At 42.5% G+C, this 71,366-nt stretch overlaps 3 protein-coding genes across 5 annotated transcripts in view; all 3 read left to right on the top strand.

The window, feature by feature from the left end:
* Positions 1 to 15,855, top strand: part of synpo2a (synaptopodin 2a) — a 21,968-nt gene extending 6,113 nt beyond the window's left edge. Inside the window, exons 2-5 of one of the 2 annotated variants that reach the window (XM_008286044.1) lie at positions 1,673 to 1,824; positions 3,889 to 4,697; positions 6,485 to 9,471; positions 13,423 to 15,855. In XM_008286044.1, the coding sequence (XP_008284266.1) occupies positions 1,673 to 1,824; positions 3,889 to 4,697; positions 6,485 to 9,471; positions 13,423 to 14,022 (4,548 nt within the window). In that variant the 3' untranslated portion in view covers positions 14,023 to 15,855. Of the gene's footprint in view, positions 1 to 1,672; positions 1,825 to 3,888; positions 4,698 to 6,484; positions 11,533 to 13,422 lie in introns of those variants that run through there. The other variant, XM_008286043.1, reaches the window with a different exon arrangement.
* Positions 15,856 to 17,251: 1,396 nt separating this feature from the next.
* Positions 17,252 to 28,635, top strand: LOC103360331 (myozenin-2-like). The gene is made up of 6 exons (XM_008286040.1): positions 17,252 to 17,387; positions 18,041 to 18,130; positions 18,970 to 19,136; positions 22,903 to 23,041; positions 26,548 to 26,731; positions 28,073 to 28,635. Exons 2-6 carry the CDS (start codon positions 18,049 to 18,051, stop codon positions 28,299 to 28,301), a joined length of 801 nt encoding a protein of 266 aa, XP_008284262.1. The 5' UTR covers positions 17,252 to 17,387; positions 18,041 to 18,048; the 3' UTR covers positions 28,302 to 28,635.
* A 9,008-nt stretch (positions 28,636 to 37,643) lies between these two features.
* Positions 37,644 to 67,809, top strand: usp53a (ubiquitin specific peptidase 53a). 2 transcript variants are annotated; one of them, XM_008286038.1, is made up of 17 exons: positions 37,644 to 38,096; positions 45,253 to 45,904; positions 46,670 to 46,762; positions 46,943 to 47,077; positions 48,370 to 48,480; positions 49,313 to 49,395; positions 49,648 to 49,732; positions 49,995 to 50,141; positions 51,465 to 51,614; positions 53,946 to 54,108; positions 55,226 to 55,372; positions 56,715 to 56,855; positions 59,016 to 59,790; positions 61,187 to 61,254; positions 65,348 to 65,414; positions 65,514 to 66,238; positions 66,326 to 67,809. In XM_008286038.1, the coding sequence occupies exons 2-17, from the start codon at positions 45,761 to 45,763 to the stop codon at positions 66,400 to 66,402; spliced, it is 3,111 nt and encodes a 1,036-aa protein (XP_008284260.1). In that variant the 5' UTR covers positions 37,644 to 38,096; positions 45,253 to 45,760; the 3' UTR covers positions 66,403 to 67,809. The 2 variants fall into 2 exon arrangements, with proteins under 2 accessions (XP_008284260.1, XP_008284261.1); XM_008286039.1 differs by lacking the exon at positions 37,644 to 38,096 and adding an exon at positions 39,170 to 39,529.
* Positions 67,810 to 71,366: the final 3,557 nt, after the last annotated feature.

Genomic DNA, 71,366 nt, shown 5'->3' with positions numbered 1-71,366 from the left:
ATGTAGTGTTTTTGGAATTATACTTCCTTTTTTTTAAGTGTTGTGGTCATTCAGAGATTCCGCCTCCTTCAGTAGTGAAATGTGTGCATGTGTCACCATCTAGTGACAAAGTTGTTTTACTGCAAGTACTTGAAGCTGCATCCAATACAACATCTCTGTTGTAGTGTGATTTATCTGGCTTTCAACACCGTGATGCTATTTAGTTCATTTATTTCCATTTGTGCACAAGACGACAGAACAGTTTGGTGCATTATTTTACCATAGCTACTTTATCTCTTCTTATACGACTGCAGCAAATGCACAAAGTCATCACAGAACATAATTTCCATTCATATTATTGCACGTTGTATTGCTAAAATAAGCAGGGAAATAGATAAGCAAGGGTGTTTTATTTCAGATTTATGTCATTTTGAATACCTTTTATTATAATAAACGTGCAGAGAGACTCAAATGCATCGATGGAACAATCACTCATGTCAAAAACTAATCTGTATTGATTCTGATCTAATTCAAACTTCCTTCAGGGTAATCGATTACGATCCATGACTCCTATATGATGAGGTTTAAGATTATTTTCCTGGCATGTTGTCTTTATTTTTAGAATTGAAGCATAGCTGGAATTAGCATTTTAAAATGACAACTCGTCTCGTGTTCCTCCTAAAGCGGGCGTATTTGTAATATTTGCAAAATCTCTTAACCTATTTCCTGAGAGCACATCCTCTAATTGCACGCCGCTAAAGTCATAATTTATCCTCCTGGCTGCATAAGTGGCCTTTTGTGCAGAATTTATGGGGTATTTCTCCTTATTAAATCCTCTTATTAATGAACCATTTTATAGGCTTCAGGAACCAATTACAAGAAAATGAAACCATCAGTCATTAGTTTAACTGTGTAAAGAGGTGCCCTTTAAATGGATCTGCACGGAGCTGGCCTACAGCTACAATACGCAGCGGCACAGTTAAGATTCAAGGTGGAATTGCCATTTTTATTATTAAACCATCTCGCGTGTGTGAATTGTGCAAACTGTTGCTCGACTTGACTTCAATAAATTTATGCTTTTTTTAAAATTTCTCTGACGTATTAATGATCCGTCCTGAATCCCTGTGCACACATTGTCTTCCTGGCCTGACGTGAACTCAGTGCACATCAAAGGAGACGTCCAATTAAAAAATCAACACAGGGAGTCCCTCAACAAATGTGCTTTGCTTCGTGCTAAACGCAAACCGCTCTTTATTCACACTAATGCTCTATTTTGCCTCGCATCATTATCATTTGCACCCTGATTGTCATTTTCTTGTATTTATGAAAATGAGAATACATAGATTTGTTTGTTTTGGAGCCTGAAATCCTGCACAAAATGCAATTGTCCTTGAGCTTTCCCAGATAAAAATGGATTTGTGCCACTGACCTGGGGGATACGTGGCTGTTTTCTGACCTTAGTCGCAACTGACAGCATTTCAAACATGATTTATTTTGGCTTCCTGTAAATAGCTGCTCTGTCATAGCTGGGCTGCGTGAAGGTTAGAGGGCAGTTCTCACACTTGGAGCATCCCCGCTGTACAGCTGTTCAAGTTATTTATCTGAGTTTGCACTTTTTTCTTTTTGAGCTGCCTGCTGTTGCTGCTCTTTTGTGTGAAGAACTGATATCTGGTTTAAATTTTGTCTTCCGCAGGTAGAAGACGGTGGGCGTGCCTTCCTGGCTGGAGTACAGGAAGCTGACGAGGTGGTCTCAGTCAACGGGGAGCCGTGTGCCGATCTCACGCTCCTGCAAGCGTTCGCTCTCATTGACACGTCGATCGACTGTCTGCAGCTGCTTCTCAAAAGGTAGAGCTGCATGTCAGTTATCAGCTGAGATGATGTGAGGGTCGTGCATCAACAGCAAAACTATGAACTTAAGAAAACAAAAGCAAAATATCAAGCTGTATTTGTATTTTCTGTGCAGTCCATCAATACCACTGAGTTAAATGCACGGTTGCAAGAAAGGAAAGTCTAATTTGCTGATTTACACTAAAAAAAAAAAGATGTTGGACCAACTTAAATGAATTGCTTCAATTGGTGGCACACAGCTAAATTAAGTTAAAGATTTATGTAAATGCCACTGGTTGAAGTTCATTTGATTCCCCTCAAATGAACACTACTGCTGCTACTTAATCCGAAGGAAAGTCAACTTGAGGTTTCAGGTTTTTCCATTTTAGGTATTTGCTTTACCCCAACGTAAAATGCGAAACTCTGCAATCCTACTCAAAGGAAAGGGCGGCTGAGTTGCACAATTTAAACATTAGATGTACAACTCTGAAAGAATAAATTAACGTTTTGCACGTTCACTGAAGTTAAAACACCAGTTTAAAGGAACGAAGGATAGACTGAATGAGATTTATTCAGAACAGTGCTTCACTTCAACTGCAGCTCAAATACACATTTTTTTGGACAGTGTCGATAAACCTTTTAAGTTTCAGACTTTGTTTTGATGTGTTGTGGTGACATAATAATGTTTGTAACTTAATATTGTGTGTAATTTTATTCTAAATTTTGTTAGATGTTTTTTTCCTGTTTTCGTGCTTTGGTCACTTTGTGACGTTGGCTTGATTTTTTTTTTTTTCTTGTTCTGGATTTCAGGTTTTCTGCTCTGTTTTTCTGTGTTTTCATGTTTTTCGGTTTCTTTTTTTGTTGTTTGTTGAGCATGTTTTTTTTAGTCGTTTTTTTTACTAAGATGATTGCTGCCTGTTGTTTTCTTTTTTTTGTTCCTCTTGTGAGGTTTTTGTGCCACTGTACACTCTGTGTATTATGACAGCTGAGCCATGCAGAAGCACAAGTCCTTGGTGTTCAGAACAGCAGCAAACTGATTATTGCACCATTCTATTAGCATTTAGATAGCATGTTGTTTTACGACCTGTGTCCTTTTGCATCGTTCAGTGAACTTCTGACTGTCTTTGTGCATCCATGTCTGTGTGTCTCTTCGTGAGATAATGTGTGTCAGCCATGCTGACCTTCCAAATGGCTTAGCCAAGGTGTTACAGATTTGTGTGTCTGATTGGCATGCAGCTGCTCAGCCATTACTCAGCTGGCACTGCCCGCCTGTTTATCAGGCTGACATGTTCTCAGATAGGGCTGCATGTTCCTTAATGGGCCTGTATTTGAGCTGCATGCATGTCATTTTGAAGACAGATTAAAGCAGAATCTAGTTCTTAGATGGAGGTATTTCAGCATTTACAGATTGCCTCATATACAGCACAGTTTATTGTTCATCCTGTTTCCTTTACTGCATATAGAATTTTGCTCGTAGACTTGGAGGGCAGAGGACCTCAGCTTGCAGTTATCAGAATATATGAAGATGCATCAATCTTTCCCATTTGGAGAAAAGGGGGTAGTCTTTAAGGTCTAATTGACTTAAATTCAATAACTGCAGTTACAGATAATGACATTCTGCCACGCTGTTCCAGGCTGACCTTGAAAGTGGAAATTAGGCAAAGTGATGTTTATGTGTGATTAGTTTCCACTTCAGTGCCCTGACCTTTTTGATTAACTCGCTGAATGAGGATTAAATCTACTTGATTGCTTTGACAACTTCAGCAGCACAAGAGAGGCTCGAATCCGGTGGTTGTATTTATCACGGCCAACGAGTTCTTATTTAAACAGTGTTGTACGATACTGATCCAAACAGATTTGCATGGACATACCTCTGCCTCTCATAGAGAAGCAAATGTTTAAAAAAAAAAAATACTTCTGCTGATATAAAATTGGTGTTAAGTTAGTGAGTTGCTAGTAATTTACTAATCAAACACTTTATCTTTAAATGCACAGGTCCAAACAAGCTGTGGCATTATCGCCTAATAAGTTAATTGATGAACTAATAAAATCTGTCCTACCACTCTCTTTCCTCTCTGAAAGATACAACTCCATCTCCTCTGAAGAGTATGAATCCGAAGGGACATACAGTGATGAGAGGGCCTCTGCTGGCGAGGCTGTAGAGAGCACCACCCTCCACATCATCTCCCCAAAGCACAGGTCCGGAATCCCAAGAGAACTCTACATATCCGAGACCCAAGACGAGGCCTACTGTGCGGAGCTGGACAGTGACACAGAGGTTCCCAAGGGACCCCAGCTGCTTTGCACTGAGCTACACACTTCCTGGTCTGATGCTCAAAGAGGCCAGGAGCCTGTTTATAAGAAAAATGATGACAAAGTGCAGCGATGCTTCTCCCCAGGGGACCTGGTGGAGCTGCAGGTGTCCATGTCTGAGCAAACCCTGGACGACGTGGGCTGCACCTCCCTTGGGAGCGCTCGCGGGTTTGAGGGGGAAGTCTCAGACCCAGAAGCTGTTCAGACCATCCACACCGCCACCATCACCACGTCACACTATGTGCCGTCTTCTGTCAGAGAGCCGCTCAGCCAGCATGGAGTGGTGGTCAGCTCGGCCTCGATGCTGGGCCAGGCGGAGGTCACTTTGCAGCAGCAGCAGGCGGCGGCAGCATCAGGAGCAGGGAGGGGCATCCTGAGTGTGGGTGGCCCCAGGGTCAGTGAAAGTGCTGGATCCCAAAGTGAAGGAGAAGAAGGAGGAGGGCACTACGAGGGTGTCGCTGGGTCTTTCAGTGTCTCGTTTGAAATTCCCCCAGAAGACGCGACAGCAGCAGAAGAGCAGGACTCGGATTCTGAGGGGGATCCGGACAAACCCAACAAGCATCGGGCGAGACACGCCAGTAAGTCCATTTGTTTCATCCTGGTGTGCATTTTGTCTCCCTGTGTGCTCCTGAGTGTGTGAGTAATAAAGATCAATTCTTTAAGTGGTAGTCTACAACACTAAATTACATTTGTCAACATGTGTGCATTCCGAAGCCCGATTTCAAAGTGTGTGTACGCCTTAAAATAGCGTCTGCCGCTGCAGTTGGAGGAGGGTGCTCATTCCTTTGGATGGAAGTAGATACATCCGGGTCTGACCTGAAGTGTGACAGAACCAGAGTGATAGTAGGGGGGGGGATACGTGACACAATATCAAGAATCAAAAGGAAAAGGGGTTTAAAAAAAAGACACTAAATTGGTCATGTGTGAGAAACTGCTGCACCTTCTTAGAAACTACCCTTTCTAAGAGGCGTGATGGTGAATATGGATACCGAGGCGTTCCTCTGAGCTGTGTGGAAGACATAAATATAACACCAGCACGCTGATGATGCCTGCAGAAGTGGCCCTTTGACAGACACCAGCATGTGCTCCCTTAGACCGATACCTGATCCTTTCAAACTGGGTGCTTTAACTGAGCTAAAAAAGTGAGTCTGCTGCTCACTCCCGCTGTCTCCTGCACCTTCAGGTTAGTCTTGCAAGAATATGAAAAACTAAGCCTGCTTGTTATTTATATTATAGCCTGACATTATTGGATGGTTTTAGAGGGGTTTTGTCGTGTAACGCCGGTTATCTGATTGGCCCAAGTGTCAGCAAATGTGATAGATTTAAAAAGAGCACAGTTGTTGTTTTGTTTTTTTTAAAGTGGGCAGCTTGTCAACTTACAGATAAGGACTGGTAAAGACGCTCCGGTCCTGGTGAATTTATTGCATGCAGGCTATCTTTAATCTTGCTCAGTCTCTATTCCTGAACAACTGATTTAATGTTCTGCATTGTCTGTGAACAAATGAGAATATTAGACACGGGTCAGAGGACTTCAGCGGTGCTTTATGGGCTGATGTTTTATGTTCAGCTGAACGACCACAGTTGGAGTAATAGAATTACAAATGTCAACAATAGGTGGATGTATACTATGTGCAGACTAAGAATATGCATCATGTGTCATTTCTTACTTGAAGTAAATAGTTAAGAGCTTAGTTTACAGTCTATTTGATGCAGGATTAGTTCAAATGTAGTGCATGTAGCATTAATAGTTTGTCTGTTTGTGCTTGTCCTGTGAGCATTTGATATAATTTAAAGACATAAGTTTCACAAAAAGTTGATATCATTGTGATGTTGCAAACTGAAATTAATTGCTTTGCTTCTCGCCTTTGTTTTGAAATGTAATTTTATCATCTGTCACCAAGTTACTTGTGCAAATTCTTCAGATGAATGCTAAATCAAGATAAAGTTTATATGGTAACAAAATGCATTTATTTTTCAGCTCATATTCAGAGTGGACATGTTACAAAAACAGCTTTTTACATTCATAATTTTGGGTAATTTAGTTAATTAAATGAGCGGTGTGCAAGGACTGCCTTGAGCTTGTCCTTAAGTAAGCGATCAAAGAGCTGAAAAGTTCAAACAAAATCTGTATTAATTGAGGCCTAGGGACCACTGTTTCAAGAAATGAACGTTTTTTTTTCCAACCTAAACATGCAGATTTAAATGTTTTGATGTTTTATCTCTATTGTAAGTTATTCATACCTTTTTAGTTTCAGAGGGAATTTATCCAAGAGACTCACTTTTTTAAAAATTCGCTATCTAGGACTCTTTTTTTTTTTCAAACCCACTCTAAACACAGAACTTTCTCTTTTCCTTCTCTGCACAGGGCTCAGGCGTAGCGAGAGTCTGTCTGAGAAACAGGTGAAGGAGGCCAAGTCCAAATGTAAACGTATTGCTCTCCTTCTTACGGCCGCTCCACCCAACCCCAACAACAAGGGGGTATTGATGTTCAAGAAGCATCGTCAGAGGGCCAAGAAATACACACTTGTGAGCTACGGCACGGGAGAAGACAAGCCAGAGTACAGCGACGAAGAGGACGAGGAAAACGAAGACCACAAACAAGAAACATCAACTGTCGAATTTACCCTTGTGGCTCCAGCTGATTCTGAAATAGACAAGCATTTTCTCACTAATGCCCACAGTAGCAAAGGAGTGCTAACTTTAAACTGGGACAAGGGTCTCCTTGAAATTGAAAGGAACATGAACAACCAAACACAGATGGAGTGTTTGCCTGAAACCAAAGGAAAGGGTGCCCTCATGTTTGCCCAACGGCGTATGAGGATGGATGAGATCTCTGCTGAACATGACGAGCTGAGGCGCCAAGGGATGCCCGTGGAAGGAGTGCAGGAGATCGAAAAGAAGGCCATGGAGCACTCCTACATGCAGTCCACAACAGAGGGCCATGCTTACATGGATGTAAATATACACCAGCAAAGCCAGCAACAGTACCAGCAATATCAAGAACAGCAGTACTATGAGCAACAACAGAACTACCAACAGCAACAACAGAACTACCAGCAGCAGCAGCAGCAATACCAGCAGCAGCAACAATACCAACAGCAATATCAGCAGCAGCAGCAGCAGCAGCAGTATGAGCAAAGCCATTATCAGCAACAGCAAATATATCAGCAACAGCAAGAATACCATCAAGAGCAACAGCAAATCCAACACTATTCTACAAACATCAATGGCACAGTGCAACATCAAACCAATGAGATGCAGAGTTCTTTCAGCAATCGCACTGCAAAGCCATTCACAGCAGAAAGCATGGTGGCTACCCCTTATGCTCATGCAATGAGTGGGACCAATCAGGAGTCTGTGGGTCAAGGAGAGCAGATAGCATCCCGTGATGAGCGCATTTCTACCCCTGCATCCAGGACGGGCATTTTGTTAGATACAAGGAGAAAGAATGCTGGCAAGCCAATGTTCACATTTAAGGAAGCCCCAAAAGTTTCTCCTAACCCAGCATTGCTGAACCTCCTCAACAGGAGCGATAAGAAGTTGGGTTTTGAGTCAGGACCTGAGGAAGACTACCTCAGCCTTGGGGCTGAGGCTTGTAATTTCCTCCAATCTCAGCGACTTAAACACAAGACTCCTCCACCAGTTGCCCCAAAGCCTGTGATCAATCCCAACTCTCCTCCTTGGTCACCGCAGATAGAAGCAACCAACCAGGACATGCCTCAGTGTGCTGAAAATAGTCTTTCCACACCTGCTGTAGCCCCCACCACAGAGGCCACTCCTGCTCCAGAACTAGAGCCAACCCCTGCACCTGCCCCTGAGCCCTCTCCCCCTCCTGCTCAACAGGAGACTCCTGCCAGCACCGCCACAGCAGAACAGCGTATTTGGACTCTTCCGGAGCCTGAATCTCAACAGCAGCCTATACAAGTGGCAGCGCAGGAGGGGAATGGTCATATGGCTCCTACCCTGCAGCCTGAGTCTTCTCCTTTGACCTCCTGGGGTGCAGCACAAACACAAGAACAACAACAACAACAGCCATCTTCAAATTCTTGGCATCCAGCTCAAGTGCAACCCCAGGCACCACCTCCAAGTCAGTCTCCACCACAGCCACCTTGGATGACACGCCAACCTCCTCAGAACCAAGCACCGCTTCAACCCCCCACAAATACCTGGAGCTCTCAAATTCAACCAACCTGGGCTCAGCCTCAAGAGCAACCGCAATCTCAGCCACAGGTTCAGGCCCCTTGGACAAACCCGAATGAGCAGGCCCACCTACAGCAAATACAGCCACCCTGGGGTCAAGCTCAAGAACCAATGCAGCCGCAGCCGCAGCCCCAGCCACAGCCCCAGCCCCAGCCCCAGAGCCCATGGACTCAGCCTTCCCAACCAGAGTCTCAACATCAACCACCATGGGTGCAACAACCCCAGAAACAATCCCAAGCACAACCTCCTTGGGCTCAACAGGTTCAACCAGAATCCCAAACACAACCGCCATGGGCTCAGCAGCCACAACATCAGGCTCCGCAACAAACATGGCCACAGGCCCAAGCACCAGGTCAGCCTCAACCGCCTTGGGCCTCAGCTCAGCCTCAACAGCCTCAGCAACCCTCAATGAATGCATGGCCACCATCACAAACTCAAGCCCAAGCTCAGCCCCCTTGGATGCAAGTAGGTCAACCACAACCTCAAGCTCAGCCTCAAGCCAATTTGAATCCATGGGCACCAGCACCTTCCCAGGCCCAGTCCCAGCCTTCATGGGCTCAACAACCTCCAGAACACGGTCAGCACCAGATGAATGCTTGGCCCCAGGAGCAACATCAGGCCCAACATCAGCCACCTTGGACTCAACCAGCTCCACCCCAGCCCTCACCACAGCCAAACTGGCAACAGCCCACTTCAAAGCCTCCACCAGAACCACCAATGAATACATGGCCTCCAGCTCAGACACAGCCTCAGACACCTGTGAACACCTGGACACCACAGTCACAGCAAGCACCTGTGAATGTTTCGATGTCAACAGTGAACACGCGACCCTCACCAAAGCCTTGGCTTCCGCCACAAAATGCCCCACAAAGCCGGACCCCTCCTTCTCCTCCACAGCGCATGCACTCTTTTAATATTGGTCAAAGAGCTTCGTCACCCATCAACCCAATGGCCACCGTCTTAAACCCATCGTCCCAAGGTTCAGCTTTTGAGATGCCGGCAGTCAGAGGGAAAGGAGCTGACATGTTCGCCAAGAGGCAGTCTCGTATGGAGAAGTTTGTTGTTGACTCTCAGACTGTGGAAGCAAACAAGGCAGTCCGGTCATCATCACCAGCTGCTTCCTTACCGAATGAGTGGAAATATACTCCCAATGTACGTGCTCCACCCCCACGGGCATACAATCCTATTCAGTCCCCATCTTATCCCCCTGCAGCAACAAAGCAGCCCCCTTCCAGTAGCCCATCAACCAAAGCAAAGAAAAAAGACAAAGAGAAACCAAAGCCTGCCCCTAAACCTCTCAATGTTATAGATGTCATGAAGCATCAACCCTATCAGCTAAATTCCTCACTCTTTATCTTCGGCCCTGGAGCAGAGGCTGCCAAGCCCGCTTCACCTAAGCCCAGCTGTTCACCTCCTAATCCACCTGTTGCTAACCAGCCAATTCAATATGAGCAAATGGGCCCGGTTCAACCAGCTGGACCTTTTGGTGCCCCATACCCCCAGCAACCCTATGGGATGCCCATGCAGCCTGTGATGCATGATGGCCACTATCAGCAACCCCAAGCTAATGTTTATCCTCCCCCTAATCCTTATCAGCAACCTCCTGGTGGTCCATACCAGCAAGCGTATAACCAACAATATCAACAACCTGCCCCACCTGCTTATCATCCCCAAGCCCCTCAGTCCCCAAACTCTCCCTACCAGCAGGCGCTGCCGGCTGCTTACCAGCCAGCCAATAGCCCTCCCTATCTGGCAGCACCCTCTGCACCTTACCAGCCACAGCCTCCCAGTAGCTATATTGCCCCTAGTTTCCCTGTGGCTGCTAGGCCTGAATCCACATCTGGTGGCAACCCTGGAGCTGCTCCCAAGCCTAAGTTTACAGCAAAAAAGAGCTCGGCTCAGGTGTGGAAGCCTACAGCAGTTGATAAAGAGTGATTCTCATAGAATCATGACATGCCGAGTGCCTGCTTGAAACAAAGCTTTGGTGCTCCTGCAGTCCACTGCCATGTGGAATGTTTTGAGCACGTAAATTGCTTTTGCAATGACTATCTTCAGCTCCACCTGCTCTTGTTATTGCCATAGAACAGAGCTTGGTGGTTTATGAGTTTTGAGAGCTAAGGCATCACGAACCAATTAAGACCATATGAATAAGAATGGGATGTAAGTATATCTTATCAGACACAAAGCAGAGAAAATTAAATTTTTATAGAAAATTATGCAAAAACCACTATAAATGAATACAATTTTATGTCAAAGATTATAAAGTGGTGGCAATATGAGAATGTAGGGGAGCATGAAGCTCAGTGTGAAAAGAAAAGAAAGGGGTGAGAGAAAGAAGAAATTAGAAGTAAATGGTCATAGACTGCGAGACAAGAAAGTCGATTTCTGAAAAGCGGAACAGGCTAAATGGTGATAAAATTATTTAATAAACAAATGAAAGAATACTAGCTCTATACAATGAAGTTGAATAAAGGAAACATTAAAAGTAAATAAAGCCAAACTAAAAATAAAGGGGTAAGTGAGACGGGTGGGGTCTGTGGGGTGTCATGATACCAAGCAGAAGGGCTAAATTTGCAATGTCAGGGATGTCAAGTACAGAGATTATGTAACAACTCTGGAGCATCAGGTCGTTTCTAGGCCGTAGAATACGTTATTTCTTGTGACAACAAGCACTGGCTTGCTTAAAAATGTTTGATTAGTAAACAGTTTTTTCTTCTTCAGTGCCTTTCCCCAGTGTTTCCATAGCTCCTTCTGAAGTGGGTTAGTTTTATTTTAGGCTTTTTACCAGCTGTTGCATCATGTTAGGTACTATATTTAAACTGCCTCATGAGAGGGAGTTGTGAGGTCCAGAGAGTAGGCTTCAATTTCAACTGAAGCCAATGAAAGCTATTTAATTTCAGACCTTCATAGTAGTTTTTTTTCCTGATAGCAGACAAATATATATATATAAGCACACACTCTCTTCGAGGTTCACTCTTCTCCTGGTGTTGTTATATATGCAGTATATAATGAACAGATAATGAATGATATTAAAAAAAAGAAGAATTGTTGAGAAGCCTGGTGATGCTCACAAATATATTTTTGGTACAGGGCTGCTTTTGTTCTTCATGTTCTTTTCTTTTTTTTTCCTCTCCTTTTTCTTTGTGTGTTTCTCTTCATAGTGCACTTTCTGTATGATTCACTGCAGTGCCATTAAACTGTCTTTTATCCTTGTTTGGTTTCCTTTCTTTTGTCCTTTCAGCATGCTTTTAGGGTTTCTTCTATTTCTAGTCTCTTTTCATCTCGCTGAATTTCACCGCTTCTCCCACCTGTACTATAAATACTAACAGTAACTGTATATTTGCCCTGCCAAAAAAAATGTCAGTTACAAATCAGTCAGAATCGCATCCCCGAGTTCAAACAAAATCGGTTTTCAGCAATAAAATGAAATGCAGCTTGTCAGTTGTCAGCCAGATACGCCTCATTATCCAAGTAACCTACTTTTCCAAGAGTTGAGATGAGGTGCTGGAGAAGCACATTCCCGCAGAATGACGACCTGATGATGCATTTTTTTTAAGGATATTATTAGATCGATGACTTCACTGTCACCTCATTGGATAAATCTGGAGGTCAACCGAGTGGGCGACAGCTGAAATGCACACCCGTGTTGTGTCATGCATTTTGTGAAAGGGCTCTTATTTGTTAAGTGGAAGTTTTAATATCAGATGATCTTAGGTTGGCAAATTTCTGCAGCTATATCCGGAGGAATCTTTTTTTTTTTTCCCCTCCACTGCTTCATTGACTGATTACACATGCATCTATATCTGAGCCATAGTTGTTTTAAAGTTCCCTCTGAAGACAGTTTTGCATTTTAATGTTTGCATTATTCAGATATAAATTAATTCAAATATGTATTTATGCAGCAAAAGAAAAATGTAGACGACAACCACAACTTTACTCCAGGTTTAGAAGCCACATACTGTTAAATGTATGCGGATGCTACTAAACTTTGGTACTGCATGCTGTATATTATCTATATTTTAATCAAAATAAGACAGATGTTCTACATATAGATACTCTCCGATGTATTTTCTTGTGCGCCTGGGCCATACATAAATCTGCATAATTAGGGCTGCCTGCATGTGTAGACTATTTTGAACATCTGTCTGAAAATGGAACTCCGTGTGTGCACACCGTTATGCTCTGCCCATTCCTGAGATACAGTATGTTAAATTCTGCAGACTTGGCAAATAGGCAGACATAAACAATGTGCAAACACACAGCCGTCCTGGCAATCTCCTTCAGCGGAATGAAAATATGACCTTAGATTTTCTACTAATCTGCTCATACATTCATGTGCCTCCCCTAATCCAGGCCAGCACCGCTGCAGGCATTTTCAAGCTACCAGATACCTGAGTCAGCAGAGAATTCATCCCCACTTGACTCGCTTAACGTTTGTCTTCTTTATGACTGCACTCTCTTATTTTACGCCATCTCTTACTGTTTGCTGATAGTACACATTTTTCACCAGGCGATGGCAGCACTGCCTTTTCTGCATGTCCCCTGTGTTCAGCAGAACCTATTGTAGGAGACAGTGAAGAGCACAGAGGTGTTTTGCTCACTTCACATGAGGGGAGACTTTAGCATGAAGCATTTAGCAGTCACCCATCTGATTGTTCCTTCGAAGAAAAGCAGTTCCAGTGAAAACAAGCTGAACGTGGTTTACTTTGGGAAGCTCCTGCGCTCCCGTAAGCTGGTTGTTCTGAGAAATAAAACGGCAGCCCACTCTGTTTGGACAAATGCTAAAGCGCTGGGTTGAAGAGGCTTACTGTGGAATGGACGAATAAGTCCTCAATAAGTTTAATAATAACAAGTTTCACAGAGCTTTAAACTGCTTTTGCAGCTAATTTATTTTTGCTAGCTCTTCCAGATCTCGGCAACTATTTATATATTTATTGACAAAGAATAAAACACAGAACAGTTTTAAACACAAGAGTGTTACAGAAGTATTTTGACAGAGAGATACTCTGTTTTCCAAGCTGATTTGACTTGGCCCCAAGGCCAGTCAGCCCAGCACAAATGAACCCTTACTAAAATAAACATGTCTGGATCCTTTTTTTACAGGCAATTGGCAGGAGCTACTCCCTTTCCCCACCAGCCAGAGTACCGTTCACCGGCCAGAAATCGGCTTCGGCTTCTTCCTCCCCGAGGCCTCCAGCCCGGGCCTCCGCCACTCCCCCAGCGAGGCAGACATCCTGGCTGGAAAAAGGCCACAAACCCCCAACGCCCTGGGAGGCCGCCTCCCGGCATCCCCTGGGCCTGGTGGACGAGGCCTTTTCTTTCCAGAACCTCCAGCAAACCCTCGCTTCAAATGTCCGCTTGGCAGCCCAGCGCAAAATGCTTCCCGAGCCGCCGGCGGAGTGGAAGGCCGCAGTTCCTTACCGAGGCCCTCAGAAAACAGGCAGCCAGACCTGGAGCCAGAGCCAAAGTCGCAGTCAGACTCGAGCGCTGCTTCCATCTTTCATGTCCCCAACAAGGAGCCCCGTGTCCACCCCGGTCAGCCATGCTGGTTACAGGTCCCTGCCCAGACAGTGGCAGCCTCAGAAGCCTGTTATGCATTCAAACCTGAGGCCCTCAGTGTCTTCGTCTGAGTGTCAGAGGCCTCTGGGAAGGCAAAATTACAAGTCTGTGTACACCAGCAACACTTGGAGTTGGAGGCGGTAGGATGCAGCTCCGCCTGTGTTGTCTTGGATGAGTAAAATCACATCACTCACTGATTCCTTTATACATTTACGAGCAGTTAGAGCATCTTCTGTTAGAATAACTAAACAAACAATAGTGTGTTAGTAAGAAAATAACTAAAATGGGAAGAGATGGCTAGTTTTCTCCTGGTTTTAATACAATACTTTCATTTTTTTAAAAGATGCATTCTACTGTTTTTGCTGTTGTAGCTTCCATACAAAAGGTGTTAGGTGAAATCATTTACTTTGCATGACGTAATCAAAAGAGATGTTTAGTTTGTAGACTCAGCGACATTGAACTGACAGCTTTCTAGTTTGGTAAATACACTGAAGTGGGCCTGTTGATGAGATGGAGATGCGTATGTAGTTTAGAATGGACACAATGAGTACAAAGTAAGAGTGGCTGTATGTTAGCAGTAGCTATATATAGACACAACTGAACTATAGAACAACAGGTAACTATGGTATCTTGAGAGAAGAGTTACGGATAACGAGAGAGAAAGAAACAGCGATCCACCCTTCACGTAGTAAGTCGCAAGATTGTTTCTGTAGTTGTTTAAGAGCTTTGCAGTTCACCCTGGTGTCATTTTTCTGCTGTGGATGTATGCATTTAGCGTGCAGGAGGAAGTGTGCACTTTTGTTTTCTTGCTGGTTTTGTTTGATTTTCAGTCCACGAAACTCGAAATCGCTTCAGTGTCAGAATGCAATTAGTGGTGCATTAGAACCGAGGCTTAAAACTTGGGGAAAGGTTACCGCTATAACTCTGCACGCTGTGGGCGGACGTGTCGTTATGTAATCTCTAATCAGTGGGATTAATTCACTTATGTACCAGGTGCATTTTAATTAGTGCATTAGCATGTGGCTACTCAACACTTTTCTTTGTGTACTTGGAAACACAAGTGAATCGTCGCGCTGTATGTGTAAAAAACAAGCTTCGGGGGTAATGGAGTTTCAGTTGGGAGTGAAAGTCGGATTGTTAAATGTGAACGAATCCTAATTATGACAACAAAAGTGATTGTTTTAGTCGATAAAAAGGTTTGGGAGAGCTGCAGGATGTAATGGGTTTATATTTGGTTTTGGGCTTTTGCTATAGGCTTGTAATCATCTCCAAAAAAAAATAAAAAAATTAAAGCTAGGCTGGTGTTTCCACAGAGTGTACATAATGTCCTAATGTGATTCTCACCAAGCAATCTCATAAACGTAAATAAGATTTATCACACGGCATTGTGTTGTGCCTCAGCCGACTCACTTAGCGTGATGATTTCACTGTACCGCTTTCCGTTCGAACAACACAAATTATGGTTCACAACGCAACACCGGTAATCCATTTCAGCTGCGGACTAATTCAGACATAGACTCACATTCGGCATTTTGCTAAATAAATCCAACCGAATAGCACCGTTTCGCTCTGCGTGTTTGTGCTCTTTCCAAGTTTGAAATACTTTGCTGTGGGCCATTTGTTGCTTGCTGTAGCATCCCATGGAGCTGTTTGCGTGATGTGTTGTCTGGAATATACAGCAGGCTGGGAGGAGGAGGAGGAGGAGGAGGCGGGTGAGGCCCGTTCCCATGGCGACCCCCCGGTTACGTAATAACAGTGGGTACCTACTGTAGCCGAACATTAGAGGATGGGAGACGAGGGCACAGAGGGAGACGATAAACAGAAATTTATTTTCCTACCAATTTAGATTTGAAAAAGACTCAAAGGGAAGCGTGAATATGAGCCGTGCGTTCAGCTTTGAAATAGTTAATTCTGTGCATAGTTTTCTCTCTACCAGGCATTATTCCATTAAACACCATGCTTCAACCTGTCATGCAATGCTGTGTGCTGAGATTCCTTTATTTCCCCCCTATTAACAGTAGAAATGGACAATATAGATAAATTAAATTCAGAAAGGTCAATTAAAACCTTGTAAAAGGTGAGTGACCCCTACTAGACTTCCATCCCTCCTATATCACATGCTGGCATTTAAAACAAATAGCATCTGATTGGTCTGCAGGCCTTAAGGGGGCCCTGTTCCCATGTTGGGTGTCACTGAATATATTTATTGTTGGCTGCGCGCGGCAAATTCTCCGGCGCTGATGAGGACGATTGCAGCTGAAACAGCTTTATTTTCGATGTTAAAGCTTGCTCAGTGGTTTCCTTGGAGGGGTTTTCGTTCTTAAGGTGCTATTGAATTCGCGTATATTAGCGGAGCTGCAGATGGGCAACATGTTATCGCCCTTTGGAGGTGAGGAAGTCAGCATTAAAGTTAGAGAAACATGTACGTTTGCACAGATGAAGTGCATTCAGTGCGTCGTTAACCCCTCATTGGTGTAAAGAATGCCCCAAATGTGTTCATATTTAATCATAAATTCAATATTATTTGCTCATTAATATAAGTGAGCTTATTAGTAAATGTTAAAAGTGTTTTGTACAAGTGAAGTTATGTTAAGTTTGTACATGTGCCAGTCACAGATGGATACTTTATTGATCCTGAGGGTAATTTTAGGATCTAGCAGCTTAAAAATATAACAAAATAATAAAAAGGACTGCAGTGCGTTATACAGTTTGGTGGTTGTGCAACATGTTACAATGATTCTGTGCAGAAAAATTACACATAAATGAAAGAAAATACACAAAAATACAGAAATTGATCTGATTATTGATGATTGATTTCTCCTTTACTTGTAGCTAAATGCTATTTCCACCTTTTATCGTGTACTTAGCTCCTTAAAATTTAAGCTATCTGATTAAACTGTGACTTTAACCAAGAAAAAATGGGTTTTTATCTTTAGTTTCAGGGATTAGCTAGCAATCTCAACACACTTTTTGCTCACTTTTTGAAATCTTAACTACACCTGACTTCATATGTAGATATATGCTATTAAATTAATTGTAAATTCAGTTCTTATTTCTTTAATGTTAGCTCAGCTTTTCACATTTTGCCCACTTATCTGCTAATAACTGCAAAAACACCCCCAAGGGTACAAATACTCCAGTTTTGAAATCAATGCCCACCATCCGGAGCTCCACCGCTGATAGATGGAGGGCAGAGCGAGCGGTATAGTGGCAGTGCTCTAAATTTAGTCGCCCCTCCGCTTGTGAACTAAATACCAATGACAACAGACAAACCGACACCCACCCACCCACCCACCCACTCATTCAGTCGGCTCAGTGCTTCTGCAGCCCCCTCTGGCCCACCCGCCCCGCCACAAAGCCCCAGTACCGGGGAGCGGGAGCACCCACGCAGGTCGCACTACCCAGTCTGACCCTCTCAGCCTCTCACCTTTCTGACTTCCTACCCCCGAGGAGACGGGCACAACTTGAGACCACTCAGACCCCCCACCCCTGAGGGTCCTTCAGGACAGGTAAGACATCACTCGGGCCTCTCCGCAGGTGTCCAGGTCTGATGTGGCATTTTGCACTTTGAATCAAGCATGAGTCTCGCTGTCACCCCCAGTGCATTGTGTTGGATGCATTGCTTGCCTTCTATTTGAGCTCCCTTGAACATTTTTTAATAAATATGTTGCTGAGAAATGTTACAGTTTGACACTCTTGTGGGGAGAATATCCTGTGTCTAACCGCAAACTTTCTGAGAAGTGTTTCGGACCGGAATGAACCGCCTGCACTGTGCCCTCCGACACCTTGGTGTAAAGTTTCCACTGTTCTATTTCACCCATGCCTGCTGTGACAGCACCGCGTTCTCCACCTGCGTCCTCTCAGGCCGCTCGGGCAATTTCAAATCTATCGATTGCCGGACCCCCTGACACAGCCGGCTGCCATGTCTGAGGAGCATGTGCTTGGCGTTTAACAGCCTAAGGTTATTTAAAGGGATGTGCTAACTTTGCCCTTTTCCCTGCCCCAATAAATTCTATGTGCCGGTTCTTTGTGCGTGGTGCGGATGCTTGATGTTGCCCAATCGATGGCCGACATGCCGCCTCGCCTTCCTGTTATGCGTTGGAACAGGTTGTACTGATGTGCGCCTCCTGTGACTTCTTCATGCCTCATCCCAACTCCCCAGGGGCAGCCATGTCACAGTTCTCCACCATGACGACCCAGGAGAGGAAAATGCAGGCGGCGGCAATCTGCAGAGAGGTGCAAGCCCAGGAAGGTAGCCGTATCGTTTCCTCTTCACTTCCTTGTTTTTCTAATCCCCCTGACCTCTCACTTTCTCTCCTTGCATCCTCCCTTGGCTTCCGTTTCCAACGCCACCTTCTCGTGTTCCGCTCCTTTCGCCCATCTTTTTTTATTGCAAATGGATGTAACGCCATAACTTAGAGGACACATTTATGCTCGGGGCATATTAACTTTATTGTAAACGCCAGCTCCACGCGCTGGACTCTGCCACCTTATAGCAAACATGAGCCCACCATTTTCAGCCTTTGCCAACCCTCCCCTCCCAGACCCCCGACTATAAATAAGCAAATGAATACTTTTATGGGCCAAAGAAACTAATCCCTTTGTCGTTGTCCTTTTGAACACGCTATTTCAGGGTGAGGACAACTGCGTGGCTCGTGGGGGGAGGAAAGGGAGGGTCTGAAGGCTACTGACAGCTGTAAGATATTCTGGCAAATTATGCGTCTCGCACTTGGATATAGGCCTGTGACATCTCCATGATCAGCATGCAGTAGCGAGCACGTGGAGCAAACCACAAAACAAGCACCGAACATGAGTTGATTACGAGGGAGGATAATTCCTCGTTCATCATATTGGCAGGAGTACCAAGTCAGCAATCCACGTGGAGGGCTTTTTTCTGCAGCAGCAGCGTTGCCTTTTCTCTCTCTCTCTCTCTCTCTCCCTCTGTGTGAATATAATTTGTATTCAACAAGGTTCGATAGGTGGGAGTATACAAATTAGGAAAATACATTTATCTTGTCACAAGTCTGATAACTGTACTGAACACACACACACACACACAGGATCTTAAGTCTTTTGTCTCCCTCCGTCCAGATGCAGAGATGGATCTGGGGAAGAAAATGAGCGTGCCTAAGGACATCATGCTGGAGGAGCTGTCTCTCGCCTCCAACCGGGGCTCCCGGCTCTTCAAAATGCGCCAGAGACGCTCCGAAAAATACACTTTTGAGAGCATCCAGAATGAAAACAACACGCAGCTCAGTGTAAGAGAAAGTGTGGTGCAGTGATCACATGTGGATGATGTCATACAGAAAGCACGCATGCACTGCACAGTCTCATCAGGATGCCTTTGTCTACATTTTTATCTTAATAATCATATTTGCTTTTTGACAAGAACTCAATGAGAAGATCGATTCCACTGTCATGTTTGTGCATGAGCAGTGACACTACAGGAAGCAGTAGTTTATATTAGTTTAGCACGAATATGTCAAAAGGTTAAAAAAAACACATACTATGTCTTCTCAAGCCAAGTAATTTATATGTTACACCTTGTTTCTTTCAATCCTAAGAAACTAAGGTGTAAAAATACTCCCATAAAATTGCACTTCTTTTTCAAAACATTATTTCTTTCTTATATTTTATTATAACCCCCATAGCATCAGTCTCAGCCTTTAATATTCTTCCTGGGGTCCTCACAAATACATACAAATATTTATTTTTTATTTTTTAAAACAGAAGGAAGGACAAAATAAATACATACATATAATTGATAAAAAATAATGAAATATAATATAATAGCTGTGGAATAATGGAGACCAGCCATCTCATGGAAATAATGCAGTTTCCCATAATAAACATACACTTTTTTTTTTTGCTTTTTAATGTTTTGTGAAGGTTTTTTAAATGTTAAAAACAAAGAAATTCCCTATAATATGTATGTATAATGAAATAGACAGATATAATAAAATACATATCATTATAAAAACAGTTTTTGGACAGATGTAGTTACAGTATTAAACTTAAATTTAACAGTTTTGTCTATTAAATAGAAAAGATGTTTTTGTAAAATTACAATGATATCAAAATGAAAAATAAAAAACAAACCAAAAAATAATTATTATGGTTATTCACAATTACTTTTAAAAAAAAATATTGTTTGACTTTCAACATTTTATTTCACATTATGTTTTGGTCATTTCATCATCAGGAAGAATCTATAAAGTCTAAAGGTGACATTTTTTATTTTTTTTTAGTGTACAAATTTATATAGACACATACATAAATCCCATAGCACATAAACACAACAAACAAGGATGCACAGCGAATAATATAAAGTTATATCTGACAGGATGATTTTTAACCAATAACAATTCTTCTAGTTCATAATACACCTGCAATTGTTCCCAAAATAAATTCTCATGAGACTAAAAGCTCCCATCATGTCTTTTAATTGTAACCTCAAATTATGTTAAGACATATTTTGTGTTTTTTTTTCTGTCTTGTGTTTGCATTACATCTAAAATAAAGGTTATAATTACACAGAACACTTCACATTCCCATACCACATAAGTAATTAGCCTCCACCAGATAATATTTATATGAAACAACTCAATTACAGTCTGTGCTCCAAAACAAAACCTTTAATATGTCCTTGTATAATCTACACAAACATTGCAAGACAAATTATTACACTTACTTTTTCATGGATTTTCAGCAAACAGCCTGTTGTTGTTACAGCGGGACACAGGAAGTCTTTATGCTAACCCTGCCCTGGCATCATAATTAGCAATCATTAGCCGTATTGATCCTTTTTTTAGGCTCCTAAAGTGCAGAACTGCTCCTTTAAACACACACAGATGTAAAGCGACTTTGATTAAGAGGTTATTGTAAGAATTTCACGCTGCCCGAGTGCGCTTTCTCCAACGCACGGCCATCCATTTCCCTCCACATCTTTCCCCTCCATCGCATGAAAAACACTCGCACAATACCTCACATCCTGACGACGTATACGCGGGAGAGATTAAGCACTTGAGGTGTTTGTTTGACTCGTGCTACAGACATGGGGCTGCGCAGAGTAGTCAAAAAGTTTTCCAGCTGGTCATAAGTAGCTTTATTAATGTCCCTTTTGTGTATGGACGGGCAGCGAGCCAAGTCAGCGTTTTCTTTTCCCAGCAGTACTTATCTACGCCTGACCTGGTCACACATAACGCAATTTATGTCCCGGAGCTCTCAGTAGAATTGAATCAAGATAAACTAACTAAGTTTCTCTTTGTTATATCTCATTAATTAGGAGCACTAGTTATATCCCCCTTTCATTTAGTTGCGCGGTGGCCTTGTGTACTTTTCAATGCCCTCTTGAAGTCCATAGATAAAATAATTATTATGCTCCAGGGAAGTTTTTTTTTTTTCCCTCTCCCTCATCTTTGAAGTGAGAAACACTCACATATCTCGGTTTGTTTATTGCTCGGGGCAATGGAAGGATTTTGTTTCAAGTTGTCAACATTTCCTGAGGAAGTCCTCGAGTAAATCACCATGAATATCGTTCAGAGGGATGAAAGCTGGCTGCGGTATATTTTATCCACGTCCAGAGAACAGTGCTTCTAATGCTGAGAGCAAACGGACAGGCTTCTCGCGAAATTCAGGAGTCGAAAAGTGGAAGATTTGGTCTCAATAAAAATTAAAAAAAATCAGCAAACGTATGCAAATAATATTTTTATTATGTTTCGCACAAATATGTCAGAAGCATTGCCATCTGTCAGAAAATAACCCAATATGCTGCGAGGAACAGAGGAGCAGCTTGCAGTCATCTTCCTCGGGAGATGAAATTTACTGAGTTGTCATGCGATGGCAGATGTTCAATCCTCCGCTTTTCTGAAGAGATTCTCTCCTTGTTGTTGAGAGCTGTCAGTGGCGTTTGCCCACATCTGTCATTTCTAACGCCGGTGAATTATCCGTAAACCTGCAAAAAGGGATTTTTGAGGCAGCAAAATTAAGAATGAGGACAAGGTTCTTGACATGTTTTCCAATTTGAGTCAATTTGGTGGACTTGGTGGCCAGTTGGTCGCATCTGTCCATCCATGTCTGTCCTCCAACGCACACCCACTTTTTTAGTTACTGTTTAGTCTGAGGGGAGGATTTGTGTCTTTCAGTGAAACCAGCTGCCCTCTGTGACTTAAAACAATATTATTAGAGCCGTGAGAGTTAACCATTAAAGCTGTAGGCTGGACAGAAAATAACCTAAAACCAAAACTCAGGCACTTCCCGCATAAAGCAGGAGGAGCTGCAGGTTCTTGTGATAACCTTTAGCAACCACTTTAGCTTCACAATTCTGTGATAAAATATTGATTTAAAGTTGCTGTGAACTATATTTTAAAGCAAGAATGGCTTCAGGATTATTACTCTTCTCTCAAAAGCTTTGCTGAACATTTTAGCATCTTTCAGATTTTGTTGCCTCACTACTTTCATTAAAGTTGTTTCCCAGAGTCCCTACTAAATTATATCTATATTATATCACATGGCAGACAGACAATTTGAGTGAATAAAGTGGAAGATTTAGCGCTAACTTGTAAAATATTGCTTTTGACTTGCTGGTGGAGACCAAAATGGAGCTAAAAGGAGAGTAAATGTCGTCTTTTGATCTTAAAGAATGAGAATGTCGCTCTGTATTTTACAGATGTGCAACAAAAATTTGCTTGATAAACTTAAAAAATGACAATATAGCTTGACTAAAGGTGGATAAAATAGTAAGAGTCCTACGTATTATTCATGGAGGTCATTAGCGTTGGTTGTTTTATTCAGCCAGCTCCATTGTTCTTGACTCAGTGCAGCCCTTTTTTTTCTTCTTCTTCTTCTTCATGTTCCCAAGTAACCAAACAAAGGATTTAAGTTTAAAACCGAACATCTCCAGAATAACTCGGAGCTGCTGGACCGTCTGACGTCAAGCATTAACTTCGCCGAGATCCCGACCGATAAGAAACTGCGTCAAGCTTTTCTTTTCCAGTCAACTGACCTCTTTGATCTCTCTCTTAGAACACAGTGGTTTTCCATACGGAGAACGGCAGCGCGGCAGACTGCCACAGCAACGACAACAACTTGGGTGACAACCAGCAACCTAATGCAACATGTGACGCAGCGAGGACGGAGCCAAATCCGGGCAGCATTGCCCCGGGTAGGTGGAACAGTGCAACACATTTCAAGCACACTGGAGCTGGAGTTCGCTTTTGTTCAAGCCCAACACACTTTGCTTTCTCGTTTAGCTTGCTTCTTTGTTGTGCAGTTAGTTTTGCACATGTGTTGAATGTATGAGAAGTGGTGTAGCTCCCGGTGGAGAGCCTGCGCTGCACAAAGCACTGGATGTGCCGTGTTTTGATAAGGATTCGACTGTTTCTCATTGTTTGTAGTCACGCAGGCTTTGATCATGTAGGAAAAAACATTCTCTTCTTGCCTGGAATCTGCCGGCCTCAGGCAGAATGTGATTACACTTGTTTTTTTTTAATTCTCTCTTTCTCCGCCTGTCCTTCTTTCTCTTTCTTTCTGTCCTCATCCCACTCCTTTGTCTTATGTCTACTCCTCCACATTCCCTCTCTCTCTCTCTCTCTCTGTGTTTCTTAACCCACCTTATTGCAATCAGCTCTTCCCATCGTTGTTGAGTTTCACCCACGGGAAGTGTTTCCTGTTTGCATCTCGTGCCACTGATACCATCGGCTCTGCGCTCGCATCCGCCCTCATGTCTTAAATTTTTTTGCCCAGTTGACACAAAACCAATACGGGTTTAAGGATGAGTGTGTCCACGCTGGGGTGGGGGTGTTATTTCTGGACCAGACACCACCCTGCAGTGTCTGAATGAAGTCACTCCAGCTGTAGCAGAAATTAGGCCAAAGTGCAAAAGGTATCAGATGGTAAGAACTCTTAAAATAGTGCACTCGTCCACCCAGGGGTGCATGTTCAGTGGTCCTGTACTGGATGGCTGTAACATATTTTCCTCTGAAATTACAGTAAAAGTCGTGTTTTATCTCATTTTACAGTGTTGAAACTGTAATTTGCAATAGATTACAGGAAACTACAGTAGAATATAAGGATTTTTGCGTCATAGTGTTACTAGACTTTCCAATGATACACTGGATTTATATAGTTTTTCTACTGGATTCAACATTAACTGTAGTTATCTGTAATTTACAACATTTTTCTTTAAAACTACACAAACAATACACTTAATTCGGGACATATAATATAAATATCAATGTGTATTCTATATTTATGACCCAGAAATGAGATCATCCAACTCAACAACAAAGGCAAAGACAAGTTTTTAAGGATTTGGAATGTATGGAATTATATTTGTGCCACAATCCTTGAGCGCAGAAAAAAAATCTCGAGCAAATAAAAACTTATCGTAAGCAAACAAAAATCTATTCTGCGCTAAAAACTATTACTGCTTTGTTTACAACTATCAACATACACGCACGATCACGCTGTCTGTCACTCGGTTTTGTCATTTGGAATTATATTTGTGCCACGATCCTGAGCGGGAAATTGTCAAAAGCACCATGTATGACAAATTGTAGTCTAATAAATATATCTTAATTAAACTTAACGTAAAAAAGAAAACAAAAATCAGATAGTCGGTGTAAATGTGTTAATAATATTCTTGTTTATAGTCTGAAGTGTGCTTCCAAAACTGGTTAATTCACACTGTCAGTTAACTTTTTTCGCTTCAAAAAAAAAAGCACCAGTTATTTTAAAAACCGTATTTTGAATAAACTATCCACTTCTGTTGGCATTTGGCTGTGTTTTTATAATTATTTATTGCAGCCTATTAACACATTTTATCATCTAGTAGAGGTTAATGTGACCCTGCAATGTGTGCTAATACGGTTACTGCTGCCAAAAACTTTACTTTCATGAATTTTGTGCTATTTTCAACGAAGCGTAGAGAAATCAAATGTGTCTAAAAGCACATTTGAATACAAGAACTATGCACAAAAAACCTGTATGCTGTGTGTTTCTTCATCCCGTCAGTGATCTTTCTTTCATCTCTGGGCGTGTAGCCGTCCTTTCCCGCGAAAACATCAACCCGGCCGAGCGTCCGACCGCAAGAACAACATTCCGTGGACTCAGAAAATCTTTTACACGATGTTTTGTAATAGATTCCCCCCCAAAAAATCTGTAAACTTCCCCACAGGTCTGTTTGGTCTCTCCTGCTTCCTCCTCGGGGCAAAACATAAACTCAGGAAGGGGGATTGTTCATTGTGAGAGGTTAGGACGTGACACGACGCCCCGCGTTATGTAATGCCTGAGCTCGCAAGCCCCCCTGAGTGAAGCGCCGGGCTTGAAGGATAGTGCTTTGGATGGGCCTCTCCCATCAACACACACGGACTACGCGGGGAGACGTACATGCAGGCATGCACATACACACCGGCCCAAACACAGGGAAGCTGTCCGCTGATTTGTTTTGCTGTGAACTTTAACAAGAAAAAAAAAAAGAGCTGAAGAAGAAGAAAAAAAAAAACAGTGGAGGGTTGCAATATCCCACACTCACTTTCTTTCTTAAAAAAAATCATATTTGGGCTCAAATGCAGAATAACACAACAGTTTGCATCAGGTTTTTTTGAGTTATGAAAACTGGTAGTGCATAAAACTAAACTTAATTGAGTTTATTTCCTCCACAATCAAAGCTATTAATTGCCACTTACTTCAAACTGGTAGTATAAACATGTTTTAAGGTTGATTATTCATATAAAAAAAAAAAGTTATTCCAACTAGTATTACCCTGTGATTTAAAAAGATTTGTAAGTGTTATATAGCTAATTAGCATACATATGAATACATGATTGTAAGTTTGCAATTTTCAGAAAGAACAGGTTGCTTTAGTGTTAAATATGAAGGTAAGAGGACATGAAATAATGACATTTTATTAATTTACTTCAACTTGAATTTAGTTTTAAATCAACTAATCCAGAAATTTGAGTTTAAACAACACACAATATTAAGTTGAGACCATTTCCAACATCATTAAGTCACCCCAACCCACTGAAATAGTATTTGCAAAGGTTTATCCAGGTTTGTAAAAGGTTTATCCAAATCAGTAAACTAGAATTCTGACTTTGCAACCATGCATTTATTTAAGTGGTGGGAATCATTAGAAATGCTGAATTACTTCACTTCTCTTTCCTTCTCTCTTTTATTCACTCTCATACAAAGTCAAATTTAATAGATTTACGATTTAGTTCAGTGTACTTAGGAAACAAAAATGATCTCCCCAACAATGTTATGCGTGCCAGATTTTTTAGATTTCATCCATCACTAAGTGCTACAAACTTAGCAAAGCAACTTTGAATTCTGACAGCTGGAAATGCCAGCGAGAGGTGAGCTTTTCTAACTTCAGCGCTCTGAAGTCATATGATGAGACAGTCAAGCTCGCTCACGACAGGCTGACAGGCCCGTGATCAAAGAGGAGGATCAGTTTTCTTTGGACTGCGTGTTTGCTTGTTGCTGTTCGAGTTGTAATTTGGGTCTTAAATTTTTACCCAATTACTCACCGTGTGTGAAAAAACATCCAGTAAAAAATGTAGAAAAATCTCACACATATATATATATTATGGAGACTGGCAGTTCTTTATTTGACAGATAAAATCCTTCTATTCATGCACCGTCTCTGTTGTATAATTTACCCAGGATATGGAGGTCCTTTGAAAGACATCCCCCCAGAGAGGTTCAACAGTACAGCTGTGCCAAAATCCTACCACTCACCCTGGGAGCAGGCCATTATCAATGACCCGGCCTTGGCTGACACTCTCATCCCCCGCATGCCTGAGCTGGAGCCCCAAGTGGACCGACCAGGGTACAAGAGTTTCAACAGGTAACAGCCGCACAGGTGGACGGCCAGCCATCAGTCAATACAACTAATGATTGAATACATGTATGCTGAATTATGAACCACGCTTTTTTTGCTCCTGTCATATTTGCTCATCTTTCATTGCTATGTAAAGTCTTGCATCTCTATGGAAGCAGCACAACCACGACTAAAGGTAGAGATCATTTAAAAAGGTCTCCTGTGCAATGTGATGCACTTACATAGTCATAGATCATAAAAAATACAAAAATAAAAGTTTAATTCCTTTGATTTATCGCTTGCAAAATTAGAATTAAACAAGAAATAAAACTGCAATCAACATGAACGACATTTTCCCCAAGCACCCACAATTATAAATTATTCTGGAAAGAACAATAAGGACTCTTCATGTTAAATATTTTATACTGCTTGGATTTTTCATTTGTTTCCGTACCAGTCTCTTATCTGTTCTGTGTAAGCACTGCCTGCAGTTCAGCCTAGTTCAGCTGAAAGTCTCTGAATTTTTGCCACAAGACTGTTGCTCACAGCTGAGTCACTAATAGCTTTAATATTGCGCCAAAGAACACAGAATTTTTTGATTTCTACAGAATTGTGTTAATTCAAATGGTTTATTTTTGGCTTCTTTTTATATATATATATATATGTTTTGAAACGTGTTGAATGAAGGGATTTTTGCAGAAATATCACAATTTTAATCTTAGATTTGATACAGTGGACTGCCTTTCACATGTGATTAGCTCAAAAAGCCAGTGGAAAATGTCAAATCTGACACTTCTTTCTTTCTTTTACATTGTTTGGTTGATAATTGGTTGTTTTTTTAAAAGATAAAAAACCTTTCGAACCTGCCAGATGGATGGTTCAGATGGCTAAAGTGAGACTGTACGGTCGCCATGATCCCAAATGGAAACTGAGGGTTAATCGTAAATGCCAGGACATCATATATTAGTAGCACAAGTCAAGGAGACAGACAGTCAGAAATCTAGCATGAGCACAAGTTGTAATACGAGTAGTGTTAGTGCTGCTGATTATATGCAGAAAATATGCAGGTTCTAAGGCTTAAAAAGCAAAAACTGAATGTACTTTACTGCTTAGAAATTTAACATTACAGTCATTCAAAAACTGTCTTTCAGGATTTACACAGTCCTGCTTTAATTCATCATATGTGCCAGTTCTGAGTGAGCAACACAAGCATTGTCCTTCACCTCCCTCCATAACACAGCGCTTCTCCCTCTGAGCAACTACATCTTAGAATAGAAGAGCCTTTGCTTGCTTTTAATTAGTTGCATCACTTCAAACGTCACCGCTGTTTCTCTCATGTGACAGCTGACGTCGCTCTGTCACTTCCAGGGTAGCGACCCCTTTCGGTGGCTTCAGCAAGGCGCCCAGACCTGCTCCCGTCAAGCCCATCCAGGTGGAAACCCTGCCGGAGCTGCCGGAGCTCCTCCAGGGGGAGGCCGCGCCGAATCGACCCTCCTTCAACAGATCTGCTCTGGGGTGGGTGTCGGCGGGTGGTCCTCTCTCCCTGCCTACTGTCTCACTGGAGCCCATGCTCATCCCTGAGTCAGAAGACCTTTGAACCCGTTATGAAGTCACACAGAGATGCTGTCTACTTAGCTGCTTCTCCCGAGGTTGTTGTGGGCGGGCTGAAGTTCCTGTCAGAGCAGAGTGGGGGGTGAAAGAACGCATCCTGTTGGTGGTTAGCTTGTACGCTTCATCCACTAGTTCTCTAGTGATGTGAAATATTGCACTGCAGAGAAAAATATATAAATCACTTTGTTCGGTGGGCCGACACACTCCTGGAATAAATGAACATTGTTGTATATTAATGTGCATAAGAGTATTTTATCTTGCAGACACAAGTTTTTGCTCAATAAACTGGTGTAGCATGCAAAACAAAACAAACAAAAAAATCTTCTGTGATTTATTTTATTTTTTTAAAACTTTAGGTCAGTGTTGTGCATCTGAAATCGCTGATAAAATAAATACACGCTTCTGTTTTTGGGCACGGATGCAAATTTGAAACATATTCCACAACATGCCCCCCGGCAGTAATTTCACAGTGAGTTGGTATGAGCCGCACTGAAGGCTCACTTGAGTGAGTGATGCTGCGCCTGTGCGCTGGAGTCCAATGCAAACCCATCACTTATCATATCGTGTGAGAGGCCAAAGATACATGTGAGCCACTGTAACACGCCTCAAGGTTACACTGCTTGACAAATCAAATCTGCTTCTCTGACATGAGCGACTTGACTGATGTGTCTCTCACCTTTCGGCGATGCCCAGTCGAAGGAGTGGGATTGATGGGAGAGCAGCGTGATGAGCTGTGCCTGCTCCTTATCTGTCTGTATCTTCTGTTTATCACTACAGTGTTTATTAAGTTCTCTCAATATGTAGCAGATTTATGCAAACAGATCCAGTTAAGCTTGCAGGCTGTGCAAGAGCTGCATAGATTATGGTGTTTTTCTGAGAAAAGTTCATTATTTAACCTGGTCTTGGAAGCTTGTTATGCTGTTATATTTATCCATGACTGAGGTGGGAGAGCAGGTTGTCCACTAATTGCAAGGTTGGCTCCTTGGCCTCCTCCAGGCGCTGAAGTGTCCTTGGGCAAGACATTGAATCCCAAGTTGCTCCTGATGGCAGCTCTGCAACCATTAGTTTGTATGAGGGAGGAGTGTGTCTGAATGACAAACACATGTGAAGCACCTTGTAGCGAAGGTTTAAAGGTGCTATATGAGTGTGGACCATTTATACTGTAGTTTGAAATGAAGAAATAGAAAATAATCTGGTGAGACACAAAGTAAAAACAGCTTTTTGTGCCGGATAAAGTTATCGAGCTAACATGCTAACTTTTAATTTAGTGAAACTTGCTTTTCATAATGTCCTTTTTATGTGCATATTTATTCCATTTAATATGGAGAATATATGTTTGTTATCTGTTTGTTCTTCCATCTTTTCCTTCACCCCGACCAGTGGAGGCAGATGATTGCCTTGTCGCTAATACAAATAGGAAAAACAAAGATTAAATAAAAGAGGAAAAGGAGGGAGGAAGAAAAAAAAGATTGCTATGAGGGAATCCTTGGATTAGTTGTGTTCTCGTGTATATTTATGTCAGGCGTAGGGTCTTGGTGAAGTTGTGTTTTATGTTGTCTGTGTTGGGTTTTATTCCTGAATGAACACACTGGACCTCAACATTCTAACTTGTTGGGTTAATTTGTAACGTCAATCTTTTCGTACTGGAAAGCATTTTGGCTCAACAGCTGCTGTTTAAAATGTGCTATATCAATAGCAGTGGCTTGACTTAGAATAATAAGTGAGGAAAATAGAACAGAAATATATAAAACTAGTTTGTCTATTCGCTGTTTTTAACACATTTACACTCTTAGCCTGGTGTTTCATAATTAACGATGCTTGAAATAAGCCTGTTGCTAAGCGGAGAAATAATTATTCCAGAGGTTCATCCCCATTGACCTATTGCTCTGAATGGCTGAAAACCTCTCGCCACAAGGTTAAAAGAAGATTCCCACACGTTTGACCTTTGACATCAGGAGTAGTTTGTGCCAGTAACTGCAGCTTTGGTGCTCAGTCCTCGTGATGTGTCCACATGTTCCAAGCTCAAGTCCGATTTACCAAAATGCGATGAGCAAGAAAGACTAATTATTACGACGACGTACAGTCAGGAGGATTAGGAGTTACACCGGGCAGGTCTCGGTTATCTAGGTAGTCAGAGCTTGCAAATCACGATGACAAGGTGCAGTGTATTATATAATGTTGTATTTGCAACATATGACCGAGCTCTGACGTCAGCTGAGTAATTTATGGGTGCGGTTTGCAAATCAGCTGATTAGTTTGTTGTGTTTGGTGTCAGAGGCAGTTTTTGGTGGAACATTTTAGCAGTTTTGTACAAATACTTTTCTTTTTTGTGATTTTTTTGTCTTTTCCTTTTGCCTTCATTATTAGTTTTACACCAGCTGGTATGTTTGTTCCATTTCACGCTTAATTAAAGTAATCAGAAGTTCGGATGAGTTCAAAGTTCGTTTATAGCAACAGACACACTGACAACAAGCACCAAATACGCAACCTGAGCCTACAGATGTTTGAAAATTTCCCTCCTTTTTTTCTCGAAATCTCTTTATCTTTCTGGGTTTGATGAAGTTTGTGACTTCCGATGCTAAAAAAATTAAGTTGGGAAATGCCTTTCAGATGTCTCACAGTCCGGCATCGGCATTCCTGCCTGTGTCGGAGAGCCGTTGGAATGTGCAGCTCCCGGTGCCACTCCCTTTCTGTCCCACTGAATTCCTGCTGCCAGCCTCTTCAGGAGAACTGTGTGTACAGCACTCGGTCACCGCCAGCTCTGCCAAGCACCACAGTAAATATCGAGCAGTGTTTATCACGAGCCGGCATGAACTCTCTTTGAACTGGGAATGTAGCCATTATCAAAATGCAGCAACGGAAATATTATTGGCAGGGACTGCAGCGTAGGCCGAGGGTCGGGGGAGCCAGACGATTCGATTATTAGTGCCGAACTGCAACCGGTTTCCCCTCGAGCGTGTTTGCTTTGGCATGAGATGGCACAGCAGGCGTTGGATTATAGGCTAGGTCGAGAGTTTGCCTGGGACAATAGGGTGGCCCAGTGTTGATAGAGATTGCCCTGGCTTGAAAGAATCAGAAATCAACAGTGCCTCAGCGAGCTCAAACGGCATTTGAAGAGGGAGAAAGAGCGCACTGATAAACATCTGAGTGACCGCTGGTTACGTAACAGGAACCCTGATAAGACGGGAACATGCAGTTGTTTTCGACAGGTACCAGCAGCGAGACAGATGTCAAATTGCACTAAACTTCATAACTCATGTTGTGATTTTTTTCTTTTTTTTTCTTCCCCCCTGTGCGACCCAGCTCGGCCCGAGCAGCTGGCTCTCTGTATCTTTATCAGCAGTTAACAATGGATCCTGCTGCTGATGCATTCACTGTCATGTTTTTTAAGCCGAACTCCCCCGGGTTTCCATCTGCACACACAGCAGCGAACACTGAGTGTGCTGCTGACACAGACTACTGCTAAAAGGTTGAGCCACTTGACCAGCCAATATCCCAGAAGGATTTCTTTAAACATGCTTGGGTCGGGCGAGAAAACAAATGTGCTGTGAAATAGCCGCAAGGGCACTGAGCTGAACCTTTTGAGAAAGACGTACGGCTCTCTGAAAGGTTTCTAGCATATGGACGCACTTTTGAGGAGTCACGTTTTGGTCGGGATTTACGCTGGCGTTTTCCAGCCGACACGTTGGAAATCTGGGATTAACCTTGTAATATTGTTTCAGAGCGACCTCCTGACACAAAAATCCACAAAATTACAGACGAGCGCGGCTAATCTCGCGTGTCATCGTTTATAGTTTATGTCTCTCTCGTTTGATGACACGGTGGACTTGCCGAGGCTGATGAATGGGCGAGGCAGGTGGTCGTTCTCACAGGAAAGTGCAAAGCCCGATGGGATATCTAAAAATATGAGCGAACATAAAGCATCCAGGGGGGGGTCAGCGCGGCGGTGTTGGGTTGCCGATGAGGTGAGGTGAAGGGTGACGGGGGGCACGCATTCCGCTCCTGAAATGATGTGAAAATGACGCAGTGGGTGGAACTATGTTTCGCTCGGACGAAAACTGCAATCCGTCAAGCTTCGTCTGCACATTATCAGGAGTGTGCCCAAAATGAGCCTCCTGCCCTGATGCTTCACTGAAGGACAGAAAAAGACTGTTGAGAGGTTAAGTACACAAATATCCACCTCTGTAGAAAACCACATCATGGAAGGATGCACAGAGCTAGTAATTAGCCTGTATGGACAAATGCACATTCAAAATTGTGCTCCTGTTTACTTGCAAAAGCCCCTGAGACCAATTAGAGCTCTCCGAGTAATCCAGCCACTGTCTTCCGCCTCAGGGGGCTCGTCTATATACCTGACTGGTCAATATATGTTAACCTCCTCTCTCCTGTTATTAGCCAGTCGAGAACTATTAACCTCCACAACAAGTCGCTGAGCAATCTGTGGCATCTTCAAGCAAATGCTCTTTCATCTTCTAATACAGCCGAGAAAGAGCAGAAAATAGCGTTAATTTGGAGGAAATCGCTCATTCTGATGGCATTGTCGGTGAAGGAATAATTAATGCGGCTTATCTGAGCAAATGAAAGCTATTACTTTCCTAACATGCAGCACCGAGGCGCTGGCATGCCTCTCCTGTGTGCTGCAGCTACCGTGGATACGGCAAACACAGCAGAGAAATACATCACAGTCACCCCGGCTGGCCGCGCTCCAGAGTTAATGTAACGTGGTCAATTGCCAAAAAATGATGCTCATGTCATCCACTTCTCTGCAGTAGAACAAAGAGCAAAGTCCTGCTTGGGAGGAAAATGCAAGTTTGTACAAATGCTGGGAAGTGAAATAAACGCGCAGAGAAGACGAGCAAAATCTCTCACCTGCTCTCACGGCGTATTCTGAAATGCACCCACGCTGGGACCTCATGCTGCGCTGTTGGTAATGCTAAGTCATCATGACAGGACACAAATACCATTTCAGTTGTCTGAGCTTTCTGCGAGGCTTTATTTTTTATTTTTTATTTTTTTAAATTTGACTGAAACCAAAGGGAATTTCCACACAAGCGAGAAGTGTACTGAAAAGTGGCGGAACAAAAAGTCCTCTCCAAGAACTGTTGACTTCATTATTCTTGAGAAACCTGATTCCATTCCAAAAACTCATCATTAAGAGATTTTAATCCCTGGTTTAAATATAGCACAAGTTGCTTCGGAGGCGTCGCCCTCCCGTGGTCCCCATTGTGGCGTTCGAGCATGTCTAATCTCTTACGTAACAACGGGGCATTCACTTCTGTGTGGTTCCTCATTAGTAGTAACTCAATAGCAACGCAGCAAATGGTGTTCACAGAAAACATTACAAGCTTTGCTTTGTTCAGTCATTCAACTCTGCAATTTTTTTTTCAAACAGAAAGTGACATCCCCTCATTCAAGGGGCGAAAGCTCGAACAGCTTCAACTCACACTCTTATAAAATAGCCCCATATTTGTTTGTTTATTTGCTCGTCGGTCGGGACAACTTGTGTCCTCACAATCCTTTTCATTAGTACGAGCTGTTCCATTTGAATTATTTGCATTTCCCATGATACCACACACATACGAACTTGCGGGCGCGTGTGTGTGCACACACAAACATGCACACAAACTAGGGCATTTATTATTACCCAGGCCGAGGCAGGAGCAGATTAAGTTCACATTTTAATTAGACGCTAAAATTTTTTTTTGCAGTTTGCTATTACTGCAGCAGATAAGACCAGCGGGAGAATCAGAGGCTGGAGCTTTATTTATTCAAATTTACTTAAACTATATTCCCGCTGTCCTGTGAGATTATGCTTAAGGACCCCCTCCAGTGAAAATCAAGTGGTTTTTTCCAACTTTGTAATGTGTCCATATGATGTTTTTTATATGTTAGGCGATCGATCATGAGTGAAATAAGACTGTGAATGTGCACAACAAGTCCGTTTGTGGGCAGGTTGTTATTCATCTGCTTCCTGTTCATCTTTGAAGCAGTTTTAGGCAAAAATTGATTATTTTCAAGGGGGGAAAAATGCATAAATATGTTATTTTGATACACAGAGATGGGTTTTTAACGGTTAAATCAACATCTAGAGTGGGACCTTGAGGAGCTGATTCTTGCTTTGTGGTTTATGAGTTTAATTGAAGCTTTTGATGTTAACTTTACATCCATCTTGGTGTAAAATCAGAGCTTTTACCGTGTTGAAATAACATGTGGGATGGTTTGCTGCAGCTACATGACGTGCACTGAAACACCAAATGCCAAAAATACGTTCCTGTTTTTCATGAAACCAGGCGGCACTTGAAGCACAAACTATTCAAAAAGTTGCATGTTCTCGTGACACAACTTTCCTTCTGGTGCGCACTGAATATGGATTTAAAAGCCGGGCGACAGAGCTAAAAATACCCCACTTCAAATGGCACAATTGGAATTTAACTGCCCAGCGAGCCGATCAATCACATCATCAATGAATCTATACAAAACATGAGCTAACTTGTTGACTGAATTACATCTGATGCTCTATTTAAAGATACCACAAAGCTGACATGTTGGGTGAAATCGCAAAAAAAAGTGGCAACCCAAGCAAAGAGAGGACATAGTTTTTGTCATCTGAGCTGTGTTTATCCACCGCGTTCAGCAAATCTCTCGCTGCTCATCGGGGCTTTCTCAAGGTGAGAAGTCAGGGCAGCGGCACCGGCTCTCTGCGGGATGTTTGCTGTGTGCACTGTCTCCTTGCAGAGCTGGCACGGTGATGATAATTAATCTTAAATTAAAATGCCCTTCACAACAGAATCAAACCTGTGTGAGATTAGCGGTTTGCTGGGCTGTTAGATTAAAGATCAACATCCAATTGATGTCACAGCAATTTTTACCCAGAGTTGACTGATAAGAGCAAGTAAAAAAAATCCCAAAACCACAATTCTGCAGAAGTCATTCAAAGTGCACACAAGTCAGCCAGGCAGTGATGTGTCAGTGCAATGATACAGTCATTTTTAGACTTTTGGCACAAAGTTGCGGCAACAACGCTGACGGCGCACAAATTGTCAGATTCAGCAGCTGGATTGCAAGCTGTCCACCAAGGTCAGCAAAGAAAAGTTTACGTTTGTGGAGCTTGTTAAAGACCTGATCTCTCTGAGCTGTCTGATCCATAATTTATAAGGAGTACAAGATATTCAGTGGCAGCACTTCAAAGCGAGGAGGCTCACAGCCAGGGTGGGAATGTCCAACATTATTATGGGAAGCCTCTCTATTCAAGCACCGAGCAGCACAGTGATAACAAAACCCCATTGTCAGTCCTGTTTAAAAAGCATATATATTCTATTTCCCATAGAATAAGCATATTAGGATGTACTCCGGCGCAGTACGGGACTACGAGGTAAGTTAAAGCTCACATCACTCAATAGGATTATTGCCACACTCTTGAACTTTTTATATATTTCGAGAGGAAGCATTATATGTCCCTGGAGGAAATGTGTGCAGAGGGAAATGGCATTGTCTCCTCTATGGGCTCTTTCAAGTACTTCCTGGGGAAAGGCTGGACTGCGCTGATACATGGAGAAACCTCAGCTCGCTCTCCATCACTGTTTCCTCAGCTTTAATGAGTGACTGATGTTTTTTGAAAGCACAGTTTTGTTTTGTTTTTGTTTTTTTTGTCTTTTGCACAAAGCTTGCTGGACATATGGCCCGGCTGAAATGTTTGGCACACTTATTTACACACTGTAAAAAGTGGACTGTATTTTTCATTTTTTCTTGCAGTTACCTTTGTTTTTTTTGAACAATCTACTGTTGTTTTTCAGTAAGTAATATCCAGTAAAATCACTTTAAAAAAAAATTAATATTAAAAAAATCCCTCAAAAATGTACAATGATGTTTTTTTTTTCTGTGGTTGAATAAGCTACAAAATATTATTTTACAGATATTTTATGTTATTTAAAAGGGACATTTGTGCATTTTAATATTTGAAAAATGGTTAAAAAAATTCACTGTTATTTTAAAAGTTCATTCAGTTTGGTGAAATCATACACAATATCTCCTAAACTCAGAAAAACAAAGATGTATCAGTTGATTGCAATAAGAACAGTATGTAACATCAATATTTTTAAAAATCTGTATTTTTACTAATAGTGATTTGTTAGTTTACAACATGTGTCTGCAAAATTATGCATATTTTTTATTATATTTAAATTCAGCAAAAATATTAACATGTTTTTTAAAAAATATTTTCTGTTACTTAGAAGAAGAAAAAAAATGTGTATTCATGATAGAAAAATGATTAAAAAGAAAATGGTGTTTTAAAAGAGTCCCTGTTTGGTAAAACTACAAACAATATTGCGTAAAATTACAAGAAAAAAAGTATAAAGTGACTGTAAACTGTACTTAACATTTACATAAAAAGTCTGTATTTTTATTTTACAATGTGATATCTTAAAATGACACCATTTTACAGTACTTAAATCCACTATATCATTATTTTATTTGGGGTTTATATACTTGCTGTTATTATTGTTTATTTTATTTTATTTTTTAAAATATTTTTTTCACATTACAGTATTTTTTCTGGCACTCTTGCAGTCAGATTTTTTATTTTTATTTTATTTTTGCAGTGTACTTCTGATAATAGTAATCCCTCATGTTGGCTAAATTGTGTTTAACCTAAAACTGGACTCCCACAATACACAGCGGAATATTCTCATTTATGATCAGGGTAACTCAGAGGCTTTAAAAGTTATAACACGGGATATTTTTTTATATATCACATATAATAAACGCCCTTTCGGTGCTCTGTAGGGAGTCCACACTACTTATTTTAATTAATATAATAATTCTAAATAAAACTGGTGGTCAGCTGTGAGATGTAAAAACATTGCAGGACTATTCTACTCTTGCTTCAAAAAAAAAAAAAGTGGGAGAACAGCTTTAATTGTACATTCCTTTCATTTGCTTTCTTTACATAACAGGATCAGGCAGATGGTGTTTGAGTAACACCAGGATTGCATGGCTTTTCCCTCCACTCCCAGTTGCACATAATCACCAGGCACATTGTTGGGGTGTAACCATGCAGGTAAACACCCCCTGAAAAAAAAGCTTTACGCAAATGCATGCATGCAGGAGTTTTACGCTGCATCCAAATGCATTTTAAGTGCTGGTAAACAAATGTTCCACTGTGCATGTGATGCTGATTTTATTTTATTTTGCAGCAGCAGCAGCAGAGTTGTAAAGTCCACTCTGCATTGTAGTGGGCTGCACCATAAAGCAGCATTAACGAGGCTGCCAGCGGAGTTGGCGCTCTGCAAATATTGGAGTGTGTGTGTGTGTGTGTGTGTGTGTCCAAGCCTGCGCGCTGTGGCCGTGGCACAGCGGTGTTACAGTAGTATGGCAGACTGCTGCAGTAAATACAGTGTTGAAGAGGCGGGGTTTGACATCTCGCCGCTGAAAACATCTCTAATCCAGTATTTCAGGTGCCGAAGTCGAGCGAGCGACCATTGCTCACCACCGCCGCGCATCAGCGAGCCGCAGCGGGGACGCACGCCTCCGAAGCCGGAGTAAAGCAAAGAGGAAAAGTGGCCGCTGGTGGACTCCGAAGTGGACAAAAGGAAAGAAAGAAAGCCTACAAAGGGAAAAACCAAGAGGGAGTGAAGTTTCACCGGGAGCACTTCTCTGTGTGTTTTTTTTTTCTTCCTTGACATAACCAGCGACTCCTTCGGCTCTTCTTCCCCCGAAACTCAACCGCTCTTCACCGGAGGATATTACTTTTTATTTTAGGGGGCGCTTTATCCTCTCATATGTGAGTGTCTTTCTTTATTTAAGTTTAAGTGTTGAAACTTTCCGAGCTTGAGGCTGTTTTTGTGTGTGTGTGCGTGTGCGGGGCGGACTTGTACCTGGAGCTCAGGTAAGTCGGAAACCAGGTAGGCCTAGCGTTAGCTTCGGTTAGCTCACTTGTCAAGTTAGGAAACGAGTTTTAAAACAACCCCAGAGCTGCTTTATCGCTTTTAAAGTGTTATTTAATCCAACTTGAGGTCGTTTCGTGTGTATTAAAGTGGTGGCGGTGTTGCTGACAGCCTGCTAGGAGTGTCGCTATGTGTCGGTTGGTCATTAAATATTAAAATATGTAGCTAGCATAACAAAATGGAGCCTGCCATAAAGTGGTCATCTGCCAAAGAAAACAAAACAAAGGTGATAGCAGTCTGTTTGAGCAGGTATCACTGGTTTCATCTCACCTGCTCTGTGACCTATATTACAACCATTTAGCTTTACCTGTTGAAATGGTTTAAAGGGACCTGCTCAGGTCATATAATGCTAATTTACGCTTGCCAAATAGTGAGACCAGCCCCTACATAGCGACTAGATGATTGCAAAAGAGCTAATTTCCTTATGTTATATATAAAACATGGCTGTAAATCATTGTAATTAGACACAGCCTGAACAGGGGAGATAATGCTGTAGTGTTGCCTGTAATCATCTTGAATATCAGGCCTGATAAAGTTTCACTTAATGACTGTTTGAGCCACATAAAAGCAGCTGCACAGCTTTAACATGAAGCACAGTCACTCCTCTCACATTCAGCGTTTAATTTAACACCTTATTTAGTATGTACCGGCACATGAAGTACAAAAATCTCTTTCCGGTGTGGCCTCGTATTTTTTTATATTTCATCACAGCCCCTCAGAAGTTTCCAGGAGCTCATTCAGCCTCCTTCTCTGCACCCAATGAACTGCCTTTTTTCCTCCCCTTTCCTCTCTTACTTTAATTCATTCCAGTGTGAGGACCCCTCAGCTTGGTGATGATGAAGCAGTGAGATCACCAGCCCCTATAGACATCGTGTACACTCACCCCTCACCGCTCATGCTTTTGGAACATTTCCTTCAGGAGCAAGATGGTGAAATAAACATGGAGGCATGCTGAAGAACCAGTTCTGACACCAGGCCTTCTGTCTGCTCTTTGTTTTCGAGCGTGTTGAGCAAGAAGTGCACTTTTATTAGGTCGTGTTTGCTTAATGTGCCTGCTGCGTTATATATTTTTTTTAAGACCAAAAAAAGAGCTGAAAAATGTGGTGCAGGGTCGCCGGTCGTCATCGCTCTTGATGTTTCTTGGCAAGCCGTTGTCATTAAGGAAGCAATCGTAAGAGCAGAGAAGAGGATGTTGTATTTCAGTCTGATTGTGTTCAGTGTGGAATCCTGGATCCGTGCTTTTGTTCTGCCTCTTCCTCTGCTGGACGCGGTAAGAAATAATGGGTGACTCAGCTCGGTGTGGGTGACCTGTTCAGTTTCACAGGGCTTGAACACGGTGACCGTGCGTTGGAAAGCGGCGAGCCTTTGAGCAGGAAGCCCACACAGGATATGACCGCTGCATTGTTGCCTGAAGGCTCAAACCGTGTCTGCAGTCTGGAGGGAATTTTACAGTCAAGTTTCACTGTCGGTTCAGGGTTTTAGCATGCGGGGTCATGCTTTATTGCTCCTTATTGTGCATGCAGTGGGGGGCTGCTTGTGCAAATGCTTTTGTAGATCTTCCAACTTTTGTTTGTTTGCCCAACTCTTAATTAAAACACACAGGCTGACTGAAGGATTTTAAATCCAAGAATATTCTGTCAGCAGTAAAAGCAGAAATGAGTGGTTAAACGTGTGATATTTTAGCGTTTTACAAGCCTGCATTTGAAATTTAGAGCCTTTTCTTACCTGAAGCTGAGCTGAGACATGGGAAATGTCACTAATTGTCCTCGTTAGGTGATTTTTACATTCAGCAGCGGATAACTCCACACCAGAGTAAATTTCAGACTGGTACACCTGGCAGCAGAAATAGTGCAGCCTTTGAAACTGCAATTTATAACCACAATCTGTAACCTTGCTCAGCAGTTTTTCCTCCACTCATTAGCATACTTTTTTTTTTTGCTTTTTTTCCCAAAAGCACAAGATATTTTTCAGATGCAGTTAATAGATCTCAAACCATCTGTTAAAGGAAGAGTTTCGCAAAGTTTCCAGTAGAGGTTAGTTTTTTTCGTTACTCTAGCAACAGTCTACTTTATTTTTTTATGTACATGGCATCTAATTATGTTGTCAGCCTGCAGTTCAAGGCCATGAATGGTTAAAGTGTCTGTGTAGGTGTGAAATAGCCTTTTTTTCCCCCCTATTTGACACCTGTAATAAGATTGCAAAGTAGGCTCTGAAAGTTATTATGTGCAAGTTGCTTCTTCAATAACAAACAGAATTTAATCTTCAGTAGGAGTAGAAATGAGTCACGGTTTAGGAGTAACAAGAGGGAACATTCAGCTGTCATGTAGTTGTATAATGCACCAGCTTGATGGAAAGAAGTATTGATCGGCACAGAGAAAAAGGAGGCTCAGAAGTTGCAGAGGGGCTGAGAGCTGTCCCGTGCTTCGTGGCGAGTCATGTTGTCGCACAGTGAATATGGATTGAGGATTGTTTTAAAAGCTGTTTTGCTTCTCAACCAAATGCTTTGGATAAAAAAGTACAATATAGAGATTTATCAGTATGAGGATGTGAATCTGAAGGGAAGTTTTTCCAACAAAGCCCTCTTATTTATTTATAAATCATCTTAAAGACACTTCATTAGCGTGACTCAATTTGCCACCGATCGACTCATCAGCAGCTTTTGGCATTACAAAGATCAATTGAATCATTCATAATGAGGCAATCCCTCAACGCATCACTAATAGATGAATTATCGCGTCAGCCTTCACTGCACATTTGTCCACATTTCACAGATTCCCCCGGCCGCCGACGCTCCACACGCTCCTCGACCGGCTGCTTCTAGGTGCTAGCTTTAGCGTTTCCCTGTGACAAGGGAAGAAATGAGTCGATCTTGCACAACTCTGAGCAAAGCCTTTGTTTACAAAGGAAGACTGGACTTCCTGCAGCGGTGCTCTTGAGAGAAAAAGTGAAATTACTTCTTTTGTTTAGCTTCGGCCCGGATCTATGCTACATTTTTGGCAGGGTTTTAGTAACGCAGCGAGAGTGACTGCTGCTGTAGTTCTGTGAGTAATTACATGAACAGGCGACAACATTTCTGTCAGTTCGTCCAGGACACTGGCGTCAACAATTACCTTAAAAGCTTCAAGTGCCATTAAGGGTTGCAAGGTCCTAATTAAGTTGTCATTATTACATTAGCTGGTAATTAAACTAAAAGGTAGTTTTTCTTTAGTATTTTTCAAGCTATCTTCTGGGCATTGCAGTTTTTATTTATGGATTTAGTTGTGCCAGTTTGATGTTCTTTATAGCTTGAGATGTTATTATTGGAAATGAATCCAGTCATTTTGGTCTGGTGGACACTTTTTGGCGATTAAATATAAAACATTTAAATTGTCATACATGAGAGAAAAGTGCTGGCATCACTCACACTCTATGGTTGAAAAATACAGTATTTAATGTTAAAATAACAATCACATAAAAGCACCCAGTGGCATTTTTGCAAATTAGTTCAGTTACCTTCCCACTCAATGTTTTTTTTGCTTGTAAAAAGGCAGAGACAAATTAAAGCACATTTTCACATTTCATATCGCATTTTAAATGACTTCTACATTTTCAGTGAACCTTTTTAGTTTGAGTGGCTCCTTTTGTACGTTTTACCTCACTGACTGTTATATTTGGCTGCAGTTGTGACCTAATTTCCTCTTATCTCATATCAAACATTTACTGCCCCTCATTCTGCTGTATGTCTGCGTGAGCTTGTAGCCGAGCTGAAAAAAGCCAGGGTCATTTGAGCCCTTTGTTTTCCACGCTTCAATGTTAGAGTCATTAGGAACCAGATAACCAATCTCAGAGAGAGTTTGAGTAACTTTCTTTACAAGACAGACCTGCAGGAACTTGTGTGCAAAGTCATTATGGTTACTTATGAACAGAAATAAGAGGATTTTATTAAGAAAAATAACTAAAATATGGTAGGGATCAACCCATTGAAAGGAAATCCCTCTGAGGGAAGTGGTGTCACTCACGGCTGAAACTTAAGATGGATGACAGGAGCTTGTCTTACATTCGTGAATGATGTAAACCTGGCTTCTGGACAATATTGTCACCAGCCAGCAGAGTGATTTTCTCCACCTAGTTTTGTAAACAACATCTTTCATAGGCTTGCATTCACTTTAAATTGATTATGAGGGATCTGTTTTGAATTTTTGGGGCTTTTATTTTATAGTCGTGCAATGGCAGCATATGAAAATCAGCAGAGCCACCTGTGCAGAAACTATCTTATCCATGCTTATAGATTAGGTGCACTATGTACCATCTTAACCTTTCTGGATTGTAGCTCAGACAGTCTACAAATGTGCACGTGTCGTGCAGTGCAGACGCTACGTGGTCTCTTTCACATGACGTCGGCAGATGAAACGTGTCAAGCCTAATCTGATAGAATGTTTCTGTTTACTTGAGAGAAAAGAACGTGCAGAAACGGTCAGAGTTCGCCTCAAGTTGTCCTCAAGATACACAAAAGAAAATGAAAAGGTCATGAAAGTAATGCTCATTGTTGTTAACCTAAACCTTCGTTTTTTTTGTTTTTTTTTGCCTGGTGTTAAAAAAAACGACGCTCTTTGCCCTCAAGCATCAGAGCATAATGTTTTTAAAATCACAACATCACCGGATTGTGCTCAGCAAGTGCCAGTTTCCCTCATAGGACAGGAGGCTTTAACATAACTGAGGCTGGCAGTTTTTCAAAGGGACGAGTGTAATGCAATAAAATTTCAACGAGCAGAAAGGCAGAGCCGTATTTACTCTTGCTGTTGTCAGCAAAGTCACAATACAAAACATGCGTTGGCTTCATTCTCCGTGCCATCACTTTGACATTGAATAATGTGGACACGAGGATGCGTGGCATTGTTTTCACTCGCTGGTAACGAGATGATGTTGGCTTTTACATATACAATTCCTTAATTGGAAGAATCGCTGAATGTATAATGAATCAGTGAAGTGATGAGGCTGCTGGAGTGATTGTTGACACCCTACAATTACAGGAATCAAAGATAATAGTCATGTAGATATTACAATATGGATTACAGAAGTGTATTCAGGCTGAGATGCAGCATGTGAGTCATGTTTCCATTTCATCATCGTTTCCCCGGAGACGGCTTACGATGCGACGTACAGATACCAACCAGCGTGTCGGGACACGCGATGCCGTCCGTAAAGGTGGGCTGCATAGGTGCATCGTACAGTTTTCCCGTTCCTGCTCCCCAGCCCTGAAACTAATCCGAAAACGGCAGCTCTTAAGCAACTCTGAGCTTAAGTGATTGCTCTTTGGAATGCTGTTGCTATGGAGCCCACTCGCAAAGTGCAGAGGCGAAAGACGCCAGCATGTTTGGTTGAATCATGTGAAGACGACTGTAAACACCGCAATGTAAATACTCGGCTCCAGGTTGCACGGTTAACCTGCTGTAAACTCGCCTTGTCGCAACATCATCGTACGCCGAGGATTCCTCAAATACCGGGCCGCCAACGCTGTCCAACAGGTTTAGACTGAAACTTAGTGTGGCAGCGGAGACTGTCACAAGAGGGATGTTTCATTGTTTGTGCTAAGTAGGGCAGTATTTTTTTTGTCCTCACTCTGAATAACAAAATGTTTGAGGTTTGTTCTTTGAGGCTATTTTTTTAGGTGTTGGGGACTAAAAAGAGGATGAATCACTCTTGCGCATTGTTGCTTCTTTGTACTTTCTGTGCTGCCGGAGCTGTATCTGCTTTGCCATGATTTCGGTTTTCCATAAAGTCACAAGACGTGCTTTGTTACCGTTCAGACAAGGGACAAAGGAAAAGCCTTCGAAAATCCCAATAAACATATCAAAACGTATAAGTTGCGACTGCACGGACCTCTCAAGGCATTCACTAATGTAATAACCGAGACACGGCTAACACTGCCTCGCTCAGCACAAACATATTCATCCATCAAACCTCTCAGAGTGTTGGGCCCCGCTTTCTCGCGTGGCACAATGCACACTCGCTGCAGATTGTGTTGGTGCTGCTCGCAGTGTTGTCAAAGCTGCACGGACTGCAAGTTTCATAAATTGAACTGCATCTTCAGTGGTTTGTTACACTGTCCTCTACTCCAAAAAAAAAAGAAGAAGAAGAAGAAAAAATAGGTCAGGCTGGGCTCTTTTTTTTTTTTCTGGCTGAGTTTATAAAAGAATGACAGTGCCAGACAAAGTCACAAAATGGGACACAAAAGAAATCTGAAGTATTTTACAGGAGATTTTGTAAAATCTCAGACAACAAATAGCAGACTAAACAACTTCCGCTGCACACTTGGTCTGTTGACAGACGGAGGCAGTTTTGTTGTACTTGAGATACATAACTGCATAGTAAATCTATAACTGAGCTGATCAGCAGAAAGAGTCCCTCAACTTCAGCTCATGTCCAGGCAAAATAAGTTGTATGTGTATTGATCACATTCAGTAATAAAGATAATCAGGTGAAATTATATGTGCTGCATCAATATTGAGAGATTATCAGGAGTAACAGCAGACCTTTACTAATGTTGGAGGAATCAGTTTTATGTGTTTTGCTGGTTGACTAGCATTGCTCGGTGTACTATTTTCTACAGTTTAACAGATATTTTTTCCATTTTAACTGTCTGTTGGTTGTTATTGTCAGTGTTGTTTTGGAAAAAAAGTGTGCTAATGTGTTAATGTGCAACCTATGTTAGGGCCAACAGTAGTACGACACGCCTCCGGTGCAAAGGGTGTTTATGAAAGTTAATGTATAAGCTTTGTTGACATGCTTAAAAAGTTCTGTTTGACATTAATCTGGAAGCTTGGAAGTAAAGACTAAGGTTTCAAATTGTTTTCTGTGATATTATAGGATTATTTTATGGGATAATAGGGTTAAAAGTCCTGGAAAACAGCAACAACTGTGGCTTACGTGCTAGGAAAAAAAACATTATCTGATAATGAGCCTCATAATGGCCTCTTACATGTCAGTTAATCTCATTCTCTCTGTTTCAAACAGCCCAGCTGCGTTTGCTGTCTCGACTGGATACAACTCTACTATGGGTGAACCTTTGAGGGGGACAATCATCTGCTGCTGAACGTCCTCCAGGGCATCAGGACCATGTGGCTAGCTTTGCTCACGGGGGTGCACAATCCCTTCTGAAGCTACAGGATGGTTAAAACACGTTCCCCTGTGGTTGAGATGCATCTTATCAGACAGCTGATTAACAAAGGTTTGCCAAAACGAAGACTTGGATTGTAATTTTTTGGGATTTTTCTGTTTTCCTTTTTTTTTTTAAATCTTAAAGACTTCTCAGTAAACAAAGAAAGCAAAAAGACCTTCTCCGTGAGCTGCAGACATGGACTAGAAGCCCATGTGTAGCGGGGCAGCTGCTGCAGCTTGTGGAATAACTTAGCCTCGGACTTTTGGGGAGCCACTCCTTCAGGGGCCCAGGGATCTGATCCCACCAACACCCTGCCCTGTCACCTGACGCTCCCACCTATCTAAAGGCAGACTCCACTATCCAATGGCATGGGTCAAGTTCTTCAGGAAGCCGGGGGGCAATCTGGGGAAATCGTACCAGCCGGGGAGCATGCTGTCTCTGGCCCCCACCAAAGGACTGCTGAACGAGCCGGGCCAGAACAGCTGCTTCCTCAACAGCGCCGTGCAGGTAGGGTCTGCTTCACGTTTTTGAGCTGAATTAAAATGTCCAGGACCAACTGGCTTCCTTTCCCCACATATGCTAATCACTGTCACATAAAACAGTGAATGAAATCTTAAACAAAAATCTATTTCCTCCACTGACATGAAATATTTAAAGCTCTGCAAAAGTAGCATTTGTTGCATAAAACAGGTTCCCCAGAACTTCTTTTACTGTTTGTACGACTTAATTTATTCACTTGTTGCTGTCATCCTCCGGGAACAGAACAACGTGTTCCACCCTCTTACAATCTGACCATTATTTATTTAGAAATTTCAGAGCTTAGTCACTGTCTAAATTTGTCAGAGCTTCCCAGCAGTTTATTAATGTACTTGAAGAAGGTTGCTTTGGACTGGCGAGGAAGCGGCTGGTGACTTGCTTCATTCTTGCAGTCAGCCCCCACAGTGAGGTCAGTCTCGGAGACGGTGACTCAGAGTGTGAGACGGCCGATGAGCTGGTTGAAGACGATCGTTACCTTCGGCTTCGTTTCTGGGAGGGAGTTGTCCCTTTCACCCACTCCTCATTCTCATGACCTTGTAGACTTTGTGTTGCAAGAATGGAAGTTTTCTTACGTAATTAGAGGCTCAATTATTTTGTAAATGAGTCAGGGATTATTCTTACTTCTTTTGCTGTTCTATTTATTCTGTGCTTACTGGGTTTATTCTGCATTTGCTTGGATTAAAGCTAAATATTCTAGTGTAAGGGCAGCTTGATGACAGTTATCTCCTATTGTAGGTACTATGGCAACTGGACATCTTCAGGCGCAGCTTGAGGCAGCTACCTGGACACTTCTGTCTGGGGGAGTCGTGCATTTTTTGTGCATTAAAGGTAAGGCGCATTTAGCATTTAGTAAAACTGAGAAGTCACCGTGCTGTTCCCGTTTGGCATTATGGATGTGTGACTTGTCAGGTCACATATCCAGCAGTGACTGTGACACGAGTGCTTTTTCTGTAAACACAAATATCGCATTGTCCGTGTGCAAATAAGTTCTCGCTCTCTTTCTTTCAGGGCATTTTCTCCCAGTTCCAGCACAGTCGGGAGCGTGCCTTGCCCTCTGACAACCTGCGTCACGCCTTGGCAGAGACCTTTAAGGACGAGCAGCGCTTCCAGCTGGGCTTCATGGATGATGCCGCAGAGTGCTTTGTAAGTTCCTGTGGCAACCCGGCAGTCCTAAGGGAGGCAGGCTAGCGTACGGAGAGAGGGATGTTGTGTACGCTTGTGTGCTATCCAGACACACAGTTTGGGTAATACACTGCAACAAACTGTTTGGCGAGGTCACTGAAAGAGCTTCTGTCCCTCCCTTCCCCTCCCATCAACCCCTGCCACATTGGCGCTAAATATCATCATGACAGGTTATATAAGCGCCAGAGTTGTGTTTGAATCTCCGTGTTTTGTGCTGACATATTGTGTTGCATAATTTCTCTGCTTTTAAAAAGTGAATTTCACGCATCTTTTATTAGTTTTGCATATCGGTTCCAGTTTTTTATTCGTCTTTTTGGCACGAAAAAAAGCATTGTTTTGGCACCAGCTTGTTTTTCCCCTCACAGCAGTGTAATTGCGTGTTTTTGTTGCAGTTTTATCTTGACACCAGCCATCAAATAGGAAACAGATCCTGCAGCATTTTTTTTTTTTTTTTTTTAACTCCTCGACTTGTAAACTATTTTTTCTTTTGTCCGTCAGGTTTAATTAGTTTATTTTTCTTCTCACGATGTTGATCGCTTCTGCTTAATAACTGTAAACCCAAACAGCACAGATGTATCCTAATTTCTATCCTGTTTATCCACTCAGGAAGTCCAATTACTCAGTAATGGATAAACAAAAGAGGGAATGTATCTGGAACTTAAAAGGAGATGATTTTACTGGATGTGAAAACTCGGTTACACAAGTGTGAATATTTTGTTCCTTTGCATATCAAATAAATTAAAGTCGAGGAAGCCACTTTGTTTAAATGTGCAAAAACAAAACAGCAACCGAAGCTTACGTGCAAAAGTTTCTATCTTTTATGGACAGCCTTAATTCTTAATCCCACACAGATCTTTGCCCTTGAGCATTCACCATGTAATGCATTGGCAGCAGTGGGCTGGTGGGGAATTTATGTGAGGAGTTAGCCAGTGTCAGATTAATAGGCTGTGAAGTTGAGCCTGTAACCTTTTTAGGTCTACCTTGCAGCCTTAATATTTTATAAACTCACAAGCACTCCATAGAAAACGGCAAGGAGCTAAAATGGAGCATGGCTTGTTCTTTAAATGTGTTTCTCTTGCTGTTAGGTTTACAACACGACTCCTAAAATTGATCCCCGGGCGTATAGAGGTGTATCCCCTTACACTGAGGCTGTGCTGTTGGAAATATCTGTGTCGGGAGTAAACAAACGTGCGTGTGACTTTTACAACAATAGCGCTTGAAAATGTTTTGTCCCGTTCTGTTTGTGTTCACAGGAGAACATACTGGAGAGGATTCACCTGCACATTGTGCCTGAGGAGACGGATGCCTGCACTTCCAAGTCTTGCATTACACATCAGAAGTTTGCGATGTCGCTTTATGAGCAGGTAAGTGGGCGACTAGAAAAATAATATTGTGCTTTTTAGGAAGTTATGTGAAGTTTATGTTTGGAGTTTTTTTTTTTTTTTTAGTTCATGTAATATTTGCACAGCTTACACAGTGACATGTGGATAGCTGTACACACACACTGGCCAGTGTTAGGATTAAGCGGCACACACTCCCTCAGACAGGTACATGAATCACTGTCGGAGACAATAGAAATCCAATCCGTCATGTTTTGATACCGCGTCGCCCCCAGTGGAATACGGAGGGTGTTTCTGGTCGGGTTCCACCGAGCTGCAGCAGGAGCTGTACCAGATAAATCACAGATGGTGTAGACATAAATTCCAGCACGGCACAACATTGCACACCGCCCTTCCCTGTGGCTCTGATGGCCATCGCTGACTCTTGTCTGTGTCCCAAACCAGCTCTGTCTTTGAATCGAGCAGATAACGTGCCTTTGGACTGAATCTCTTGGGGGGGGACATAGTCAGTGGATTTTGATCCACCTCAAGCTTGGGGCACTGAATCCTGTAACTATCATCAAAGTTAAATGAGAATAGGCTGGGTTGGAGACAGATTGAGAACTTTAGATATTAATTTGACTCCTGGTAGGTTCATCACTGGACTTTAAAGAATGCTACAGAAGGAAAGCAGCAAGATCATGTCTTAATTTCTTGCCATATTTTATACGAATTAAAGATTTTTATTGCCTGTGATTGTTTTTCTGATGTGATAATTAGTCCTTGGTAGGGGTTAAACAAGCTGGTCTATGTGTTTCTGTAACTTTTTTCTTTGTTCGTCGCCCTCTTGGTCACTAACTCTCCCCCTCCTCTGCAGTCTGTGTGCCGTAGCTGTGGGGCATCCTCCGACCCGCTGCCGTTTACAGAGCTGGTGCATTATGTCTCCACCACCGCACTCTGGTAAGTCAAAACTTTCATTGCCTCGCTTTTGTCTTCCGTCTCCCTCCGCTCTGTTTTCATGCCTCCTTTGGCGGTATCGCAAAGTCATAGCTCGACTTTGTCTGCCAACATTTCACACGCAGAGGGTTATATCCTCCCAGCATACCTTAATCTTTATTTGTCTCTGTCTGTTTCCTGTTGTCTTCTTCGCTTGTTGTTTTCTGCGCTCTCTGCTGACAATGTGTCTTTCACACTGTGACTCTTCTTACTCAGTCAACAGATGCTTCAGCGCAGAGACGAGTCTTTTGGGGAACTGTTACAAGCAGCGAGTACGATAGGGGATCTTCGTAACTGTCCGGTATGCGCTCTTTTCTAAGTGTCTTTTAATACTGAAGCCACCTCGCCTACTAGAGTCGAGCTGCATCGGTTTTCTGTGTAAAATGGTTCTTACGTTTAATAGATTTTAGGGCAGTGTTTGCTGATTTTCTCCTGGACTCCAGTGAATTTTTATCGACTAGCCAGTTAGAGAATCCACTTTGTAGTTAGCCGAAGTTTCCTTTTGGTTAAATTTGTAGTCTTTCATTGTGTTTTTGTCCCCCCTTTTTTTTTCCCTCCCTCAGAGCAACTGTGGCCAAAGGATCAAGATCAGACGAGTCCTCATGAACTCCCCGGAAATAGTTACCATTGGTTTTGTCTGGGACTCTGATCAGTCAGACCTGACCGAGGATGTTATCCGCTCACTGGGGCCTCATCTCAGTCTCTCTGCGGTAGGCACAGTCGTTTATCTAGATGTTTCTAGTTTCTGACTAAACAAAATGGGTATCAAAAGAGCTGACTGAATTTGTCAGAGTACGAGTGGATCTTTTTTTTTTTTCATTTACACAACTTGCTGTCACACAACTGCTGTCTCTTCTGCTGTGTTGGGGTCAGTTTATTTTGGTGCAATCGAACATATGTGGGAAATAAAGTGGGGATTTATTTCTCTCTAAGTCGGGCCTGTTGCGTAAGCAGTCAACGCCCAATGCCCAGTTGGCCCACGCCGCTGATCAAAAAGCCCCTGCTGGCCTTGGTCAGCTTGTCAAAAAGCCCCTCCCCTCATCTTTGTGAGCCTGAGCATGTGTGTGCTTGTCTAAGAGAACATGTGGGCTGAACAGGCATCACTGAGACTGGGAGGAAAATGTGTTTAAGGTCTGCTTTTGTTGCACTATTTATATTTACACGCTCTTGATAACAAGTATGCAGGGATGTGTTTTTGCCTTATTCTCATAAAATGTTGTTTTGCTGCCCATGAATAAGGATAAACTCTGAGCCGTTTTCACATTCAATACCGAGTACAATGGTGCTTGATTTATCAAATATTCCTCAGTAGCCTGTTCTCATCGGTCCGCTGGGTGGATGTGCTTCACAAGCAAAAATCAATCAGTTTAGCCCAGAACAGGACATGCTCATACACTCCACACATTACATAACTTTTTCTTTTTTTTTTTTTTTTTATTGAAGTATTCAAACCATTTATTTGACAGCTCCCTCTTGCGCATTTCCAAAGCATGCAATCAGAAGAATTTGTCGGACCCACCCACCCGCCCACCCTGTGCCACAAAGGCCTTTATTCATTACAGAGCATTTCATGTGACTTTATTGGGTGTTAAAGGGAGCCCTCCACCCCCATCGTTTGCTTTGAAATCTATTGTTTGAGAGAGTTGGAGGCAGACAGAGAACAGGCTGTGCAGGGGAAAACATGGGAGGGAGAAGCGAGCGATTGTTCTCCAACACTTTCCCTGTGTTTTTCTGCGATAAAGGAAAATAGAAAATGACATTGCGTATTAATAATGCCAAGAACACTGTGTACTACTGTAGCTAAGATGTCAAGTTCGCCTGCGCTGATTCAAACCCACCATTACTTGTGCTGATTGTCAAATCAATGCGGCTTCATTCCCTTCGACTTTAATCTGCAAACAGATGGAGTAACTGATCCCGGTAGCTCCAGCATCCCCTCGCTTCCCTTCTTACTTAGTGTAGCGATGATGTGCATGATTATTTGGCATTTATATTTATATATATATATATGTGTGTGTTTTTTGTGGACACAGCTCTTCTACAGGGTGACAGATGAACATGCCAAAAAGGGAGAGCTGCTGCTCGTGGGAATGATTTGCTACTCCAGCCGCCACTACTGTGCCTTCGCCTTCCACACCAAATCCTCCAAATGGGTCTTCTTTGATGATGCAACAGTGAAAGAGGTGAGAAAGCGCGCACTGGGGCGGACAATCATTAGTCCGTTAATCACCCAGTTAATTGACGGAAAAATAATCAGCAACCGTTTTTGTTTTGAATTAATTGTGTACGTCAGTAATCGCGCCAAACGCATTCTTTCCTAAATGATGGGATTTGCTGCTTTTCAATATTTCCTTTAATTAATTGATATTGTAGGATTTTGGAATGCGCGTCAGATGGTGTAAGCAGTTTTAAGAAATCATTTTGTGCTTTAGGGTAATTGCAAAATAAGTGATAATGGATACATCGCAGCAGAACGTTTTTAATAACACTGAGCTTGTACAACTCACACAAAAAGCTTTTATTTTGACATTTTTATACTGCGAAAGAGCCGAGTTAGCTAGCAGACTTTGTGTGATTTGAGTATCAAAAAAGGAAAACATTTATGGCTCCCAGAGGATATTTAGATGTTCGACATCAAGTTGTTAAATGTTATTTAAGAATTTGGTTTTTTTTTTTTCCGCAAAAATGTGCTGCTGTAAGTTGATTAAACTCGCTCTGTTTTTACAAGCAGCTGCAAAGAGTAGCGATGTCGACTCTCTATCATCTCCATCACCAAGTCTCTTTATCGTCCAATAAGGGCCACATCGATTGCACTCCATGTGCCTCTGGGTTGATGAGCCTTTATGGCACTGAAGAGTCAGCCAAACCCCCAACCCCCACCCCCTATCTGTACTGCAAATCCCCAACTCTGTAATCACAAAGTACTGCAGTATTGAAGTTTAGCTTAACCAGTAAAGATCTTTTTATGGATCCCTTCACTGGTTAAAGTTAAGGGTCACTGAAAATGCTGAGTTGCGTTGTATGTGTGTGTATGTCTGAGCGAGGCAGTGTTTTTGTTTGTGTTTTGCAGCCGAGTTGGTGTGCATGTGCTAGCTTCAGAGTCTTCCCACCCATAATTTCCTTTTCCTCCCTTAATGTTGGATTTATTTCCATGGTGTGCACATGCGAGCGTGCCATTTGTCTCACATCCCCACAGTGTTCTCGGGGACTGTGGTGCAGTGGCTGGCTGGCTCCGTGTCAATCCATCAGCAGCTTGTGCTGTGTGTGCAACCCCTCCCGACTGAGATGGAGGAGCTACAGTACTTAGCGCCTGCCAAGTCCATACCTGGATCGAAACTTGCCAGCATTTGTGTGACTCCCCAAGTCCCAGCCACTAAATGACTACTGCAATGTGGACTAATCACTGCTTTTCCAGTGTGTAAAATATGATTCTGCTAAATTACAAACATAGGAGCTTGCTGGAGGGTCTGATAGGCTCGTGAGTGTCCGTCATGTTTGTGTTGTGGATAGCATAACTATCACATTACACGAATCATATCCTCTCATTCTAAATAAATGCACCAGTAGTCAATGATTGGACATTAGTTTAAAGCTGCCAACAATTACATCAGCATTAGAATTTGTGCAAAATTGTAGAAACCTGGAAATCCACAATGAGGAGGGAAAAACAGGACGAAGCTGTAGAGGAAAGGCAGATGTGGCCAAAAGTCCTACAAATGTTGCACCTCACAAGTTAAAAATGGATCTAAAATGACAAAACTGTGTCTCTATTTACCAGGAGCAAGCCCACACAAGTGGACATGCTTGTCTACCTCCTGTATTTGTGTTTATTCCCTCAAACACAATCTTTGTGACATATATATTTTTGTCTCTCTTCATTGGCTGAGCATTGTTTCTTCTTCACCCTGGTTGTTCTACCTCTTCCCAGCCTCCTTTCTCCTTCCCTCCCCTCTTCCCCTGTCATTTGCTTAATTAAGGAGCACACAAGCATCTGTTAGCCTGCAGCCTGCCTTTGTGGCGCCTTTGTGGCGAGACACGCACCTTACATGGCTTAGCTAATGTGATTGTGTGATTTGGCCTCGGCGCGTTGTATTCGCTCAAAAATTAAACTGTGCCCGATGAAGACGAGGTTTGGTTTAGAAGTTGGGAGCGCGGAATACTTTCCTCTAGGATTAAGATCTTTTGATGCCACCACAGTTATTATCTTGATACCTTTCTGTGAGATTAAACAGATAGGGTCACAGTTTTCCTTTTATGTGCACGTAATCTGTCGGCTTTTCTAAATTGAATTGGACCGTGGTCACTTGATTAGGACTAAACATCTTCGATTTGCTGAAAACACGCGAGAGCCCATCAGGAAAATCCATTTTAAACCCTTTAATGTCTTCAGAAAGCATGTAGATGGAGAATGCGGGTTGTTCCTCTCTGCATTGTCACACCTAACTGCAGAATTCCTCTTTCTAATGTGCTACTACATGCGCATTGACCCAGCGTTTCTTTGTCTTTCGCTGCAGATTGGCTCCCGGTGGAAAGATGTGGTCAGCAAATGTATCAAAGGTCACTTCCAGCCTCTCCTCCTTTTTTACTCCAACCCTGACGGGAGCGCTATCACCACGGACGATGCCTCGAGACAGAACAGCAGCCACTACAAGACCCCCGTCAACGGGGAAGTGCAAGGTACGCAAATCAGTTCTGTTGACAATCATAATTCTGATTGTGCCAACCTTTATGGCAACGAGGATCCTAATAAAGAGCAGCTCATGTTGGCATTTAAAATCCTGATTATCGGGTTAGATTAAGCGTTGATTGTGTGTGGAAATGACATCACTGTTGTTCTTTTTCTTTGCATTCACCGGTTACAATCACATCCCAAATGACCTTTTTAATTGTAATCATAAAACACCCAGTAATGTGAAACCGAGGTGAGCAGCTGTCTGTATTTTTAGCCTTGATATTAGAGTGGTGAATGGAAAAACTGTGAAAACGGTTTTCTAAATGCAACATTAGTTTTGCCAAAAAGTTTGTCTCCGAGTGATTCATCTTGAAATTCAAATTTAGTTTCTGATCTTGGAGCTGGGTTGTTTGTTCAGTGAGCTGAAGTGTAACTTATTTATCTTCTTTTGACCCACTTGCCTCTGTACTTTCAGATGGAGTTTGGCTAAGTTTTTGACAAAGAACAAACATGATCTCGTGTAGAAATACGAAAATACCTCTTTTTTTACTTCACACAGAATTCTTGCTGTGCTGCTAGTTTATTTAAATTAGCACCTTTGCTCCCTCTCTGCACTTTGAATGAACTGTAAACAAAACCGGAATTCCAAATGAGAGAAACATTTGCAAGCTCTTTATTTTAACGTGTAAAATCCAAAATCATATTTGTTTCCTCTGCTGCCGGGCAGCAATGAAAATTTGTTGATGACAACAGCTGAACATCTCTGCTATTGGGATTAAATATCCCTGGATTTGTGTGGATAGGGAGGTTTTTATCCCCTTTAAAGATCCTCCTCCAACCCTCCATGCTGGCCGTGCCCCAGGTCCAAGCTGTGGCAGCCGCTCACTGTCCATCAGAGCTGACAGGGCGGCCGACTAAACTGGATGATCCTCCAAAAACCAAGAGGAACATTGTGTGGATTTTGCAATTTGAATTGACTTTCTTAGTTTCAGGTGAACTCGGCGTGCTCTTCGATGCCAAATTCACATTTTATTTTGCACCTTGAGGTTATTGTCTTTTTCCTGGAAAAGGAAAATCCAAAATTAATGACCTTAGCTTGATGTTTTTTTCCTCCCTCTGCAGGCTTTGAGTCTCCAGTTTCAGCCCCCAAGAAGCTGGACCTCACCAGAGAGAACCTGAATGCTCTGTTGGGCCACGATTCCTTCAAACAGAAGACCCCTTCGACCTTCAGCAGGGGTAGTGCTCAGACCAGCGGAGGACGGGGACCAGGTAAGGGAAAACATGCGAAAAGGATTGACAAAAGAGCATCTAGTTTTGATTCCTGGACTGATAGTTTCAAGTGTGTAAAGTACCTTTACTTGTTTTCACTGCAAATTGAAGAAAATTATCATTAGCAGTGTTAAACCGAGGTTTAAACACACAGTGTGCACTTTCTAGTGAATAAGAAAACATGCACAAAGACCGATGAGTCACATTGTGCGCTGGTTGTACTCATCGCTTCGAAAGACTGCTTATTTTATAAATATTTTTGTCCTCCGAGGGTGTAGACAAGCACAGATCCGGCATAGCAACTAGAGGAAGAGATAATTAAATGTCTTTGCTGTAAAACTAAATCTGCCCATGTTAGTAATACAGAGGGGATTAGGGACCCTCGTGGAGAAGAGAGGTCACAAAGAGTCGCCAATTCTGCACGTACTTAAGTGCAAGCAGAGAGAAGAGTGTAAAATTAGAAAAAGAGTTGCTAAGATGAGGAAAATGGCCCCATCTTTGATATTATTGCACATTGTGTTTTTTTTTCAATTCTTAATCATCGCGTTATGAATGTCCTTGAACTGCTGTCCATTGTTTCTCTCCACTTGAAAGTGTTTCCTTTAAGCTGTGGTGTAGGGAGAGAAGGCTTCAAGACAATGAAATGTCAGCAGTTGCCCACAGCTTTCACGAGCAGCAAAGTCAAATTTGAAGTCAAATTATTAGGCTGTGATTCATCATGTTGTGAACTGCTGCGTATTCTGCTTTTTTAAAAACCGAGCTGGATCCCAAAAACAGAATCTCAAAAACACCTGGTACTTTTTTTTCCTAACTGTCATTTCCTCTTCACAGTGCTTTCTTCTGAAATCTCAGACAGCTAACAAAGCTGCAGTATGATTATGTTACCTGCTGCCATTGTTAATCATTTTGCTTCAAAGCGAATGTCTGCCAAAGACGGGGCAGAGGAGCCTCTGCCATGTTTCCTCCCTGCTGCCTTTCCCCTCATGTAGCAGAAAATCTCCCGTATACATCAGCACACTGATGCGCTGTAAAGTTCACCTCTGTCTCCTCGCGCAGCAGCTGCTCAGTGCCTTGAGGGTGCTGGGGACTAAGAGGCAGAAAACAGCGACAAGAAAAAGGATGTAGTGACAATAGATATCGATATGTACACTGGGATAAAAATACTTTAATGGTGTCTGCAGTGGTGGAAATCTCCCCCTGCTTCAGCAGATTCTGCAGGTTTTTTTTCTTTTAAAAAGGTCAGCATTAATCACAAACTAGGTATATAATTCTTGTCTTTCAACAGGGGAAAATGTGTCCAATACATGACTTATCATTGTTTTTTTGTTTGTTTTTTTGTTAGTGAAAATCGGCGATCCCAGGAGTCGCTTAAAGGAGCTTTCTCGAGAAGTTGCCCAGAGAGTAGGAGAGGTTCGAGGGATGCATACGACCAGGAGAGAGCCGGACAGGAGCGGTCCGCGGAGGCCGGAGACCCGCCACAGAGGTTGGTGGTAGATCTATAGGACTAGACTGCAGATGCAATACCGCACGGACACATGAGAATCGCCAGGCATTATGATACAAAAGGCTAGCCCTCCACTTCCCCCGGCCCTTATGTAACCCTCGGTTCGGGAGCAATGTGTCAGAAAGGGGATTAAGTGCTGACGTCTGTTGGAGCCTGCCTTGATCCCCCCTCTCTCATAGTCAGAGCTATTGGTTCCTCTGTCTGTGGTCTACATGAGTATTAACAAACAAATACAAGCAGATCAAACCAAACAGTGAGGAGTACAATTTGATTTAATTGAAGGATGGATTAAATTCCAAACTTCGCTCCTTCTCCTATGCATAGCAAACTGAGATTGTGTGTTCTAATCAGTATTCTGATTGTTTGATTCCTTTAATACTCCTTTAGTACATCACTGCTTTCAATTAAGTATCAGCGACGGGATTACGGTTGTAACACACACCAATTCCACCACATCCGTCTGGCACAGAGCTCACGTCCCGTTATGAGCAAATGCAGTCGGCTAAAGGAGGCTAGCGCCGTAGTTATGATGAACGGCAAGGCTACGAGTGACAGTATAGTTAATGTAAGTAGTATAAATTTCCCCAAGTACGGCTCGTGCCCAGGCTAGCACTTTGCTATGAAGTATTTCTCAGAAACACAGCACTCGAAAAAGCTTCTGCAGCGTTGCTTCTCATACTGAATTGTGAGATAAGTTCAGGGAATTTCTAAATGATCTCCGACAGTATTGATTTAGACTTGTTACAGACTTCCAAAATGATCCATAGCCTTGTGTACTGTTGACAACGTTGAGCTGGAGGCAGAAACTCTCCAAAACACACCACTTTCGTATATATATGGCCAAAAATGTAGACAGCCATGTTTCAAGTGATTTAACTGTGGCACACAGTCAGCAAAATCCAAAGCAATAGGGACTCCATCTCCTGCGGGCTTATTTCCAAGGACTGACAGTTATATGCAGTATTAAATTCACTTTTTGTACACTCACACACACCGCTACAACAGATCAGATTTTCCCAGTCATTTAGATGAGGACTCCCACACAAAGCATGCAGCCCCTGAATGAAGCACTGCCAGCTTTAGGTGAGGAAAATGCAATTTAAATGAAGATTTTGCTCAACACAAGTCTTTTGTTTGTTTTTCTTTACCCTCACTGGAACATTTCCCTTTCACAATTCAGCAGAATTATCTTGTTGATTTTGTTCAGAGAATAAAGGCAGAGTGGTGTCGAGAGACTCTGCTGCATGGATAAATAAGTGCATGTATGGTATGCATGTATAGTTGACGTGAATGTCTCCAGGAAAGATGTCAAGTCATGTATTTTTAAAGTGGCTATTATGGCTGGAGGTGTCTTTGGAGAACGCAGAGTCGCACGCTGTCTTGTGCACACATGTCACTTCTCCATTTGGGGAAACACACACGAGTATATATTTATACATAGAGAAACACACCACTTTGTCGTCAGTATCTGCATGAACGTCTATACAAGTGCCCTCTGTGACACCGCCGCGGAAGGAAATCGACTCCTGGTGGCTGTAATTTACACCTTCCTGTCATCTGCACACATAAATGTCAGTAACTCTGTTGTAGTCATGCCCTTGCCTCACTTTCTGCCCAACCCGCTGTGTTTCCTGAGAGCAGCTTTGTGTCTTGGGGTCGAGGTGTCGGTGAAAGTCAATTTTTGGCCTTGGCAGCGTTATTCCTCACATTGTCTTTTGGCATCGTGGGGAAGAAAAGCAGACAAAATGCGCTGACCCATCCGAACGGGTCGTGTAGCGGTTAATTACTTGATTAAATGATTGATTTGACGCGTTCATGTAGAATTGACTTGAATTTTTGAAGGTGAGAGCGGTTTATTAATCCAAAAACATCATCATTTTATGAGGTTTGAGACTCACAAACAACATAAAAACATACACTGATGAAAATTAGATTAAAACGAGGTTTCATAAATAAACAAGGGGAGATGTGCAAAGCTGCATCAAAAAGTAGTGACAGTCTAACACAACACAAGTCCTCAAACAAGAAGCCTGCCCAACACCATCTATCTCTGATTTATTAGCTTGAACAATAAAATCCAGTGATGTTTTCAAAAACATGCTGAGCTGTTAAATTTCTCATGAAACCTCTTTTGCTCAGATCCAGGTCAGGACAGGATCTACTCCCGCTCTGCCTCCCCTCCAGAGAACGGCTTCAAACAACACATGGAGACTCGACTGTACAGCAGCCAAGGAAAAGGTCCCATTCGGGCCGAGCGAACGCCGCAGCTCGGTGGCCGGTCCCCCCACGAACCCTCCCGCTCCCACTCCAGGGTCCAAGTGCTGCCCAGTGTGCCCACAATAAGTAGTGGGCACCACAGCCGGAGACTGGAGCACCTGTCCAACGGGTACGACACCGACAGCAGCCAAGACTCCCGGGAGCGCTCTGGAAGCGCAGGCCGTAGTAGGTCCAGTCGGCCGTGGAAGCCCATGCGGGAGGCGCTGAACGTGGACAGCGTTTTGAGCGGCGGAAATTCAGTAAGTCAAGAGCGAAGGCAGCACAGCCCTCGGAGAAGACCCAGTAGTCAGTCGCCCTCGCGTGACCGAGAGCGAGACAGGGATTACACGTGGGGAGGCCGGGAAGAACGGAAACCCAAGAGCCTGATGACCATCTATGAGGACGAGCAGAGGCACGAAACCGGTGGCAGCCGAAGCTCGCTGGACTCAGATGGCCGAGGGGGACACAGCGACAAGGACAGATCTAAGGGCTCGGCGACGCTTAAAGTCCGCAATGACAACTGGAAGATCCAGAGAACTGAATCTGGATATGAAAGCAGTGACAGGCTCAGCAACGGCTCAGCAAATCTCGACTCACCTGTTGTGGAGAACCTGTCTTCCAAGGACCTCCGGCCCATACCCGAGCTGCATCTGATGAGGTAAAACAGACATTTTTTACGAGCCAAGTGCACCTAAACGTGGCACTACAAAGCGTGACACAGAAATAGCTGACACACTTCTTGCTGTGTGACACCAGCGTGTGAATGCTGCTTTGTCATCCCGTGCCTTACTCATTTAAAGACGGGAGTCTCAAAGGTGCTGCCATTTTTAAATAATTAAGCATTACAAACAAACTGCTCTAAGAATAGCAGGACCCATTTAACATAAATGCACACAAGGCAGATACGCAAACCTTATTATGCTGGGCTGTCATTTGCTGGCTTTGTAGTGCAGGTCTTGTTTGGAGATAATGATCCCAAGTAGCTGACAACTCCTTTGCTCAGTGGGGAGAGCCGGCAGACAGCAGACTTCCTCAGCCGCTGGTGCATTATTTAAGCCCGTCTGTTGACACTATATTACTAAGATACCTCCTCAATTATTAATTCTTCAACATATGGTTATGCTGTTCTGGGAAAATGTAATAAAATGTGATGTTATTCGGATGTTGTGGTATTTGTTAGGTCAGTATGTTGTAATCAATAGACTTTGCAGCAGATAAAAAGCACTTAAGGGAAAAGGAAACTGTTTTGCTGTGAATCTCAGCAAAAAATGTAAGTCTTAAGCACTACTTTGTTTTTGACAGGAGGCTTATTCTTTGCATTGTTGCTTGGATTTGTTTCAATGATACCACTGTGCTTTATTCATATTGCAAATATATATGAAGGCTACAATCATAATTCTGGATGCAAACTCTGAACTATTTTCTTAACCTATAGTTGGCAACTTCATCAACAAATAATTGCTCAGTCTTCAAGCCAAATGAAGTCCTGTAGACATTAGTCCATATGCTCATACATGCTTTTTTTTTTTAACTGTGTTCACACTGTAATAATGACTTGGTTGACAGTAGGTAAACTGCTTAAATACAGACCATAAACTCTGTCCAGAATCCACTAACAGACACATAAGACTTCATCATGGTGGTATGTTGCTAGCTAAACGTGCAAAATGCCCAGAATCGCCGTTAGTCCGAGTGATCGCCTCCTTAATTCACTACAATATTAAACTCAAACAAACTGGAGTCGTCCATCCATTAAACAGTAAGATGCTCCACCTGGTGGTGCAATGAGGTACTACAGATAATGTACAATGCATTTTCTCTCACATGCATGCCCGTTTATCTTCTTAGTGAATTCATTTTTTATTGGGCCAACTTCTAGCATCAATTAATCTCTTAATTATTACTCATTGACATCCCTTGCCACATGGTTCAAGTTTAAAGACTCAGTCGCAGCACATCTTTCTCCTTTTAAGTGGTTTATACGATATCATTTTTTAAAAATATCCTGCAGCCTTCCTCAATAAATGAGTAATTTCATTTACTTTCTATTTTAGGGATCATTTTCCTCAGAGAAGAAGTGATGACTTTAAGGCCGACATGTTGCACTCCACGTTTTCTGCTGGTAAGTATCTCAGTCTCACTTTTTTTTTGCGATCATGTCGACAAATAAAAAAAAAAGTACATGTTCCATGTTACACAGTGGAAATAAATGGAAGTAACACTCTTTTGCAAAGGCTTGGCCCTGACATCGAAGAAATTTCCTCTGCCCAATAGACTTCCGTGTGTTATAAGGACCTGAAACATTAAGATAGTACTCTGCAATTTCCTTGATTTATTGTTCCATCAGTGGTGTTAAGGTCACCGTCTGATTGAAGGGATACTGTATGGAAATAAGTGTAGCGTGCTTCCTGACTGACTGGCCTTGACCTTTTTTCCTGAGTAAAGTTTATGCTATGCTGCACGCAGAGAAAATGCACATGAGCTTGAACATAGAGAAGAAAAAGAAGCCTTCAAAATCTCAGGTTTTTATTTAGTTGTTTGTCCTTCCTGGTGCAGAAAATCAAAGAACAAATAGAAAAGGGAAAAAAAGAAACCCTCAAGGTTATTGGTAACTACTTACTGCAAGGAATAATTTCTCCTTTTTTAGAATAACTTTTAGGATGCAAAATCTGGGGTGAAAATCAGGCACAACTGCTGTTTAAGAAAAAATAAGTTATGTGTCTCAACTGTGAGGTTTTTTAATTATCTGCTAGACAGGACGGAGGGAGATAAGATGACATGAATAGCACTGGAGGGGGGGTTTGTCGCCTGGACGCCCTTCACATTCTTTATCTGGCTCTATCTGCTCGCCGATACACAGCTTCAGCACAGAAATATCTCTTAAACGAACAAATATCTTGGAAAATGCTTCGCTAATTCCCCTCAACAGGAAAAACACCGAGTTAATCCTGAATTAGAGGGGGGAGATGAGCGAGCTTGTAGGGGCACATCCAGCTGTGACCGGCCAGGCAGAAAATACCGTGACTGGACCTGTCACAAGGTGGAATTCAAACACGACTCAAAACAAAATGCCACTTTCAAGTTTCCGAAGAAACGGCGGCTCGAGTTTTATCTGCCTTTTAGATTTATTCAGAGTTAAATATAGCTTTAGAAGAAGTGTGAGGAGTTTGGGGGGAGGAAGTAGAGGCGGTGCTCATCTTATTATCGGCCTGTGAGCATCAGCACATGTAGAGTGACGATTAGTTTTCACATTTCTCTCAAGAATTTTGTCATTATAATTATTACGACTCTTTATCTGACAAAATCTATGTTTAACTAACTTCACAAACCTGTTTTGCAGCGCTGTCTGTAAAATATGTTTTATATTTGTATGACAAACACTCATTAATGCTTACTCACTTAGCCCGTTCGCCCCCTAGTGCCGTTAAGGAGTCATGACGCACCTAACTCGCTTCCTCTTTTAAAGATTCATTATTTGTTTAATTGTCCAACCCTAAACCCAGCTTAAAATTTTTTTTTTTTTTAAATAGCGACTTTGAGGACTATTCTCCACTAGCTATTTTAAAAAATGGGTATGGGATATTTACGCCCTGCTGCCCGCAAATTGTATTGACAAGCTTGCAGTAAATGTGTCCAGAGTCAATTTGGCCTGAGTTCAGTGATGGTAGTCTGGCATGAGCTGCTGTTTCAGAGAAGCCTGAGCAGATTCCAGTAGTCCATTAAAGTCCAAAATCCTTTCTGAAAGCACATTCGTGTGGGAGGGCTGTTGTGAGGAATCGCAGTCGACGTTTTTACCGCCGACATTTGTTCTTACGGCGGTTTTGTTGCATCTGAGCGTGGACTTTTAAGTCTGCATCTCGGCGGATTTTGATCACCTCGGTGACACACTTTCGCTCTGAAGGCTGGATTGGAGACTCCAATCTGCTTTCTTTATCTTCATCAGAAATCCATTCTGGCTGTATCATCTCCACACTCCATAAACAGAGGAGTGGCGTCTACAAATAAAGGCTAAACTAAACCAGCTGCTTGCAAAGTGCTCCTGTCTGAAAAAGCAGAACGGAGAGAAGAAGATAGATTATCATGGTGAATTTCTCCGATTAAATGGATTTCTCCTCCGCTGCGTTTGTTTGCGTACGTCTTGAGCGGTGGGTGTCCGTGGTGAGAGCCATAATGCTACGCGGCTTAGCTGGCCCGCTGACGCCACCTAACAAGCCAAGTGACTGATGCGATAATAATAAGTGTTAATGCCGTCGGATGAAATTTATATTGTGGAGTTTGGCTTGCTGTTTCCGAGCTTGTGCCGTATCAACACACACACAGGAACAACAGCTATTTCCTCTTGATGGAGGACTTTCTGTCCACGAGCAGATACAATTTCAAAACTTGAGGTTCATTTTTCCTCTCCGCACACAGCAGTTCACGTCCTCATGACAAGCCGAGCTGCGAATGTGCATGCACTCGTGATTGATGTTCAAGAATTTTAAGTACCCCAGACAGCAGAACGCACAGAACTACAAATCTCAGCTTGACAGCCTTAGAACTGAAATGTGTAGAGTTTTTTCTTTTTTTTTTTTTTTGTCACATCAACAAAACTTCAAAGAGCCGCTGAGAAATTTTGCATGTACAATTTTTCAAAACCTAGTTAGGGTTTGCTTTCATGGTCTGTACCGAGGCACATTTTCTGTTTCCTGAGGGAGTGTCACACTTGAAATAATTGCAGTAATGTCAGATCGCTGCTCTCCTTCCCCTCAGTGTCCCGAATAACCTTTTGAGTTGGAAACAGGAGCTCCCAGACAGGTGTCTCTCTCTTAAACATTTTTCCTCAAGCTAAACGTATAGCATCACACAGTTTGCGAACAACTCGACTTTATGCTTTCCAGTTAGCACGGGAATGTCGGGGAAGCTTTACTGTACGTGTCGCGGTTTAGATAGGACGCCGAATGCAGCTGAAGCTCGGTCTAATCCACTGTACATGGAGGGTTTCCCAGCCAAGTGCAGTAGGCCATGTAAACAGCAGGGCGCTTTGACTGCATCTGTCTTGCTGGCGTCTGCCTAAAACTTCGCTGAGATTACTCTCCTCTGGATGGCAGCCAGACGTTAAACCCCAAGAACAGATTTTTCTGTACGTTTCAGAAGAGTAACATTTTCTGTTTCCTGAAAAAACTTTTGATTTTAAAGTACCAGACAGTCTCGCAAGTTTCTCTGTTTAGCATTTTCTTGGCATCGGCGCACGCGATCATAAAGGGAGGGGATGAGAACGCGCTGTAAACTCCATCACTTTATATTTTTTGAAAATGATATTGTCAGAGTTGCTTGCCAACATTTCAGATCAGCAACATCAAATTGCCACACGGACTTAGCAGCTTAAAAATGCAATAGTGTTGTGGATTAGATGGTTTTTATTGTCCCCGGGGGGCAATTTGGCTCGCAAACAGTAGTTAACGCAACCAATGCACGCTGTAAAACGAATAAAAGGCATAAATACATGCATTAAATGTACAGTGTGTGTCATCATAATAAAGTTGCAATGAGCAGTGAGGGGATGTGAAGTCTCCAGTCTGACCCTGGCGTAATTGCATGCCAGCACAAAGGATTTAGCCACTAATGCTTTGAGAGCACAGGGAGAGGAGAAAAAAAAAAAAAAAAGAGGGTCTGCTGACACATCACAGATGGTCCTCAGCAACTCACTCTCCTCCTTGTCCTGTTTGTCAGCTGTCGTCTGTCTCAGGCCTTGTAAATCACGCCCGCCCTGCTAACTTGGCAAAGCCCCACCCAGGGATGCGTTTCTAAACGTTAGCAGCGTGGTTCAGACCCTAAAATGCTGCTATCTTTTCCCTTTTTACTCTCTCCTCTAAACTAGTTATATTATGGTTTTATTAGGACTGTAAACTCAAAGCAAACAGGGCCTGGATATGAACCCAAATTCCCTTTGAGGGGCCACGTTCTTTGGCTGGATTAGACAGTCAGAGTGGTACACAGGGGGCCTGAGGGAGCTCTGCCAGACTCGCTGCTTTGATACTTCCTCTCCCAGCACCAGGCAGAGGGCCTCACCGTGACCCCTGTTAGATAACATGTCTTTGCTGGAGAAACAGAAAAATAATATTGCAGCCATGCTCTACTAGAAGCCCATGACAGATGTTACCTGGCGTGTTTTTGTAGCCATATGCTAGCCATGACTGCAAATTAGTGTCTCACGAGGATTCGTTTTTGTCTAGATGAACAAGGAAGAAAATCTCCAGATCCGCAAGACGCCAACATCCTATCTGGGCAACCCATACAAAGGTAAAAAAAAGAGTTTTAACGAAGCACACAGTGTTGGTGAAATGTTTCAGACGAGCTGCCAGTTACAACACCAGTGTTTGTGTTTGTGTGCTGTGACAGAAAAAGAGCCTTCCGATACACGCCGGGGATCCTGGAGAGGAACAGCGGCCTGGACAGCGAGCGGGAGGACAACGTGGACGGCAGCCCTGTGAGCCCCGTGCCTCCTTACTTAGCTAAAACCAGCAGTTCTGAGTGGAACAGCTCCGACGACCTTGCTGGACCTTTCTCTGAACAAGAAGAGACTGGCAGCGGCCACACGGACCATTTCTCGCACAACTACCCCCCACCTTTACCCCCCAAGACTTTTGGCAGCGGCCACCCAGACCCATCTGGCGTCCACTCCCTGCCACCAGAGGTGCCAGCACGGTTGAGCCCCCGCAATGAACCCAAAAATGGCCTGTCCCCTCTCTCGCACACCACCCTCCGGCGGTGGATTGAGACGCCCGCCGAGCACAGGCTTTCATCCGACGCCAGCTCCAAGTCGGGGTCGTCGGACCAGGACAGGAACGATCTGTCGGCCAGCGAGAGCGACGAGAGGTTACCCAGCCCAAAGCCCGGACACGACGACGGTACGGACTCCCCCTCTCTGACGGACATGGTTCTTCCCACCACTTACTTTTCTGTGGATAACTGTATGACAGACACGTACCGGGCCAAGTACCACAAGAGGCCGGCCTTGTACATGAGAGCCGAGGACCACACGTCATCGGGGGAGAGCGATGTCGAAGGGAGGGGGTTACCTTTGCCAGATCCACTAGAGCCTTCCAAAAGCAGAACAGAATCAGGTACACCAAAGTGCAGGATGCTTTTCACACACTTTCCATTTTGACCTTTCTTTTCAATTCATCCATTGACTCTGTGTTGTTTTGCAGGTTATTCTACAACTAAGACTACTGCAAAGTGGAATCCAGTCACTCAGAAAGGACTCGATGAGCACGGGTTCCTATGACTCCTACCAACGACCCCGTGACTGGACGCCAAAAGGAATCGTTATGCACTACGACTGCTGCACAGTTTGACTCCTTCCAACGGGGATGTGTGCTTTCTCTCGTCACGCAGGAAAGTTGGACACGAAACTGGATGCCAAAGAGATTGTTTCAAAAGAAATTAAAAGAACGGCAGGTGTCTTCAGTTTAGCTATCCGGCTCCTAAAAAGCTCTGGATAGTGAATTTGCACAGTAGAGAGTGTAGAAAGGTACAAAAAGAATCATGCCTGAAACATTATGCTGGTAAAGGTTCGCAAAGAATGTGTCACATAAAGCCACTTTACCACACAAGAGATTAAGAGATTTATTTCACATGCAGAAAAACAAACGCTGTTCCTTGCAGTTCTCGCGCATCTTATGGAATGCTTTACTCCCGTTTCAGTGTTATGAGGTGTCTGCCCGATTTCCGTCTGTCTTGGACACCTGCCTTTCAGTGGGTTTTGATGAGCTGTAGTCAGAACTTGGGTATTTCTTTTTGTAGATTTCGGAAGTAATCATGGGCACACTTTTGGCACGGCTTTAAAAAATGGATCCCAAGGATCCGCGTGAATGTGAATCTCCAGGACGCCCACGTTGGTTCTCGGCTGATGTCTTTGCACAATTGTTAAAGTGGAGGAAAAAAAAAAAGCTAACAGACTTCGGTTCTTGTTTGTACGTGGAGCTTAATGACCTCTGCAAATAACCAGCATCGGTTTTTCTTCTATCTGCCTCTGTCAAACTTTCTCCAGAGGAGGTGCGATAAAACCAAAATAACTCGCCCGTGAGCGTTTCCAGGAGTTGTAAGGTGATGGGTACACATGTTGAATCAATCGCTCGTCTTGCAGAGAAGTGCGCGGCACATCCCCGTCTCCTCACATGCACACCTGCACATATCCCATCATCTTTACATATTTACTGTGTCTCTGTGTCTTTGCACTGTGTTTCTCGTTTATTATTATGTTTTTATTTTTACACTCCTCGCGGTTATATTATTTTCGTCCGTAGAAGAATCAGTTTAATTTCTCAGTCGTTTCTTAAAAATAGCTCCTGTTAGATGCAAGTCTGCGCTGGTGGGACGCGAACATGTCACAGTGTAGTCGCGTCGGAACAGAACAGACGGCTCTTCTTGTTTTGTGTTTTGTTTTTTTTGAAGGGGGTTATTAATAATATGTTGTAACTTTGGCTAGTTTACTATTTTCGGTTCAGATGTTATATATATATATATATATATATGCAGCAGACTAATGCACAGTGCCTTTTGTATTTTTCTATGTCAAGGCAAGATTGAATTGGAGCCATGATTTGTACAATTGTTTGATTTTAAAGAATTTTTGTAACATTTAATTTTATTTTTATTGATTGTTAAGAATAAACGATTTTATTTAACCATATCCGTGTGTCAAGCTGTGGTGTATCCAATAGTTGGAGGTTCAATGCATAGCAGTGCTGATGTTAAAACCTGGTCAATGTGCTATTTTTAGTATTCAAATATACTGTCCCCTGTTATAAACCCACATGCAAATTATTGAACGAAGCAGCTGCTGAGAATTGTGGAGTTTTGCTGCCACCTGCAGTCTTGTGTCTTGAGTGCAGCTGCTGATATGAGGCTGCAGAAATAAACATCCACTGATTGTCCAAATGCAGCTGCTTTGCTATAAAGTCAGAACAGAAACTTGCAATTCAATGAAAATTGAGTTTGAATTTACTTTGCTATTTTGAACTATTTTAGTTTAATCTTGGGGCTGCAAGGTGGTGCAGTTGGTAGCACTGTTGCAAGAAGGTCGCGTCCAGGTGAGGACACCTGGAATCTTTCTGCGTGGAGTCTCCATGTTCTCCCCGTGCAGTGTGGGTTCTCTCCGGGTTCTCCGGCTTCCTCCCACACAGTCCAAAAACATGTTGAGGTTAATTGGTGATTCTAAATTGTCTGTAGGTGTGAATGTGAGTGTGCTTGGTTGTCTGTCTCTAAGTGTAGCCCTGTGATAGACTGGTGACCTGTCCAGGGTGTCCCCTGCCTTCACCCTGAGTCAGCTGGGATAGACTCCAGCCCCCCATGACCCTAGTGAGGATTAAGTGATGCATAGATGATGGATGGATGGATAGTTTAATCTTTTCATAGTTTGAATCCTTAATAAGTTGCACATAAAACACTTGCTTGTGTGATGAGGCTGCAGCTTGGCTTGCTTTAACAAACAGGTACTTCTTTATCAACAAGGACAGCCAACATGTCAGGATGCTGAAGATATTTACCCCTTTTTTCAGCAGTTGCACACTCTAGAATAATCTAAATACAAGATTTATTTCAAGAAGCGTCACTGACCAGTATTGTGTATGGCTGCAAACTTTCTTAAAAACCATCAGATTTACTTTACCGTTAATGTTTTACAAAGTAGATCCAACGTACTTTCATTAACCTCATCATTAATAACGCTGAATCATGGGAGGTTTTTATATGGTTAAGCCACGCTGACATGCATTAATAAATCCCTTTCTGTCGCCGTCCGCCTGGCCTGTGGTTTCGCTGATAATAATAATAATTTCATTTTGGGATTATTGTGTGATTGGAGTGTTCTAACTTAATGAGACTGGTTTGCAGTATCTTGTTAATAATCTAAAGCTGCCTGAAAGTTTGAAACATCATTCTGTTATCTTGATGAGTCAGAAAAATAACATGCTGTGTTCGTCCTGAAGAGGGAACTAGAGGACTTTGCAGGCAAAATACGAGGTGCAGCTAAATTTAGACACACATCAATGTGCACGATAACTTTATTCACAAGCCCTTGCTGCAAGTTTTTCTTGAAATGCTGATCCATGGTGTAGAATTTGCTCTTTTCTTTTTAACCCTCTAAACTAAAAGCAAGTTTTCCTTATAGAGAAATGGCAGAATTACACCATTTATTAGAATGTGCACCAAAATCTTGTTTAAAAATAGGCCAAAAATCCAATGTTTATATTCGTTAAATTCTCTAAAAAAACAAAAAATTTTGCGTTTCTTGCCACAACCGATGAGCCACGAGTGACTGAGCTGTGATGAACTGCTGCTCGACAAAAATTCAGGGACTTTTATGCTAAATTAGGCTGAACTGTAGGCTGTGTTGAGCAGATAGACAACAAATGTGGAGGCAAATTAAAAAATGTTAATATTAAAATATATATAATATGTAGAAGCAACTTTTTTTTATTAGTTGTAGGAACACTTGTGGACACTTGTTGTTGCACATGTTGATTCCATTTTATTTCTTGAATTTTTGTTAAATAAATAAACAATAAAATAGTTCCTTTCATGATTAACGGTGCTGTAACGGTGTCGACATTTTTTAGTTCACTTCTAAATATGGTTCTTCTGTTTCCATAGAGGTGCAGGATGTTATATTGCAAAGAAAATAAGAATATTACAGGAACAAAAAAATGGTCAGAAACTGCTTGGAGTTGACAGATTTAAATGAAATCCAGGTGGGAAATCTCTACCTGCTGATTTAACACTACATGATGCAATTTATGTCTGATTTTCTCATGTTTCAGCACATTGACCTCAACATGTCAGCAGCAGCCATGAAAATCACCCACCGTCTTCATCCTCGCTCTTCTGCGCCGGAGTATTTGTTTTGGTTTTTAAGAAGAAATGCAAGGAGAAGTGATTTATCCGACGGCAGCCCCAGACCAGAGAAAAATTCCTCTAAAAGTTCAGTGGAGGACAGACGGAGGGGAGAATGCGTAGCGTTGCAATGTATTCAGAGAATCCTGACAATGTTCTGCCATTCAGCACTCTGCTCCTCCTTGCATGGCATGTCTATCACGCTTTCAGGATGCTTAAATTTTAGCTGTCTGCTGCTACTGCTGGTGTGTGTGTGTGTGTGTGTGTGTGTGTGTGTGTGTGTCTCCTCCAGCATCCGTCAGACTGCGACTCAGGCTGTCAGTGTGGGCTCCTCCTCTGCAGCTGCCGTACTTCATTAGGGGCCATCAGCTGAGCTCAGTGCTTCTACTGTCAGAGTCAGACTTCTGTTTTCTCATTCCACCTCCCTTTGCTTCCCTCTTTCTCTCTCCCTTTTTTTTTTCCAGCTCCCATCCTCTCTTGCAAACTGTCCCTCAAGCTCACTCACATTCCTCATCCTGATTTTTCACTCTGTCAACTTACCTCAGCCTTTTTTTTTTCCTTTTCTTGCTAAATTTTCCTCCCCTGCTCTCTCGCTCTGCATCAGACTTCCTCTTTCTTTTTCTGAATTTTATTTCCTCTTCAAATCAGCTCAACCTTTGTTTCTCAGAACCTTTTTTTTTTTGCACCACTGAAAGGATTTTGTTATTAAATGCAGCAATTTCAATATCTCTCATCTCTCGTCATAAATGGAAATGTTTCATGTGGTGCCACGGGAATAATTAATTTCCATATGGGCTCAGATGTTCCCTTTACATGTGAGGAAAGGCTCTGGTTCAGCCCACATAAATCGACTGTATGTGTTGTTTTTGTCGACGTTTAGGAGATGAGACGTGTGGAAGCTGCATTTACATGTTAAAGTGATGCTTTTGAAGAAGCTTTCGTGCATCTGGTGTTCAGCTGTAAATACATCCCAGAAAAACCACATATTAATAATAACTACCATCATTATTTGACTGACAGTGTATTTTGACAGCATTCACTGACCTCGAAGGGTTGAAACCAAGTTCACCCATGAGAAATTTTGGTTTAAAGTGAGATTTTTTTCCAACATGAGGTTCCTTCTGACTGGAAATGATGTAAACAAATGACAAAAGACAGTAAAATGACCAATTTTGTCCACCTTTAAGTTGTTTTTTAAACCTTTTTCTTCAAGATACCATGTCCAAAATGGTTCATACCGGTTCAAAATGTCGCATATTTTTTAAAAACTGCAGCTTCTATATAATTCAAATGATCCAGGTGATTTCTACCATGTTCTAGAGCGTTCTAACACAGTATAAAGTTGGAACAGCTGAT

Source organism: Stegastes partitus, unplaced genomic scaffold, assembly GCF_000690725.1.
Source record: "Stegastes partitus isolate 25-593 unplaced genomic scaffold, Stegastes_partitus-1.0.2 Scaffold428, whole genome shotgun sequence".
Taxonomy (NCBI): Eukaryota; Metazoa; Chordata; class Actinopteri; family Pomacentridae; genus Stegastes; species Stegastes partitus.
Note: the sequence above shows the minus strand (reverse complement) of the source record. Positions and strands in the feature narration are given on the sequence as shown.

Coding starts and splice junctions, on each gene's coding strand:
- usp53a (XM_008286038.1), top strand. CDS start 45,761: ATGGCATGGGTCAAGTTCTTCAGGAAGCCGGGGGGCAATCTGGGGAAA. Junction 46,763..46,942: donor GCATTTTTTGTGCATTAAAG/GTAAGGCGCATT, acceptor TCTTTCTTTCAG/GGCATTTTCTCCCAGTTCCA. Junction 47,078..48,369: donor ATGATGCCGCAGAGTGCTTT/GTAAGTTCCTGT, acceptor TTGTGTTCACAG/GAGAACATACTGGAGAGGAT.
- LOC103360331 (XM_008286040.1), top strand. CDS start 18,049: ATGTCACAGTTCTCCACCATGACGACCCAGGAGAGGAAAATGCAGGCG. Junction 18,131..18,969: donor AGAGGTGCAAGCCCAGGAAG/GTAGCCGTATCG, acceptor CCCTCCGTCCAG/ATGCAGAGATGGATCTGGGG. Junction 26,732..28,072: donor GGGTACAAGAGTTTCAACAG/GTAACAGCCGCA, acceptor TGTCACTTCCAG/GGTAGCGACCCCTTTCGGTG.